Source organism: Myxine glutinosa, chromosome 6, assembly GCF_964187855.1.
Source record: "Myxine glutinosa chromosome 6, kmMyxGlut1.1, whole genome shotgun sequence".
Classification (NCBI taxonomy): domain Eukaryota; kingdom Metazoa; phylum Chordata; class Myxini; order Myxiniformes; family Myxinidae; genus Myxine; species Myxine glutinosa.
Window position 1 is genome coordinate 68,688,056 of NC_136266.1, and position 72,089 is coordinate 68,760,144.

The window sequence follows — 72,089 nt, forward strand, 5'->3', positions numbered from 1 at the left end:
TATGCGGGATCGGGTACCTGTCGGGGTGGTAGCGTCATTGAGACGGCGGTAGTCGCCACACGGGCGCCATCCACCCCCCGGCTTTGGCACGATGTGCAGTGGCGAGGCCCACGCGCTATCGGAGCGCCGCACGATGCCGAGGTGCTCCAACGCGTTGAATTCAGCCTTCGCCAGGGCGAGCTTGGCTGGGTCGAGGCGGCGGGCCCTGGCGTAGACCGGCGGGCCCGTGGTTGGTATGTGGTGCTCGATCCCATGCCGTACTGCGACGGCCGAAAACGTCGGCCGCGTGAGGGCCGGGAACTCCGTGAGCAGGCGAGCAAACTCGGACGGCGCATGCCAGCTCGGTCGGCGCGGAGCTGCTCAATGTGCATACCAGGGAGCTGAAGGTTTCGGCGTTGATTAAACGACGCCGTTGGACGTCCATCAGCAGTCCGTGTGCGCAGAGGAAGTCGGCGCCTAGCAGAGCCATGGGCACGTTTGCGGTTACAAACGTCCAAGCAAAGCGTTGGCCGCCGAAGCAGAGGGTGACGTTGTGCGGGCCGAAGGTGCGGATGGTCGATCCGTTGGCCGCAACCAAGGAGGGGCCGCAAACCGCGGATTGCCTGTCCTGGTCAGAGGCAGGTATGACGCTCAGTTGGGCGCCGGTGTCGCACAGGAAGCGCCGTCCGGATGCTTTATCCATGATGAACAGTAAGTTGCCCATGTGGCCGGCGCTCATGGCTGGTAATGAACGCCGGCCCGGCCGTTTCCCGGCCTGCCGAAGGTGCACGGGGGTCGGCATGTCCGGGCCTTCTGTCCGAACCTGGCATGATAGTAACACCACGCTTGGTCAGGTGGAGGCCCCGGTCGTCGCGCTGGAGGTGGTCGGCTCGGTGTAGCGGCCGCCAATTGCGTCGGCAGTTCGGTCGTCGACCGTGCCGGGTGCTCGGGCGCCATGGGTGTTGCGTCGGACGGCGGTGGGTCCCATGTCGCCGCTGCGATGCGCTGTCCTGCGGCGGAGATCTTGTCGGCTTCTCTGGCAAGGGCCCGGGGATCTGTGATCGTCGTGCTTGCCAGGGCGAGGCGTACCGGGTTAGGCAGCTGACGGAGGAACAGCTCCCGGAACAGGAATGCCGGAGAGTGCTCGCCGAGCAGTGAAAGCATGTAGTCCATTCGCTCGGAAGGGCGCGTGTCACCGAGCTCGGGCAGGTCGAGCAGGCGCCGTGCGCGTTCCGCCGATGGGAGGGCGAAAGCGTCGAGGAGAAGCTTCTTAATCGCGCCGTATTTGTCAGCGGCTGGCGGGCTCTCGAGGAGGCTCAGGGCGCGGGCCACGGTGGCCGAACCGAGCGCTGCTACCACATGGTGGAAGCGGGTGTCGTCGGCTGTGATGCCTCGCAGGGCGAACAGGGAATCCGCCTGTGCGAACCAAACCGCCGCGTGAGCCTCCCAGAAGGTAGGCAGTTTAAGGGCGACTGCCGTGTCCATGTCGGTAGGTCACCAATGAAGGAGCTGGGGCTCCCACGTCGATCGGAAGAATGGACGCGACAAAAAGCTGGAATTCATCCGAGTTGCTTTAATCAAACCAAACACTCAGGCACTCTAAAAAGCCCGTTTATCGGGCAGCAATATATATACATATTATCTCGGAGCGTTTGCCCAGGAAAGGCGAGAGGGGGCGTGGCCCAGCGTCCTGGCTGCGGCCTGGCAAGTTGAGGGCGAGCCTGCCCGGGCGTCCTGGACGAGCCCGGCATGGTGATCGCTCCGCGTCCTTGATAGGTGCAAGGCGATTGTGAAAACCCAGCGGTAGCCGCTACAGTTTAATGTTAAAACAAGAAAGACGTCACGCAGAGCACGATACTTGCAAAATCCACCCACACACCCACACACTCCCGCCCCGCCCCCCCCCCCCCCCGCCACTCTCCCCCAGCCCCCCCCCCCCAATCAAAAAATAAGTTGCAATGGAGACATCAGATTGTCCATTTCATGAAGATTTAAATTGACGATCATACACACACACACACACACACACACACACACACACACACACACACACACACACACACACACACACACACACACACGTATATACATGTTTAAAGTGTACGTGCACATAACTAATAAAATGAAAACGAAGAAATATCTCAGCAATTTCCTGAAACGGTGAAATTCGATGAAATTCGCTCGGTGAATTCACACGGTTTCGCAGTGAAATTTTTTCTTTGGGCGGTGTATAATCGCTCCGAAAGAAATATCTCTCAGCAATTTCCCGTCTGTTAATTTATTTATTTTACATATGTGAATTACACGTCCATGCACACGTGAAATGACCACGTGAACCTTTACTTCCGGATAATAATGTTGAATGAAATAAGAACGAAGAAATATATGTCGGCATCATTGTTGACGTTTTTGTGACAACTGTCATCAAATACAAATGGAAAAGTAATATATCTTAATGGAAAAGAAAAAGCGAATTTTTAATATATGTCGATATTTTGCCGTCTGTGTCATGTTGGGCGGTGTATGATACACCTTGCGGCGATTTTTTTATATATCTCAGAATTTTCCCATGTGTGCGTTAATTTTTTCAATTATTGCTGAAACCGAGTATAAAACCATCGATAAAAATGAAATCAGATGGTGAATTCGAGATAAAATTGTGAGGGTGACTCAATAAATGGGCTTTATTTTACAGGCCTTTGAAAATGCATTTTGTTCTATAAACGGAAACTTTCATCGGATTTTCTTCCCGTTTTTTTTCATCCGAGTCTAAAACTATGTTAGCGACTGTGAAAAATGAAATGAGATGTCAAATTTGAGTTTAAATAAAACTGTGAGAGAGAGCAAGACACCACTGGCCCAACAAAAGCTATGCAAGTAAATAAAATGGTGGATATCTGTTTTTGAAGCCTCTTCCAGATTTGGTGGAGCTACTCTCTCAACGGAGTAAGCCACCCCCCCGGACAGACGCCTGACAGGATCACCTACGGCTACTATAATATATATATAGGGTGGGTGGCTGCCCCCCCGATATATATTATAATATATATAGGTTCCGCGCGGGCCGAAAGGTTCCGCGTCGAGGTGGACCTTGGAATCTTGGGCCGAGTAAACCTCCTCCCCTGAACCGAGTGCCGGATGGATCCAAGTGCACGAAACGAACCACCCGCGTTCATTACTCGGCTTGGCGAAGCCGAGCTTTGAGCATGTAATGACGCACCGAGGCTCAGAATAATGGACATTTGGTAGGGATAGGGAATTGGTGATTGGCAAAATTGGTGAGCAAAATTTGATTGGCAGATGATTGGCAAATTTGATGGGCAGAATTGGAATTTGATGGCAAAATTGATAGTGAGATATGTCTGATGTAGAGGGATGGTAAATCCACCATCCCTCACATCACCCGGGCACATGAGCACTAGTTATGGGGTTTTTGGCAGTGCAAGCTCGCCGAGGGAGGGTTTGGATAATGTATAGGGACTTAGACATTACCATAGGTAACTGTGGGATTAAGTAGCGACATGATACCTGTAGTAGGGGACGTAGGTAGGTCAGTGGATTATAATGACGAGGGAGCGCAATAGTATAAGGGGCGACTGGGAAGCGCGAGTTTTAGAAGAGCACCAGGTAGTTAGATGATGCCGTGTGTGTCAAGAAAGTGTGTGGAGTAGTGTATGAGTGAATAATTGTGATTGCGCATTGTATGGAATGAAGAAGCCTGGGAGGAAGGAGGGTGCAGGTGGCACCAGGTGTGTGAGCACAGGTGTGCAAGTGAGTGAACAGGTGTATGGAGAATGGTTTTCGGAATAAATGGTATGGAATACATGGAGTATGGAATGGATGGTGTGGAGTGAGCATGGTGGAAACTGTGGAGTGGAGTGGTTGGTGTGAAGGCAGTGGATGGGGAGGATGGACCCCATCACAAATACGCGGGGAGGGTAGTTTAAGAGTTAGGTAGAGGGTATAGGTAAATTGTGGTTGGATATTGGCATCTGTGGTGCGTGTGGAAGAATGGTGTTTGGATGGGTGCATTAGTGACGTGGAAATGGCTGGGCATGTGGCTTGTTAGTGTGTGTAGTTAAATGGGCACTCCGCCACTGTGAGGATGTCGGCCAGGTGAGGCCGCAGGTAGGCTCTGGGAGCCAGTAGAGTTGTTGTGGATGGGGCCCGAGGATCTGGAGGACGGACCCGGGTAGCCCAGTGCCAGAGAGGGCACCAAGGGGGTAAGTGCCAGGGAGGGCCTTCCCCCAGTTAGATAGGTTCGGTAAAGGAGCAGGTAAGCTCGGAGGCAACTGCAGTGGCGGAGGTGTGCAGGTGGGCAGACCTGCTGGGAGAGCCACACGACTCAGCCCAGAAATTGTGCGAAGGCACAGGGAGTTGAATCGGGGGAGTGAGACCCCAAATTGGAGAGCACCACAGTTTGGCCAATGGGAGTTTGGTTCTTAAAACCGCATAGAGTTTTAAGATGGCCAATGGTTTGGCAGGGAAAGACCCTGGGTAGTGTAAAATGTGTCAATGTCATTTAGAAGGTAGATAGGATTGAAATCTCCTCGCCCAATCTGCATCCACTCACCTGAGGTGACGTAACTCCACACCATGCCATGTTTTGATTATTTTTCTGTGCAAATGTTTTGGGAATGTGAGACGCATCATGATGTGGGTGAGACATTGTGCTGGTTGTTCCATCTCTCCCTCCTTATGAGGATTGATGATGAATTGGTGATGGCAAATTTGGTTAGACATTGGGATTGGTACGAATTTGGATTAGGGGAGATATGGCAAGACAGGACGTAGTGACGAATTGTAAATCGTTGTGTAAATACGGGGTAAGGGGCGAGGGTAGAGTAGGTGACAGGGGGGGGTGACGTACGTTAGGGACGAGCTTTCTCCGCTCGCTCTCCAGGCGCACCTCACCTCTGCATTGCCTTGTGTTGATGTGTACCCTTGCACCCTTACCCATCGCTGACTCTGCTTTGTCTTCCTCCCCACCCATGGACCGTGCTCTCTGGGCACTGAGGGGAAAGTGTGCAGGAGCCGCATCTGTGTGCCCGAGCCGCCGCTGCCAGCTGCCTGGACCGATGCACCACTTTATGGACCACACGACTTGCGGCCAAGCACCGCACTTATGGACCATGGTTCTGTGGCCGAGCACCACTGATGGACCCCACGTTTTGGGGCCTGACCCCTCTGCTGGGACCGGCCAGGTTGACCAGGAAAAGATCTTCGCTTGCAGACCTCGGTGAGGTGGCACTGTGCCCTACAGGTGGACCACCATAGTTGGCCCCTGCTGGGCATAAAATAAAAAAAAACGGACGCGATTTGTGCCTTGTGTTTTTATACCCACCAAATAGGCCGCAAGCCAAGAACATGAAGAACACGAAGAAAGGTATAACATCAAGAATGACGGCCCAGCAGAGCAGGAGTGAGAAGACCATCAGTTTGTTTTTATTGTGTGTGTGCAATGTAGCACTGGATGGTGCTTGATGGTGCTTATTGGTGGTTTTTTTTGGTGCCTGCATGCTCGGGGATGCATTGCAATATCAATTCTGCATCCCCGGGCATGTGGCGGTGGTGTATGGGTGCAGTGCATGCTTTTTCCTCCCTCCCGCAGGGTTCTCTTTGATTCCCAAAGAAATGACAGGTCCTGGGTTGCAATGTAAATACAAATAGTGTCTTGTAAATAATGCTCCCCACCGTAAATGTGTAGTTTGAGAATAATTCCGCAATTCAGTTAATTGTGGGTGCGAATCTGTTAGGTAGGGTGCAACGTAGCAGGCGGGACATATTTAACTCTTTTAAAAATGGCGCACTCAGGGGAGAAGTTAATAGTAGAGGGTTACCACACCTGAGTGTCACATTAAGTAAAGTTTTCGGGCCGGGACGTCCCATGAGGAATGAGGGTGCTGTGTTACGGTTTTTAGAACCTTCACATGTAAATTTAGTCGTAAATTCCCTTATAAATGACCCCTGTGTACATGTCCCCTTAATTGGCTGTTAATTAAAGATTGCACCTTAGTTAGTCCATGTACAACACGTAGGACACTTTAGGACCTCTCTATAGTTATGTCATTATTATGTGTTCCAGGTAAGGCTGTGTTTCCAATAGTTGACTCTACGTTGCATCAATCAAATAAGATAGGCCCCCTTTCGTTTTCTATCCCAGCGGTGCGAGTGGTTTTCTATCCCAGCGGTGCGAGTGGTTTTCTATCCCAGCGGTGCGAGTGGTTTTCTATCCCGGCAGTGCAAGTGATTTTCTATCCCGCAAGACGCCATTGGCCATGTGCTCTGTCTCGGAGAAGAAGGGGGGAGGAGCCGCCAAATCACGGGTGTGGCACCACCTCGTCATCAAAGGTGGAGTCAGAGAGCCCTTGCCAACCAACCATCGCCAAGGTGAGCCCACCAGTAGGTGTGTCAGCGGGGCCGGCGGCTTGATACGGCCGAGGCCAATAAAAGGGACTGCGAGGGACTGCTTATGCAGATGAGTGAGGAGAGGCGATCAGATAAGAAGGAAGAGGCACTCGGCGAGTTCACTTGAGATGAGAAGGGGGTCACGCATCGCGAGCGAATGGTATTGAGAGAACGCATTGAGCGACTGAAGAGCGCATTGTTCGCTGTTAATTGAACTGTTCGCTTATTACGTACGCGGCTGAGCCACGAGGGTAACCGCCGAAGCCGGCCTACCGTTGCCCTGTGATAGCCCCGCACATGCCAAACGATACGCGGAGAGCTCCTGCCGTTTGGTTCATCTGCTTCGCAGTGCGAGTTGGGGACTTGAGAACGAGCTACCTGGACGCCATACCTGAACCATCTCCTCCAGCCATTCCTGCCTGAAATTCCCATTTGTGTACATGAGTTTGTGCTGTTTGTGTTGTCCGGGGTATAAGTAAGACTGTTTAAGGATTTGCGCTGTGTCTTCTTCTTCTTGTTGTTCTTCTGTATATTGCTTTCGTTCCTTCTCTTTCTTTGGTTTTGTATAGTTAATTAATAAATACCTGTTCCTTCTTATTCTTGGTTTCATTCTCGTCCGATCGCTTCAGTGATTTCCCGATTGAGTACCTGTGGCGCGATTTCGGCAGCACCACTTATAATCGGGTTTAGTCCTTTGTTAACGGCCCGCGTCGCAGCTCGCTTCGCTCGGCGCAATCCATCTATCACGCTGCGGCCCGGGCGGGAGTATTTCCTCGCTTACCGGAAGGCGCTGGTACTTAGGTCATCGGAAGGATTGGCCTACTACCCTATTCAGCGCTGACCGGGAGTGACGTCATACCCCCAGGACCGGTCGGACGGCCAGCTTAACAAGACAAGGGGATTAACCCCCCCTTGCTAACGGGAGTGCCGTCCCCCGGATCCGTAACAATATATATATATATATAGTTAGACAGGATTTCAAACCCTCGTTGGTTAAGGGAAGCCATTTTTAATGAGCAGGAAGGCATGGCCAAAAGCACGGCCCACATGACCAATAGCGAGCCGGGAACCCGTCGCCATGATGCGACAAGCCTCAGCCAATGGGAGGCTCTTGAACATTTTGAAGGGCGTGGGCGGGTCTGATAAAACCCCAGTCCAGCGCATTATCATTCTCTTTGCCAGGGATTTCGCAGCGCACAGGACGACATCTCTCTTTGCCGGGGATTTCGCAGCGCACAGGATGACATTTCTCTTTGCCGGGGATTTCGCAGCGCACAGGACGACATTTCTCTTTGCCGGAGATTTCGCAGCGCACAGGACGACATTTCTCTTTGCTGGGGATTTCGCAGCGCACAGGATGACATTTCTCTTTGCCGGGGATTTTGCAGCGCACAGGACGACATTTCTCTTTGCCGGGGATTTCGCAGCGCACAGGACGACATTTCTCTTTGCCGGGGATTTCGCAGCGCACAGGACGACATTTCTCTTTGCCGGGGATTTTGCAGCGCACAGGACGACATTTCTCTTTGCCGGGGATTTCACAGCGCACAGGACGACATTTCTCTTTGCCGGGGATTTCGCAGCGCACAGGACGACATTTCTCTTTGCCGGGGATTTCGCAGCGCACAGGACGACATTTCTCTTTGCTGGGGATTTCGCAGCGCACAGGACGACATTTCTCTTTGCCGGGGATTTCGCAGCGCACAGGACGACATTTCTCTTTGCCGGGGATTTCGCAGCGCACAGGACGACATTTCTCTTTGCCGGGGATTTCGCAGCGCACAGGACAACATTTCTCTTTGCTGGGGATTTCGCAGCGCACAGGACGACATTTCTCTTTTCCGGGGATTTCGCAGCGCACAGGACAACAGCTCTCTCTTGCTTTGGATTTCGCCTCGTGGACGACACGATTCTCTTGCCTTGGATTTTGCCTCATGGACGACACCCTGCTCTGGACTCTCTTGTTTTGGCTCCACCAGACGACACGTGTTTTGGCCTTTGTGTTTCGTCGACCACCAAGAGAATTGTCGCGCGATTGGGATCGAGGAAGCACCCGGGCGTTGGTGAAGGGTCGGGTGTGAAAAAAAAGTGTGCGTCAAGGGGTGAGCGTGTTACGAAGCGCGAGTGTGAAACCGAGTGCGAGCGAGAATGCACGTCGGGTTGTACGGATTGTGACACCGGGAGTGAGAGCGATACGGAGTGTACGTGCGAGGGTGAGAGTGACCCGGAGAGTGAGTTGGTGGTGGAACATGTGCGAGGAAGCACACCTGAGTTGGTGGTAGCGCGAGTGCGAGGGAGCACATCAGAGCACGGTAGTGGGTGGATGCAAGAGTGCACGCACATGGTGAGTGCTACGGAGGACGTAACGGAGGAGAGGTGTGGACCGAGGTGTGCGAACGGCGAGTGTGTGCAAGAGTGTGCGCGAGAGGTGTGGTGTGTCACAGGGAGTGCGTCGGTGGAATGGACGGAGGTGTGGGATGCACTGGAGGCGTTGGAACGCCAGGTTTTGTGAGTGTCAAAAGGGTCGCGTGGTGTGAGCCTGCAAGTAAAGCATCGTCGTTGACCGGGTTAGCATTTAGGGCGACGGATAGCCGATGCGAGCACTCGGGGCGCGGTGCGCTTTGTTGGATGCCAGGCCCGGCGCGGATCGATACTGCGTCGCTTCTCTTCGAAGCGTCGTTGCCGATTCGGGCCTGGCCCCGCCCTGCACGGTCGAGTCCGGGCCTTGTCGGCCGAGGCGACCGGTCCGGTTCAAGGGCGAGTGGGAGGAAGCGGCACGGTGCCCCCTCGTGGGGACGGGGTTCCGACCGGGCGAGCCTCAGCCATCGGGCCCGGGACCGCAAGGTACCGAGCCGCAATGATGCGTGGAACCTCGGCCCGAGCATGCCTCCTCCCCAGAGTCGTGAATGCCGGACGGATCCAACCAAGGCGACCAAACCACCCGAATTCATTGCTCGGCTTTGCGAAGCCGAGTTTTAATGATGTGATGACGCACCGAGGCTCAGATAAAGCGGACTGTGATGATGATGATACTGATAGTGGTTTGGACCCGAAATAAAAAAAAATAAAAATTTGATGATTGGTAGAATGATTGGCAGATGATTGGCAAATTTTTGATTGGTTGAATTTGGACGAGTAAAATTGATAGTGGGACGTACCCGATGTGATGGGATGGCAACTCTGCCATCTCACAGCGGGGGCAAAGGAGCACTAGTTTTATGGGGTTTATGGCAGTGAAAACTAGCCCGGGAGGGTTAGGATATAATGTGTCGGGACCTCAAAGATGACCTTAGGTAACGGTAAGATTAGGTAGTGACAACGATACCGGTAGTGGGGACGCAGGTAGAGTAGTGTGGATGATAATGACGTGGTATGTGCTTAGTTTAAAGGGGAGACGGGGAGCACTAAGTTAGCAGGGCAACAGGTAGATTAGATGATGCCGTGTGAGTGTTGGAGGTGTATTCAGAAGTGTATTGTGAAAAGTGTGTAAGGAACAGGTGTGATTGCACAGGTGTGCAACTGAACAGGTGGATGGAGCAGTGTATGAGTGAGTGATAGTGATGTGAGTTGTGCTGACCCAAATGGTCCAGGAAGGAAGGAGGGTGCAGGTGGCACCAGGTATGATTGCACAGGTGTGCAACTACAGGTGAATAGAGAACAGGTGTATGGAATAAATGGTATGGAGTATATGGAGTATTGGAATGGATGGTCGTGGAGTGAGTATGGGGGAAACTGTGGAGTGGAGTGGATGGTGCGAAGGTGTGAATGGGGGAAGGATGGACCCCCATCACGAATACCCGGGGAGGGTAGTGTAAGTGTTAGGTAGAGGGTACAGGTAAATTGTGGTTGGATATTTGCATCTGTGGTGCGAGGTGAAAGAATGGTATTTGGATGGGTGCATTAGTGTTGTGGAAATGGCTGGGCGTGCAGCCTGTTAGTGTGTGTAGTTGGTTTGGGCACTCCACCACTGTGAGGATGTCGGCCAGGTGAGGCCTCAGGTGGGCTCTGGGAGCCGGTCGAGTTGTTGTGGATGGGGCCCGAGGATCCGGAGGACGGACCCGGGTAGCCCAGTGCCAGAGGGCACCAAGGGGTGACAGAGCCAGGAGGGGCTGTCCCCAATTAGATAGGTTAGGGTGAGGAGCTAGGTAAGCTCGCTTGGCAACTGCAATGGTGGAGGTGTGCAGGTGGGTAGACCTGCTGGGAGAGCTACACGACCCAGCCCGGAAATTGTGCAAGGGCACCGGGAAATGAATCGGGGGAGTGAGACCCCAAATTTGAGAAGCACCACAGTTTGGTCAATGGGAATTGGTTTTTAGAACCCATAGTGTAAGTTGGCCAATGGATTGGCAGGGAAAGACCCCGGGTAGTGTAAAGAGTATTAAAGTCATTAAGAAGGTAGTTAGGATTGAAGTCTCCTCGCACCATCTGCATCCACTCACCTGGGATGACGTACCTCCACACCATGCCATGTTTTGATTATTTTTTACTGTGCAAATGTTTGGATTGTGAGACGCATCATGACGTGGGTGTGACATTGTGCGTAATTCCATCTCTCCCTCCTTATGAGGATTGATGATGAATTGGTGATGGCAAATTTTGAAGTAGAGGGATTGGAGACGAATTTGGTGTAGAAGGGAAAGATGGGGAAGACAAGACGTAGTGACGAATTTGTAAAGGTGTAAATTCTTGTACATATGGGGTAAGGGCAAGGGTAGTGTAGGTGACAGGGGGGTGACGTACGGTAGGGACGAGCTTTGTCACTTCGCCCTCCGTACGCATTTCGCCTTGCATTGCCTTATTGATGTGTACCCTTGTGACCTTACCCCTCGCTCAATTGTCCCTCTTTTGTCTCCCACATGACCTGTGCGCCATTGGGCGCCGAGGGGAGCGTGCGTGGGTCGGCCATTGTGCGCCCGAAATTCCCAGAACCAGCTGTCTGCATCGATGCACCACATTATGGACCACATGCCTGTGGCCGAGCACCACTTATGGACCCCATGGGTTGGGGCATGGCCCCTCTGCTGGAACCGGCCATGAGGGCCCGAAATCTTGCTGGCGGACCTTGGCCACAGGGCACCGATGCCCCACAGGTGAACCACACGTAGTCGGCCCTGTGGGCCATAAATAAAGAAAATAAAAAGGACACATTGGGCACACTTTATTGCAAATAGGCCGCCAGTAAGAAAATGAAAGAATGACAACATCTGGAAGAACAAATATAATAACCAGCAGAGGGAGCCGAAGAGCAAGAGATCACCTGCAGGGTTAGGGGTTGTTGATTTTATTTTTATTGAACATGCATTGAACATTGATGAACAATGGTGACTGCACCGATTGGTGCTTGAGGGTGCTTGTATTGGTGCGTTTTTGGGTGCTTTAATGGTGCGTCGATGCAGAGCAGACTGTCTCCCCCCCAGAAAGAACAATCACAGGTCCTGGGTTAGTTTTGTAAATAAAAATAGCGTCATTGTAAATAATGCTCCCCACCGTCAGTGTATAGTTTGAAGACCATTCCGCAATTCGGTGAACTGTGGGCGTAAGTCTGTTAGGCAGGGTGCAATGGAGCAGCGGGACACATTTATTTATGTTTTAAAACTGTCGCACAAGTAGAGGGAACTACACCTACGTGTCACACTAAATAAAAGTTGTAGGCCCGGGACGTGCCTAAGAGGAGGAGGGTGCAGTGTTGCGGATATGAGGCCTGTATTTTTTTTATTGTGTGCTTTATTATTATTATTATTGTTTATTCTGCGCCCCCCTGCCTCCGGAGCTGTGTAAAGGTGAAAGGGCATCCCATAATTAGTCCACAAGCATACACGTCAGCCAAATAATAGAATACCCCTGTTTGATAGTTATCTCTTATTCTGTGTTTTAGAGTAAGGCTGTGTCTCCCATTAATTGAAGTACTCCATTGCACCAGTGAAAGAGAATAGATCCCCTTTCATTCCCATCCCCAAAATCTCCATTTCCTTTTACATCCCCTTTCGTCATTGCCGAGCCTCGATTGCCAATTACCTCCCCTCCAAAACCACCATTGAACAAGTGGCCGCCCGTCGTCATCAAGGGGGGGAGCCAGAGGGTCGCATGACCAACCAGGGCCGAGGTGAGCACACCGATGGGCGTGTCCTGAAGGCCGGCGGCTTGATCGCTAGAGGCGCTATAAAGGCGCGCGCGCAAGTGGCGTGAGGGAGTCGTAAGTCGGAGTCAGTCAGTGGAGTCGGTGGTCAGTTGGTTGCGGTGAGGAGTCGGTGGTGGTGGTCAGTGGTTGCGTTGGTTGCGGTGAGGAGTCGGTGGTGAGGAGTGAGTGGACCAAGAAAGAGTTGAGGGTTTGGACACCAACGAGTCAGACAAGTCCTGGGAAAGCACGCGACGTCCACAGCAGCCACAACAGCAGCGTGGGGCCTGGACGGCGGTTTTGGGCAAGGCCGTGAAGGAACGGCGGCTGCTAAACGCGCCGATCGTGCTGCAGGACTCCCTTGGACCTTCCTCTCCCTCCAGCCATCCACCTCCTGCCTTTCCACCCTTCTTGTGTACGTGAGTTTGTTTTGTTTGTTCTGTCCCTGGGTTAATTAAGTCTGTATAAGCTAGTATTTGCACTGTGTCACCTGCGTCTTATGTGTTGTAAATAAACTTGATTGCTCCTTTTTGCTTGTGTGTGTACAATAAATCCAATTACTCTTCTGTCCGTCTTCTCGTTTTATTCGTCTTCCTCTTTGCATTCGTCGTTTTAGTCTTTTCCCTCATTGAGCAGCCGCGGTGCGATACGGCCAACGTTCTGGGTGAATCGGGTGAGTCGGGGATCCTGTAACGGTCGCGGTTGGACCATCCGCTCGGCCCATCATAACATCTAAACCGCGATCAGTAACAATATATATATATATATATATATATATATATATATATATATATATATATATATATATATACATACATATATATATATACACACACCCACACCTTTTTTTTTTTTTACATCAGGACTGGTATGTAGCTACCGCAGCTGATATTAATTCAACCTGGGAATTCTTCCACAGAAACCTGCTCTCTCTTATGCAAAGATTTTTCCCATCTCGTCTTCGATTATCTTATCCATCCTCCTGCTTGTTGTACTCTGAATCCTGTGGTGACGCAGTTGCTTTAAAACAACTTGCATTCTCCTCATGGAAGGAAAATCCAACTGAAGACAACCTCAGGTCATTCCACAAAGCTCGCAACAGGGGTGTCTACTCTCTGGAGAGCCATAAAACAAGATCTGTTCAATCTCAAGAATAAGCTTTAAAACTTGTCTCACTCCTCTAAAATTTGGTGGCGCCTTATCAAGACTTGCACCCTCTGCCTTCTCCGTGCTTGTCCCCCTCAGGTATCTGCAGGAAGTACGTGGTCGAGGAGCAACCCCCTCCTAATGGGACTGCTTAAATCCAGAACCACTGCCCACCTCCACTCATTTATTCATCTTTTTCCCTACCTATGGAACCACCTTCCATGCTCTCTTCAATGTTATTCTTCCCTCCAGCTCTTCGAGACAGCTGTTCACCACCATCTCAAGTCATCCCCATTCCAAAATCATGATCTTTTCTACACCTGATAAACCACCCTCACTTCTCCCAAAAAGTTTGCTTACATATCCATCTTGTCCACCCTTTGCATCCTCCCTTACTCCTCATTGTTACCTGCATCCCTTTTTCCCCCTCTTCATCTACATTCTCCCTTTGCCCTGTTGTTGGCGTTTTCCATCTTCTCCTGCTCTCCTGCTGTTCCCTTTGTGAGGTTGTGTCATTATTATTATTATTATTTTATTTTTTGTATACAGGATCGAGACTCGTGAAAGAGCTAACATTTATCACACAAAAAAAATCAAAGACACACAAAGTATATAAGGGGAGCGGTAGACAAGATGGGGAGAGAAGGGGAAGCACACAATCACAACATTTGAGAGCAGGGACATCGTGAGATCTGTGGGAGGGAGGTGGCGTGGGAAGGGGGGGGAAGGGGTGGGAGAAGTATAAAACACAAGGACACTGCAAGGACTTCGAGAAAGGAAGTTGGTATTTCAAAAAAGTGAATCTGTGGTGAAATTAGTGGGGGTAGAAAAGATCAAGGTTTTGGATAGGGGAAAGTAAGAGATGGTGGTGAACAGCTGTTTTAAAGACCTGGAGGGAGGAGTGGGATTGAAGAGAGTGAGGGAGTTTGTTCCAGAGGTGGGAGAAAAGAGGAATGAAATAGTGAAGTTGAGCAGAGAGTCTTGATTTTGGCAGTTTAACCATAAGAGGGTTGCAGGCAGATCTTGTGCGACCTGTAAGAATATTTGGGGGACAGAGCCCAAAGAGAGCTGGGGGAGCAAGGCCGAAGAGGAGTCGGTAGAAGACAGAAAGACCACCAACCTGCATGCGCTAAGGAAGTGAAAGGCCCTCGGAGTTAGCTTCATCGCGGGAGTTTCCAATGATTCTGAAAGCTTTGGTTTCAACAGCGTGAAGCCAAGCTAGGTGTGAGGCAGGAGCACCGGCCCGGAGGGGAGAACAGTATTGCATTGAGCTGCGGATGAAAGCCTTGTATGTGGCGAGAAGCTCAGTTGTGCCAAGGATGGACTTCGCATGACGGAGGATGCCCAGTCGGCGACTGGCTTTGGAGGCTAGATTTGAAATGTGGTTTTCCCAGGAAAGATCATGGCAGATAGTGAGACCCAAAAGCTTGAGTGACAGAACTTCTTGGAGAGGATAATTCAGAAAGTGGATGGGAGGGTTGTCCAGTCAGTCTTTTCGGAGAGACATAGTAAGAGTGTGAGATTTGTTAGGATTGAAAGACATGTTCCACTTGTTTGATCAGTCTGTGATTTTGTCCAGGTCTGCAGAGAGTGAGGTGGCTGCAGACTGCCGATCTGAGGGATGAGGAATGGAGCGGCAGAGAGTGGAGTCATCAGCAAAGGGATAGAGGATTTTCAAGAGAGTCCGAGAGATCATTGATGAAGACCAGAAAAAGCACAGGGCCCAGAACACTGCCTTCGGGAACTCCAGCCTGAACAGGAAGGGGAGATGAGAGAAACCTATTCAGGGCCACACGTTGACTATGACTAGAGAGGAAGTCCGCAAGCCAAGCGTGGAGATTTCCATGGATACCATAGGAGGAGAGTTTGGTGAGCAGAGTGGGGTGCCAGACCGTATCGAAGGCACGTGATATGTCAAGGGAGACAGCTCTAATTTCCTGTTTGGCATTGAGGACCTCCATCCATTATTGAGACAGCAGAAGCAGCATGTCCAGAGGAGAGTGACCTGGTCTGAAACCAAATTGATGATCAGAGATCAAGCCATTTGAGAAGAGGAAAGATTTGATATCTGAAGCAATGATGGATTCCATGACTTTGCTGATAATTGGGAGAAGGCTGATTGGTCTGTAGTTGCAATGATCTGTTTTTGCACCTTTTTTGTGTAAAGCGGTGATGTTGGCTGATTTCCAAGCTGATGGCAGATGACCTTGAGCAAAAGAGAGGGTGAAGAGAACAGAGAGAGGGAGTGAAAGAGTGGCAGAGCAGGATTTTAGGACCCGTGGGCTGATGCTGTCAGGTCCAGTTGCAGAATCAGAGTCGAGGGTTGACAGAAACTTTTCCACCTCGTCAGGAGGAAAGGACACAGAGTCCAGGAGCAGCTGGGTACGACTGGGTACGGTGGGTTCAGAGAGGAATGGGTTTGGGACACAAGATTTGGAGGCAAACACAGAGTTGAGGTATTCAGCTTTTTCACATGCGGAGTCAGCTGTGTAGCCGTTTGAGGTAAGGGAGGGGATGGAGGGGGAATAAACACCAGAAACGGATTAGACTAGGCGCCACCAGGATTTGGAAGAGGGATACAGGTTTGAGAGTTCGGTCTTGAGAGTGGAGATATATTGTTTCCTGGCTCTCCTGAGGGTGGACAAACACTTGTTTCGGGCTTTGTGAAAGGAAATGAGATTTCCTTCCGTTGGATTTGCTTTCCAGGAGACGAAGGCAAGTTGTTTCTGGGCAACAGCCTCACCACAAGATTCCGTGTACCATGGATGGGAGGGGAGGAAGGGTATGACAACTGAAGACAAGATCGGATAAATCTGTGCATGAGAGAGAGCAATTTACTTTGGAAGAATTCCCAGGATGAGTTGATGTCAGAGGCGGTAGAGATGGGAGACCAGTCCAGATGAGTGATGGCTGCTTGAAGACCGTGCCATTTGGCCTGAGTGAAATGCCAGACTCGCCGACGCTGAGGAGGCTCTCTGAGAATGGTGAGAGAGATATCCACTTTAACAAGCACATGATCAGATGAGCCGATTGGAGCAGAAGAAGAGCAGCAGACATTTGCAGGGAAGTTAGTCATAACCAAGTCTAGAAGAGAAGATGCTCCGTTGACTGAGATCCGGGTCGGGAAATTGACAGATTGTGTCAGTCCCAGTGAGTCGCAGACGTCCTTTGCTGAGGGGCCATGGCTGGTGAGAGAGGTACCCACACCCAGCCAACTGGCATGGTGACAATTGAAATCACCACATATGAGGAAGAGAGAGTTGGGATGAGTAGGTAGAAGTTGGTCCATATTATCAGACAGTGAGATGTAGATGGAGTCATCACTGTTTGGTGGACGGTACAACACACATATGAACAAAAGGTGGGAGCGAAGGAGAAGCAGTAGCCAAAGGTACTCCTGGGGGTGAGGTGGAGAGAGGGCAGTGCAGGGCGAGTGAGGAAGAGAGTTTTTGATAAAGATAGCAACCCCACCTCCAGGACAAGGCTCAGGTCTATCATACCGGAGGAGGGAGTAACCCGGGAGAGATATTAAGGAATCAGAGACATCCTGAAGGAGGATAGTTTCTGTTGAGCAGATAAGTCAGGTTTGCAGAAGCAACCTGTATGGAGAGATCAGTCAACTTTGAGCGAAGGCCCCGGATGTTTGAGGTCCATACCGTTAATGAAGAGGAAGGGGGAGCATCCGATACAGAACAGGGGGGGGGGGGGAGGGGTAGGGTTAGGGTTAGATGTGGAAAAGGAGGAAGAAGTAGGGAGAGCTGTTGAAAGTGTGTCAGAGATTTCAGAATAGCTAGGAGAAAGGGAAGGATGGGGCGGACAAAAGGTTTGATGGTGATTGGGTGAGGGACAGTGAGGTGTTATTTGAGGGGGGGGGGGGGAGGGAAGAGCGAGGCAGAAAGTTGGGGGAGATGGAGGTGAGAGTTGGAAGGGGGAAGAAGCGGGGAGGACGCTTTGAGGAGGAGGGGTGAGAGGGGGGAAATGGAGAAAAAATGAGGGTGGGAGATTTGAAGGGGAGGGGCGAGGGGGAAGTTTATGATGGGAGGGGTTAGGGGGGAGTTTAGGAGGGAAAGGGCAAGGGGGGGGATTTGAAAGGGATGGGAGATGGGGGAGATTTGGAGGGGAGGGGTGGGTTTGGATTTTAGAAAGTGTACGATTAATGGGAAACGAACATTTATTGCAAAATGCGTTTCTTGTGACCTTCGAGTCAGAGATATGTTTAAGGACACTGGAGGGAGGGTGGAGTGCAGGTGAGTTTAGGGAATGTAGGAAAGAGGAACTGTAAGAGATGGAATTGTTTTTTGGAATGAATAGATTTGGTGAGCAAGTCGAAAGCACCCTTTTAAAGAAGAAGAAGAAAAATGTGTTATAATATACGACAGAATACAGCACTTCAGGGGAAAGTTTAAACATTTTAAAATTGAACAGTGAAAAACTATCTGGGGAAATGGGGGTGAAACACGTGGTTGAAGAACGAACGAACGAATAAGACCAACGAATAAACAAATAAGAACAACGAATAAGAACAAAGAAGGAAATATTATTATTATTTTTTAGATTTTAAACAAGGAAGTATGGGGTGAAAAGACTGGGGAAAACTGAGAACGAAAGTAAATGGACCACAATCGACCGCTGAGAGAAAACAAAGCCTCAAGGTAAGAAACAAGGTACTCATCCGCCAAAAACGAGGCATGAAATAACCAACGATTTTTTTACAGGTATGAAAGATGAACACCAAAAATCTTCCTTGGGACACACTATAGGTACACACACCGAAAGATAAATACAGTTTCGACAAAAATACAATTGTGAACAATTACTTAACTTCGAAAGCATGGAGAGCGTGTGCAGCAGTGCCGGATTAACCATTAGGCAGACAAGGCATGTGCCTTAGGGCCAGCCAAAAATTCGGGCCACAAAAATGGACAAGCAGTTTTCGTCAATTTTTATTATTTTAAACAAATTATGCCAGTAATATGTCGGGCAAGTACAATGGTATGCAGCAAATTTTGAAGAACAAGAACAGTTTGGTTGATTACATTCCCTGTGCAGCTCACTCTTTGAACCTAGTTGGTCAGTCCGCGGTGGATTGTTGCATTGACGCGGTTTCATTTTTTGGGTTTTTGCAGGGCCTGTATGCGTTCTTTGTGGCATCCACGCACCGTTGGGGTGTCCTGCAGACCCATGTGGAACAGCAACCTGGGTGCCTTGTTCCGAAACACCCATCGGATACCCGGTGGTCTGCCCGAGCTGATGCCACTGAAGCTCTGTTCCACGGTTACCGCCAGTTCCAGAGTGCTCTCGAAGAGATCTCTGCAGATGAAAATCAGAACAGGGAGACACGAAATGAGGCGGATTCTTTGGCAGAAAAGATGGGCACCATAGAAGTTGCCCTGATGTGTGAACTTTGGAATGATATTTTGCATCGGTTCAACTGCTGCAGCAAGTTGTTGCAAAGTGCCACCATAGAATTAACACCGGCTATTGGTCTGCTGAAGAGTTTGAATGAGTTTTTTCATGCGCGCAGAGAAAACTTTGATTTCTATGAGCAACAAGCATGTGATCGCTGCGGCAACAGCACTTACAAATCCGAAAGTCGGCGAATTCCCAAGCGTAAGAAGCGTGTCAATGATGGAAATGCTACTGATGCCACAGAAGGGATGACGGGCCAACAAAAATTAAAAGTTAACACATTTTATGTCATCATTGACCAACTGCGAAGCGAAGTGCATTGCAGAAATGCATAGAGGCGTATTCTGTAGTGCTGCAGCGGTTTGGCGTTCTGACAGAGTTTGACTCTATGACCGACGAGGATATCAACACTGCTATTACAGGGCTTGTCAGTGTGTATCACAAGGATCTGAATACTGATTTTGCGTCAGAATTCCGTCAGTTCATTTGCTGGTATAAAGACCAACTGCCCTCAAGTTCCCCCTCAACAGGGTGTGCACAGGCACAGCATTAGTTTGTGCTGCTGCACACCACTGGAGTTCATGCAGCCTTTCCAAACACTGCAGTGGCTCTCCGAATATACTTAGCACTGATGGCCACCAATTGCTCAGGAGAACGCTCATTTTCGCAGCTAAAGAGAATCAAAGATGTGAAGCGTTCTACCATGCATCAACAGCGTCTTGGTGCGTTGGCCCTTTTGTGCATTGAAAGTGATTTGCTCCGAGAACTGGACTTCAGTTCCGTAATTGAAGAGTTTGCAGTTGTAAACGCGCGCAAGGTTACAATCTAAGGTCTCGTAAACTGTAAAGCAAAGTGCCAAATCTGTGCGTGTTTTGTCATGCATATATTCATACACTGCAAATTGTATAGACTAAACTACAGACTTGGCATTTAATATGGAATATTTTTTTGGGGGGGTGAACTTACTTTTCAAGATGACTTAGAACCAAATGTTCATTGGAATTATGTTGAAATTATTCTAGATTTTGTTAATGTGACCTTTAAAAGAAACAAAAACCACATTTGACATTTCAAAACAAATAAATTGATCCTTGAAAGTGATGTAAACTGATATCGAACTCAATTCACGGACAGTACTGTGTTAAACTTCTGTGCGTTTTCCAGAAGTATCTCTTTATTTTGCACATTAGCCAAATTTTTTTTAAACAAAAACAAAAGTTAAATTACGACTGGGATTACGGACAGTAAAATTACAGTTCAGTACTTCGTGTAACCCCCACGAGCATTCAGGAGAGCACGTACACGTTGAGGCATGCTGTTCATGAGATTTGCCAAGGTTTGGACAGGAATCGCTTGCCATGCAGTGACAATAGCCTGCTGCAATTCACGCACAGAGGTCGGCTGCTGGTCCAAGTGGTCGATTTGACGCGTTAATTCTGCCCACAAGTTCTCTATCGGATTCATATCCGGGGACATGGCAGGCTACTCCATATGCTCTACACCACGGTCAGCAAGAAAGTGTTGGATCATGCGAGCACGATGAGGCCGTGCATTGTCATCTTGGAAGACAAAGTTTCCTCAAAAGGCTGCACGAGCAAATGGAAGCAATGTTTCTTCCAGAATGGCCCTGTACTTGAACTGGTTCAGGTTTCCATTCAAAACAACCAGGTCAGTTTTGCCCCCTGCATGAAAAGCAGCCCAAACGGTCACCCCAAAACCTCCAGCTTGGACTCTTGGCACTATACAATCTTTGTTGTAGGCTTCATGTACTTGTCTGCGCACTCGGACGCGGCCACCTTGACGATAGACCAGAAATCTAGACTCGTCACTGAAGATCACGTGATTCCAGTGTCCTGGCTGCCATTGACGATGCTCTCTGGCCCACTGCAATCGGCGCTGGCGGTGTTGTCTGGTCAGGCGTGGCTTTCTCAGGGGACGCCTGGCACGATATCCTGCTTGAACCAGTCGTTGGTTGACTAGCCTTCTGGATACAGGCACATTTGTCAGTTGCTGCCACTCAGCCCTAAGCCGATTAGCTGACTTGGTACGGCCATTGCGGACCAACCGGTGCAGCTGGCGATCATCCCTCCTTGTGTTTCTGCGGGGACGTCCTGGCCTCGGTATTGGAGTAGGGACACCCCTCTGAGCATTTCGTTTCAGGATCTTTGACACCTGACCTTGAGTGATGCCATACTGCCGAGCAATAGCACGCTGTTTCATGCCGTAATTTCGTAAAGCCACCACTCCATGACAAACAGCATAGTCGAGTTGACGGACCATCTCCAGAGGAAGCGGCAATAACTTTTGGAGACGTGCAGCAGTTGTTTTCCACGAATACAGAACGCAACAACCCTTGTATACCCGACTGTGAAGCCAATCATCAAATGCACCTGTCCGTACATTTTGCCACGCCACCTGTGATATAATCCTGTTGTTGACTTCTTGCTGCGACAGACAATCAGTGACATGGTTCTTTTAACAAATAAATCACCGAAGTGTAAAAGAAACTCACCAGATTGATATACTGAGTTAAGAAAGTAAACCCAAGTCAAGAAAAAAAAAAAATTCCATATTAAATGCCAAGTCTATAGTTTGAAAGTAGTTTCTTTTCACATTAAATATTTGTCTTTTTTTGTATTAAATATTTTGTTCATGAATCAGGTCATCTTTTGTCTGGGGTCCATTTCCATGAGCCCGAGATCTAATTTAAATTGTTCAGGCCATTCTCTAAAATTTCAAAATGTGCCTTAGGGCCAGCCGAGGCTTAATTCGGCACTGGTGTGCAGCTTCGAAAAACCGTGCCCTCGCCGACAAAGATCTCGCGAGATCTCCGTGTCATGATTTGCTCTGTGTCATCGGTCTTCCATGAGCCAAGGTCATGCATTAAATTTTAAAAACCAAATAAAAATCCCCCATTCAAACAATGTCCCCACATTCGGTGATTCGCTGCATTTCCCAAGAACATATCCCCCGCGAATATCAGGGTCCGACAGCTCTATTGATATTCTCATAGATTTATACACAGTTCTGCACATGGACAAGATGTGGCGCTGTTTTTTTGTTTTTTTTTTGTTTTTTTTAATTATTACTATAACTAAATAATGTGAAACTTTTTGCACTGACGAGTTTTGAATTCTTAAGCAATATTAAAACATCTTCTCCAGGAGCAAAACTCCAGGTAAATACCATAGGTGGGTCACAAAGGTAAACTAGAAGTAGAAGGTATCCCATCGGTTTTGTATCCCATCGATAGGCTGGATCTGGATTCGGACTTGAACCAAAATCTAATCAGCTTGGTCTCATCTACCCAACTCATCCACCAAGTTTTGGCAAAACTCGTCCACAACTTTTCCAGATATCTCTGCGACTCGTGCGATCCAAACGGGTTGTCCATCTCCGTACCTGCCTTTGACTGCGGGCTCCAGCTCTATTGCATTTTATCTGCACATTCGACGAGTCGACGGACAGTTCTTCGAAAGCCCTTGTATTGTTTCCGGCGTTATCACTGCCCTCGCTGCTTGGAATCCCGGAAGTGACGATCACGGGAAATATGACGTCATCCAATACGGTTATTAACGTTTAATTTTCAATCAACATGATAGATATTTCGTTTTACCCGATCGACAAACGCTATTGTGAATCAAAATCGATATTAAACGATATAAGGAACGAAAACGCTGTTTTATGTAGTTTCGGAGTTGTTGTTCCGCCCCAGTTTAGCTATCCGAGTGCACCGCCTGGGCCTTGTGGCGCTTTGTGTGGCCTTTCTCGACGTACGTTCGGCTGTGTGGATCGGGGGAACGAGCACCGCGCGGCCTACGGAGGCCGTTAACCACGGGAATGTCCGACCAGGTACGTACGGACGCACGAAAGGTCCGGCGGGGCCCGGGACGTGCTGCGGACATGTGTTTACTGAGTCTTCCCCGATACTGAAGTGTTTGCGGTGAAGGTGGTGGAGTGGAAGAATTTGATAAATACTGTACCCTTGGTACTCGTGGCGGCGTCGGTTCATTAACCCGGGTAACCGGGCTAACCGCATTTTCCGAGTTACCGGGCGGTTGTGGTGGACTTTATTGGTTTACCTGTACAAATCAAATGCGTGGTTGCATTTCTTCACGGGATCTTGGACTTAATAAAAATAAAAATTCTCGTATATTTGCTTCAAACTCCATTAATCATGTCCCCACGTGTTCCGGCAACATTTTGTCTTTTTGCCTGAAAGTCAGACAGCTGGTTATGTTTTTGTCACCTGGTCGTCGGCCGTTTATTTGATTTGAATTTCATATTTGTTCGACTTTTCGCGGTATATTCGGTGTTTGGTGACCGTGAATGGACATCTCTCGACGTGTTTGGATCGCATTTGTGTGTTATTTTATTTTCAACGTGGAAGTTGTTTTTTAAGTGAATAAAGGTCCAACCGTCCTTTCAACAGGAGAGCAAGCCTGGCCCGGATGCAGAGAAAAAGGAAGGAGGTGGAGAATACATAAAGCTGAAGGTGATCGGACAGGTAGGTTTGGACTCTGATCGGAGTTAAAAAGTGCGCATGGGGGGTTGTGGGGGGAAGGGGAGGGTGGTCTGTCTGTGGGAGGTGTGGTCGTCATGGTGATGGGATCACTTGTTGAACATGATAAACTTTGAGCATCTTTTCCAGTCCAAACTTTGTGATTGTAAACTTGCGGAATTTGAATTGCTTGATTGCAGCACCTAAGAGCATTTCAAGGACGTGGAATCGAACGAACCAAAAGGGAATGCAGCACAGCACCAGGAGAACTTGCCCTTCCCTCTCCCCCGTCCCCAATCCCTCGGCAGAACCATCCCTCAGGGGAGTAGGATACAGCTATAGGAGCAGGTGTGGGAGCAGTTGCAGCTGATATCCAAGAAAGGTCCAAGCCATTACTGACAGAATCTAGAAAGCAGAGATCCCTTCCACATGCGTTCACTGAATTGGAGCGCACCATCGTCGATCGAAAGCCGCGTGATGTTGCAATTACCGACGTCGTGCCCAATGCATCAGTTTTTCCGTTTCTTTAGCTGTGTAAAATATATTTTCTCTAATCTGGAATACAACGGTGTACAAGGCATCATGGTTCGTACAAAAGTTGAAATCCAGGCTACACAACTGGATTGGATATCGGATTAAAATTCAATTACGAGACGAGTGCAGTCAATGTCTTGAGAATGGGTGGGGGTTGCGAAAGCTTTGTGTTGGTTGTGGCGGTGGTGAACGGTTTGGGAGTGGAGTTAAGGTTGGAATTGGTGATGTCGTAAATCCAAAAAATGTGGAAATTGACTCGGCCATCAATGACGGAAACTCAGAGCGGCTTATTGAACTCCTAAACTCTGTTGAAGAAAGCAATGAAAAATGCAGAGTGGTTTTAGGAGATTAGCAAAGAGTCTGTCAGGTTAATTCCTCCATTACTACTTATTACTATGACAATATTATTACTATGACTGTTTATGATTTGTTTTATCGACTTGTAATTCCAGATTCAATCAATCAGGCAGCACGATACGATGAACATTTATGGAGAGAGAATTTAGTCTTCATCCTTCATCCCGCCCCCCCCCCCCCCCCCCCAAACCCATAGGGGCTATGGTTTTCTGGGAGTATGATTTGTTTTTGTTTTTTTCCTTTTGGCAAGGCATCATGAGACTCAGTATGTCTGTTGAAATTAAATGCTAGTAATGTTTATATTTAAACGAGTATAAAAGCCCATCAAAAATGAGGTCTGAGGCCTTCACCTAGCGTCAAGTGTGCTTATATCTTTATTAGAGATCCGACAGACCTAAATCGACACTTGTTTTACTCTGCGCGCATTGCACATCACGTTCAGCAATTTCACCTTCCTGTGCCATGCATTTGTTTTTTTGTTTTTTTTAAACTCTGCTGTACACCGACCTTGAGGCTCAGTTTTTTTTTTTTTTTTTTTTTTTTTTTTTTTTTGGGTTCCCACTGATGATGTACCATATCCTGGTACATCATCAGTGGTGCTGTGCTGCATTCCCTTCAGATGTACCATATGATTGTACCATATCCTGATGCTGTGTGGATTCTGCTTCCCCGCTGATGGACTTCTGGTAGCTTGTAACTGTTGCTGCATTTTGGCCTGAGGAAGAAATGCTGAAATCTATCTATCTGGGGTCTTCCCAACATCTTTCTCGGGCCAGGAGTTAGGCCTAGGAGTTAGGGATCTTTGTTACTTTCACATTTTTTTCTACTTTTTCACATTACACTCTATTCATTTTAATTTTTTCTTTTTCTTTATTTCTCTATTTCTGTGTGTGTCTGTCTTCGGAGAAGTGAATTCCTGCAGAATTTTTTTTCTTTTCTGGAAGGTTCACTTGGCTGCGCCTGGATGGGTTTGAGGGTAGTGGATTAGCGGCTGAAACCCGAATCCTATCCAGGTTCCTCTTGATGACTCGATCTTTGCTCTTTACTTTTATTTATTTTTTATTTTTTAGTTCCTTCTGATGACTCCAATGCAGTGTTTGGTTTTCCATTTCATTTGCAAGCCACCATCTGCAATTCCAGTTTGAAGAGGCGTAATGACTTTTATGGAAAATGTTTTTCGAATTTTTATCCTCAAAAATAGACAGTAGTGAATACACAGTCATATGCACTACCAGTCAAAAGTTTAGGTACTTTAATGATGTGCTTAAACTTTTGTGTGTGTGTGTGTGTGTGTGTGTGTGTGTGTGTGTGTGTGTGTGTGTGTGTGTGTGTGTGTGTGTGTGTGTGTGTGTGTGTGTGTGTGTGTGTGTGTGTGTGTGTGTGTGTGTGTGTGTGTGTGTGTGTGTGTTTACTGATGTAATTCCTAAAAAGCTATTTTATGGTACGGTTGCAGGTGAAATAATTAGGACTGTGAGAGCAACCACACATAGCTCTGAACTTGTCAATAGATTAAAACAACTAGTCAGACGTATGTTAGCACAGGGAGCAACAGTTCGTAGATTAAAACAAGTTTTCTTGAATATCACAAAACGACACCAAATCGAATTGGTAAAATACAATACGAATAGTAAAAATATTATTCATGAGATCTTTATGTAAATACAGTACAATATAATAATTAAATATACTACAAATCAATGTTGCTAGGAATCAGTGGTTGCTAGGATACGGCAGCATGCCAAAAACCATTATAGGTGACGGTTTGGACATTCGAAATACAGTTTGATCGAGTGGCAGGTGGTTTTGTCGTGCTGGTTGGTAGATGTGGTTTATTTAAGGTATGATGTGCATGATTTAATGACATTATCATATTATGGAATGAAAGGAAAGTTATAAATATATGATAATACATTAAATCCTATAGCGAGTAAAGTTGGAATAAATGATGTTGCAGTAATGGGTTGATTGACTGCCTGGACGCAACTGAGGTTGTGGATCGACTGATGTACCATCTATTGATGTGGATCCATGATGAGGTTGTGGATCCGCTGTTTGGAGAGGTCCTGGACTGAAATGATCGAAACCTCGAGGAAGACCGGTGCCCAGCTGATGATCCGTGCAGTCGGGAAACTGGTCAATTGCTTACAGGTTAAGGTTCTTGCTTTAGGTCGATGAACTATGTTTTGAGGTTTACAATTTAAATAAAGTTGAATATGGGATGTTGTGAAATTAACATCATTTACAGCAATCCTTAAAATTATTTATATTTAAGTTTAGGAACAACCGATACTGTACAATTAATTAAATGCATTTTTAAATAAGAATTGAAAAAGAGAAATAAGAATTGAAAATCATCAGAGATATAATTGTGAGAAAAAAAAAAGGTGTGTGTGTGTGTGTGTGTGTGTGTGTGTGTGTGTGTGTGTGTGTGTGTGTGTGTGTGTGTGTGTGTGTGTGTGTGTGTGTGTGTGTGTGTGTGTGTGTGTGTGTGTGTGTGTGTGTGTGTGTGTGTGTGTGTGTGTGTGTGTGTGTGTGTGTGTGTGTGTGTGTGTGTGTGTGTGTACTAGCTGGGCTCGGCAGCGTCGTTACTGAGGAACGGGCTTATTTTAGCTGAGGATAATGACTGTACCTAAGTTGCTGTGTTGTCATGAGTTCCCACCAATCATAATACAAACAATTATTTTGCACAAATATATTTGTTGTGTTTGTGATATTACATTTTTATAGGCAATTTAGGTTGAATGTTTTTTTGTTTTTTTTTCAAGAAAGAACCCCCTCAACACACATAGGGGAGGGGTGGGTGCAGACTGGAAGTTTGGGACGATTACACCTCACCACCAAGTAATTTAAAACACCTCACAGCCATAAAACACGTAATAAAAACACCTCACCATCACGAAATTGAAAACACCTTACACCCATAAAACACGTAATAAAAACACCTCACCACCGCGAAATTGAAAACACCTCACAGGCATAAAACACGTAATAAAAACACCTCACAGCCACAAAATTAAAAACAACTCACCACCACGTCATTTAAAAACACCTCACCACCACGTAATTCAAAACACCTCACCACCACGTAATTCAAAACACCTCATCACCACGTAATTATAAATCCCTCACCACCACGTAATTATAAATCCCTCACCACCACGTAATTCAAAACACCTCACCACCATGTGATTTAAAAACACCTCACCACCACGTGATTCAAAACCACCACAACGTTATTAAAAACACTTCACAACCACGGAAACAAAAGTTTGAGGGAGTCGTTAAGTGACAACACAGACACTGCCCAGATGTGTAGATATATAGATAAATAAAATTTTCCTGGGAAAACCACATTTCAAATCTGGCCTCCAAAGCCAGTCGCCGACTGGGCATCCTCCGTCGTGCGAAGTCCTTCCTTGGCACACCTGACCTCCTCACCACATACAAGGCTTTCATCCGCAGCTCAATGGAATACTGCTCTCCCCTCTGTGCTGGTGCTCCTGCCTCACACCTAGCTCGTCTTCACGCTGTTGAAACCAAAGCATTCAGAATCATTGGAATCTCCCGCGATGAAGCTAACTCCAAGGGCCTCTCACTCACTCACCGCAGGCAGGTTGGTGGTCTTTTCGTCTTCTACCGACTCCTCTCTGGCCTTGCCCCCCCAGCTCTCTCTGGGCTCTGTCCCACAAATATTCCTACAGGTCGCACAAGATCTGCCTGCAACCCTCTTATGGTTAAACTGCCAAAATCAAGACTCTCTGCTCACCTTCACTCTTTCATGCCTCTTTTCTCCCACCTCTGGAACAAACTCCCTCGCTCTCTTCAATCCCACTCCACCCTCCAGGTCTTTAAAACAGCTGTTCACCACCATCTCTTATCTTCCCCCATCCAAAACCTTGATCTTTTCTACCCCCGCTAATTTCCCAATTCCACTTTTTTGAAATACCAACTTCTGTCCTGGAAGTCCTTGGTGTCCTTGTGTTTTATACTTCTCCACCCCCCCCCCCTTCCCACGCCTCCTCCCCCCTTCCCACGCCTCCTCCCCCCAAGCCCTCTCCCTCCCACACATCTCCCTGCTCTCAAATGTTGTGTGCTCTCAAGTGTTTGTGTGCTTCCCCTTCTCTCCCCATCTTGTCTTCCGCTCCCTCTTTTTATATATTTTGTTTGTCTGGTTGATTTGTTTGTGAAGTAAATGACAGCTCTTTCACGAGCCTCGATTCAGTATCCAAAAAAAAAAAAAAAAACTGTACCCGAGTTGCCGTTTTGTCATGGTTTAAACCAATCATAATTCAAACAATTATTTTGCACAAATGTATTTGTAATATTCGTGATATCACATTTTATAAACAATTGAAGTTGAAAAAGTTGGAAAAAAAACTTCCGCAAAAAAATTCAAAAAAAAAATTTGGAATTTTTTTCGAAAAGAATACCCTTAGGACATACCGACGGGAGAGATATGTGCATACCAGAAGTTTGATGCGATTTCACAAAAGTTTTAGAAAGTAGTTCAGTGACGAGGCAACACAACACAGACACTGCACATATCTATATATATATATATATATATATATATATATATATATATATATATATATATATATATATATATATATATATATATATATATATATATATATATATATATATATATATATATAGATAGATACTTGTCTCACCCCTTCATTGTTCCTTTTTGGTTAAAAATTATCCATGTAAAGTTTTGTGACGATTGAACTTTAGTAAAAGGTGCCCCAACAACACCAAATTTTCACCCCCTTCAAAACGGGAATTCCCGTTTTTCCCAGTAGCGCTGTTTTTACTCTGTGCAATGCAGTAAATTTCGAAGTACTGTAATGAATTCGGGGTAGACAAATATCTAGATCCAGGTAGATCTGCATCGGTAGGTACTCTACTGTCGTGATAGGGAATCTACCTGTAATAAGTTCTATGTTTGGTCATATGTCGGAATCAGTTGTATCTTTGTCCCCGCCACGAGGGGGCGGGGCATGCTAATTAGTACAGGGATTATTGGTAAAAATCCCTCCTGTGTCGTTCCCTCTGTGAGCTACCCAGTGTCCCTTATGGCAACGCACTCATATACATTAGATAGATCCAGTCGTGCACACATTAATTCATTCCCCTCCGCCACAATAAGACTTACAGGAAGAACAGGCATGAAGCCAGATCGGGGCACCGCTGATGGGGCCGCAGCCAGCCACATCACCAGCTTGCATAGCAACAAACATCGTGCAAGGCAGGCTGTAGCCATGCCCAGGAGAATGTGTGATTGGTTGGGTAAGAAGCTGGCCACTGATTGGTGAAAGGAAGGTGGAAGGAAGCGGCACACTGGCCACCGACCGTTGACACCTCGGACAATCAGTGCGGAAGGCGCAAACACTCGGCCAATCAGTGCAGAAGGCGCAAAACCACTACTTAAAAGCAGGTCGCTGATTAGAGGGCAAGGGTCGGTGACGTCAGAAGGCGGGAAAGACCACTAAGAAGTGAGGGACTGGTTGGTAGAGGAAGAGAGCTGACGTCACACCGCGGGTGACAAAACGACTCACTCGCGGGCATTCTGGGTCATCTTCCCTGGGTTCTTCGCGGCTCTTGGTGCTTGGGCTTGGTCTTGTCTTGGTGCTTGGTCTTGTATTGGTGCTTGGGCTTGGTCTTGGTCTTGTCTTGGTGCTTGGAGCGAGGCTTGGTGCTACGAGCATGTGGGACCTCGCGTGTGACTGATGAGCGGGCGAGCAAGGCGTGCCGCTGAGCAGACGAGAGCGGGTGGCTCGGGGCCTGGCAGCGGGCGAGCGGGGGCACATCGAGGCCTATTTTCGCGCCAACCGGAGCCGTGCCCAGACTGCACGCTTGGGTCCCGAACACCGGAGCCTGGACGATTCCTGACAACGCTACACTGCCAGACAGATAAGCTCGCACCCACAAACGCGCACACAACGGTTTTTTTAAATTTAATTCATTCCCCTGTGCTGTTGTTGCAGTGAGGTGTGCAGGATCCCAATTTAGAATTGGCTTTTATCGTCGCGTTTCCTTGTATCGGGTTCCGCATAATAAATTGGTTATTTTTGTACATTTTAACCCGGATTCCCGTGTGAGTTCATTTCTTGCAGGATCGGAGTTGCCGGTGAGATCGCGCCAGGTAAGAGCTCGCCGCTTCTTCCTCTTCCTTCTTCCTCCTGTGCTTGTATAGTCAAAATCCGTAATTAATCGTCCCCTCCATTAAAGTTCGTTTGACGGTATTAACCAAGGGCATTCGCGCGACAGTACCTTTCTTCAACTTCAATTCCTTTCCGATACATCATTTTCGCTCGAGAGAAAATGAGAATTCCCGTTTTATTGGGGTGAAAAAGTTTTAGGTTGTTGGGGCACCCCTAAACGAACCCTAAAAAATTTTTTTTTAAACTTGTCGTGGAATGTTTTTTCTTTGAGTGGAGCATAATGACGGGATGAGACAATAAAATTTACAACTTTCATTTTTGTGGACCACCCTAATTTCTCATGAACTGCGAGCATGACAGTTATAAAACCCATCTTTCACCAGCCACGCACAAAGTAGCTGGACATGCGCAAAAAAACATCTTCTACGAGCAACGAGTTAAGACTTACAGGCTTACAGGTTAAGGCTTTGGTTTTTCACAGCTTTCGTGGCCAAGCGAGCTTCGTGGGATATCCTGTCATTCACACTGTAAACATTGCTTCTCAGGATATTCCATCATTCACACTGAATAGCTTCACGTGATATCCCACCGGTCATATGGTAAGCATTGCTTTGCGGCATGCTTCACGTGATATCCTGCCGTTCACACGGTAAGCATGGTTCGTGTGAAAACCAATCATTCACACTGTAAACATTGGGTAAACATCTATTTGCGGGATATCCCGTCATTCACACTGAATAGCTTCACGTGATATCCCGTGATATCCACATGGTGGTCACACGGTAAACATTGCTTTGTGGCATGCTTCGCGTGATAACCCATCATTCACGCGGTAAACATTGGGTCAACATTGCTTCGCGGGATATCCCGTCATTCACACTGTGAACAGCTTTGCGGGATATTCCACCAGCTACACGTCACATCATCCTGCGAGTTACTGTACAGAATGAAAACACTCCACCGTATCTATTAGTGCAACTAGCTGTCTCCCTTTCTCCCTTTCTCCCTTTTCCCCATTGAAACAATGGCACAGCATGCGTCACAGATTTTTCCTTGACATTCGCAGATTTTGCCTCGCTATTCATGGATTTTCGTGATTCGGGAACCAATCTCCCCTTTTTCCATTGAAGCAATGCCCCACAATTTGCGGTTTAGCAATTCGCGGAACTTTCCAGGAACGTATCCCCCGCGAATAGTGGTGTACGACAGTGTGTGTATATTTATATTGTTACGGGTTCGGGGGCTACTACAAGGGGGTTAGCTGCCGTTACCTCCTGAACTTACCGGACCTGATGCTGCTGCGCACAAATAACTTTGTACTTCGGCATGTTGCGAACCAGCAACTACGAACGCCAATTGGTCCGTCGTCTAACTCCGCTTACCTGTACCACGTGACGGTTTCAATCAGGGAATGTACCGCACCCACCGGTGGTGTACCACTTTCTTTTGTTCCTGGATGGAAATCTAGACGGCCGAGCAACCGTTGGTACCCGTCGGGCTAATGCCAATTTCGTTACGGCCTATCGCTACTCTGGGTGTGAGCCATGGCGGATCAATGGAAGAAAAGACATTCACGGACAGAGAGAAAAGGAAACGTTTAACGATTTGATTTGTTTACAAATATTTACAGTGCAACTTATCGATAGGAAAGAAAAAGGGACGAGAAGCAGAAACTTGGCTTGTTCTACGCCTTATTACAATCACTACGAATAAACACAACAAGGCGCCAGCACACATTCACTGGGAAGGGGGAGGGGAAAACGAACATTGGGAACCTGTTGCAAAATGGTTACAAGGTTACCCAATGCTTCTCCTCGCAACGCCTTTTGTCCCGACCCCACCCACGAACACCAGGCCGGCAAATGGCAGTCCCCAACATGAGCAGCCCGAGCAGGCAATAGCGATCCCAGCACAAACGCGAACAGGTGAGAAGCGTCGGGAACCGTGCAGAGTGAGTGCGCCGGGAACCGTGCAGAGTGAGTGCGCCGGGAACCGTGCAGAGTGAGTGCGCCGGGAACCGTGCAGAGTGAGTGCGACGGGAACCGTGCAGAGTGAGTGCGACGGGAACCGTGCAGAGTGAGTGCGACGGGAACCGTGCAGAGTGAGTGCGCCGGGAACCGTGCAGAGTGAGTGCGCCGGGAACCGTGCAGAGTGAGTGCGCCGGGAACCGTGCAGAGTGAGTGCGCCGGGAACCGTGCAGAGTGAGTGCGCCGGGAACCGTGCAGAGTGAGTGCGCCGGGAACCGTGCAGAGTGAGTGCGCCGGGAACCGTGCAGAGTGCGTGCGCCGGGAACCGTGCAGAGTGCGTGCGCCGGGAACCGTGCAGAGTGCGTGCTCCGGGAACCGTGCAGAGTGCGTGCGCCGGGAACCGTGCAGAGTGCGTGCGCCGGGAACCGTGCAGAGTGCGTGCGCCGGGAACCGTGCAGAGTGCGTGCGCCGGGAACCGTGCAGAGTGCGTGCGCCGGGAGCCGTGCAGAGTGCGTGCGCCGGGAGCCGTGCAGAGTGCGTGCGCCGGGAACCGTGCAGAGTGCGTGCGCCGGGAACCGTGCAGAGTGCGTGCGCCGGGAACCGTGCAGAGTGCGTGCGCCGGGAACCGTGCAGAGTGAGTGCGCCGGGAACCGTGCAGGGAAGAATGCCAGGGACATGTGGAGTAAGCTCGTCGTGATCTTGTGCCGGGTAAAGAGTATGTCGTGGCCTCGTGCAGAAAGTAAGTGTCGTGCACACGTGCACCGAGAGGGAGTCCGGCAGCCATCAGAGAGCAATGAACACGTGCAAAACGAGCAAAGTCCAAGGCCTTTTTGTCGTGTCCATGTGCAGCGAGAGGGAGCGGGGAGAGTCCGGCCAAGAGAGAGAAAAACACGTGTCGAGGCCTGTGAGAGGATCCGGCCTAGAGAGGAGCACACGTGTACTGCTGACAAAGTCCAAAACAGTCAATCCAAACTCGTGTGCATCCAACAAGGTCCAATCCGAAACAGAGAGTCTCCAAACACGTGTGGAATGGCCTTTTGTCCACCCTCACCGAGGGTGGTGGGGGGTTGGGGGGGGGGGGTGATGTGTCCAAGGGTATCCTGCCTCCCGATTGGTGGAGCCCGTAACCCCGCTTCCATTAGCTCTCTCGAAGGAACACGGGCCCTGATTGGTGCATATCCCTTATGAGATTCATTCATTCATTCCTTATGAGAGAGGACCTGTCTTTCCCTTCCCCAACGCATAACATGCTAACCCGAAATAAGGGAAAGGGACTAAGATAATGGGGGGGGGGGGGGGGGGGTTAATCCCCCTTTTATTTTCACTGGCCGTCTCCGATCCTGAAGCTACCCCGCTCCACAAGGCAGGGGTGCAACCCCGTTCGAGACCACGGACAAGATGTTATTTTGCCGAGCGGATTAGCTGCCCGCGGCTCGAACCTTTAGTAGTACTAAACCCGATCCTAAACGTTGGCCAAATCGTGCCACAGGTGTTCAATGGGGAAATCACAAAGACGACCGGACGAGCATGAAGAAGAAGACGAAGGTAGGAAATAACAGGATTTTATTACTAATTATATACAAGTCAAAGAAACCAAGGAGGAGGAAAGAAACGAAACGAAAATAATGACAGAAGGAGAAGACACAGTGCAATACGAGCTTATCTATTCAGGCTTACTTATACCCCAGGGACAAGACACACAAAACAAACTCACGTACACAAAAGGATGGAATGGCAGGAATGGGTGGAGGGATGAGAAGGTTCAGGTCCGTGCAAACGCCAGGGTTGGAGGTGACAGCTCCGACTCCTCGCACTCTGGTTCACAGAACGGGCGACAGGGAGATCCGAAGACCGCGGCACGTCGAGGTTCGCGTGCCCGCACTGGTTGTTCTTCCGAGTGCTGGTTGGTATCGCGAGCAGGGCGTGCCGATTCTCATTCGCTTTCCTCTCCAGAACTCGCTCTCTCCTCCTCAACTGAACTCTCTCAACTGGGCTCCGGTGGACTGCGGTGGGCTCCTCACTCATCTGGACTCCGGTGGACTCAGCTGCGGTGGATTCAACTGCGGTGGATTCAGCTGCGGTGGACTCCTCACTCATCTCGACTCCAACTGGACTCGCAGCTCCTCCTCAACTGGACTGAGGTGGGGGCTCCGCGTGACGGGTTATATAACCACGCCCTAGAATCTTCTTGAACCTCCCCGAAGTTTCTTTCCTCCGCCCTCTCAGGCCAAACCCCTCATGCTTGGTTGGTTGATCGGGGGCTGGCTCACTCCTCCTTCTCATGACGAGGTGGAGACACGCCTTTCTTCTCCGAGCTGACCGCGTGCGTAATGGAGTTTGGGGTGAAGAAAACCGCCCAATGCACTGGCACTTCGAAGAGATGATTGGGGGAAACTTGAAAAGGGAACTATCTTATGTCATTTGGTACAATGCAGAGTCAAGTAGTGGGAAACAGAGCCTTAAACTAACATAGAATAAGAAATAACTATAGAGAGGTCTATGATGGCCTACGTGCTTGTACATGGACAAGCTAAGGGGACGACCTTTGACCTTTACACACAAAACGGAGGTATTTACAAGAATTACTACTGGAGGGTCATATTGACAAACAAAGGATTCTCAAATCCGCAACAATCTCTATATATAAAGGAGGTGTGTGTGTGTGTGTGTGTGTGTGTGTGTGTGTGTGTGTGTGTGTGTGTGTGTGTGTGTGTGTGTGTGTGTGTGTGTGTGTGTGTGTGTGTGTGTGTGTGTGTGTGTGTGTGTGTGTGTGTGTGTGTGTGTGTGTGTGTGTGTGTGTGTGTGTGTGTGTGTGTGTGTGTGTGTGTGTCCGCTTATAACTCAAGAACGACACATCGGAGAAAAGTTTTAGACACAGATTCGGAATCAGCATAAAATCCTGGTGGTTATAGGCTGCTCTGTATTTTAATATCAATGGTTTAAAAAACCGCGCCAGCTGCAATTCCATGGTGTAGTTTGTGGCGGCGCTATTGCCCCTTTCCGATCCCGCGGTTGCGCGTACGTACAGTATACTGTACGTACATATTTATATATTTTTAATGTGCTTTTTATTGTATTTTAAATTGTTTTTTAGCTTCTTTTATTGTTAATTTATGTACTATTGTATTTATTTTAAAATATATTTTTAAGGAAAACAAATGTTTTCACGTCCGTAGGAGTGACGTAAAGTCGCACATATGACAAAATGCGCGCCATTTTTTCGTGCCAAGAACGAATAAACGCTTTTTTTTTTTAGTTGAGATTTTATTCGAATTCGAATTCCATTAAATTTCAACTGTTGGAAACAATAATTATTTCAACTGTTGGAAATTGAAATAATTATTGTTTCCAACAGTTGAAATTTAATGGAATTCGAATTCGAATGACGTCATCAGCGTATTTCGGAACGTTCATTTTTCAACTTCATATTCGGAATCAGTACGTCCCAGAGAAACTACAGCACACCTTAAATGTTTAACAAACCTTCGGCTTTTAATATTATGACGTCATCAGCGTATTTCGTAACGTTAGTTTTTCAACTTTGACGACGATGACTTCCGACTTCCGGGTTCGGAATGCGGGACCAATGCCATTTGACAGGGAATAAAAAATAAATGCGACATTCAATTGACGACAATGACTTCCGACTTGACTCCCCCCTCCACCTCCCCCTCCCCCTTTCTCCCTCCCCCTCCCCCTCCGCTCCCCCTCCCTTCCTCCCATGCTCCTCCCTTTCCCCCCTACCTCCTCCCCTCCCCCCTCCCCTCCCCCTCCCCTCCTCCCCTTCTCCCCTTCTCCCCTTCTCCCCTCCCCCTCCCCCCTCCCCTTCCTCCCTCCCTCCTCCCCTCCCCCCTTGCTCCTCCCCCTCCCCCTCCCATCCCTCTCCCTCCCCCTCCCCACCCCACTCTTCTCTCCTCTCCTCCTCCCCTCCCCCTCCCCCCTCTTCTCCCCTCCCCACCCCACTCTTCTCTCCTCTCCTCCTCCCCTCCCCCTCCCCCCTCTTCTCCCCTCCCCCCCTCTTCTCCCCTCCCCCCCTCTTCTCCCCTCCCCCCCTCTTCTCCCCTCCCCCCCTCTTCTCCCCTCCCCCCCCTCTTCTCCCCTCCCCCCCTCTTCTCCCCTCTCCCCCTCTTCTCCCCTCCCCCCCCTCTTCTCCCCTCCCCACCCTCTCCTCCCCTCCCCCCCCCCGTTCCCCTCTCCTCCCCTCCCCCCCCGTTCCCCTCTCCTCCCCTCCCCCCCCGTTCCCCTCTCCTCCCCTCCCCCCCCGTTCCCCTCTCCTCCCCTCCCCCCCCGTTCCCCTCTCCTCCCCTCCCCCCCCTGTTCCCCTCTCCTCCCCTCCCCCCCCGTTCCCCTCTCCTCCCCTCCCCCCCCCGTTCCCCTCTCCTCCCCTCCCCCCCAGTTCCCCTCTCCTCCCCTCCCCCCCCCCCCCGTTCCCCTCTCCTCCCCTCCCCCCCCCGTTCCCCTCTCCTCCCCTCCCCCCCCCCGTTCCCCTCCCCTCTCCTCCCCTCCCCCCCCGTTCCCCTCCCCTCTCCTCCCCTCCCCCCCCCCGTTCCCCTCCCCTCTCCTCCCCTCCCCCCCCGTTCCCCTCTCCTCCCCTCCCCTCCCCTTCCCCCTCCCCTCCCTTCCCCCGCCCGGCAATGCCGGGTACTTCCCATGGCCAGCTGTACGTGGGCTGCTCAAGGGTTGGAAAACCAAGCACTCTTTATGTCTTGGCACCAAGTAAGAAAACCAGAAATGTTGTATACCAAGAGGTTTTGAGAATTTGACAATTGACAAAACGTCATGTAGGAAATGTACTGTGATATTGCTCTAAAATATACATGTTCTTTTCATCATATATTTGTCTTATTCTTATTCAACCCGGGCGAAGCCGGATACCTCAGCTAGTATATATATATGAATGATCGTTTTAAGGCCATTTTCCCTGCTAGAGTGGGGGTTAGCCTTGCGGGCCCCCATGACAATCATGGTTCCCTGTTTGAGGCAACGTTTTATGGCCGGATGCCCTTCCTGACGCCAACCCTTAGTCACCTCTTATGATGCGCAGGGATACGGTGTACCTATTCTAAGTCGGGGTGCACACCGGGATCATTCATCCCAGCAAGCTGGTACTCAATTTGCCGACCTCAGAAGGATGACAGGCTGAGTCAACCCCCCTGGCGTTAATTCAGTGATCGACCGGAATTCGAACTCAGGATCCTAGGATCCCAAGCCTGTGCTTTTTTATATCTGGTCCTTATGGAGGTACAAAGTGAGAATATCAATCGGTCTTTCTTGCATACAGCCAGGTTCCAGAAATGACCGGTAGTCTTAGTTTCCACTCTATTCGTAGTTTCCTACCACCTAGCAGAGGGTGAGGAACTATCCTGCACAGAGTTGAGTCTGCAAGGTGGTACATAGGCTTTTCCAGTGATAGAGATGCTTGTGTATGAAGAGCAGGATTTGCCTCTTAAGGCTACCTTGAAGGACATCAGTTCCTCAAGGAAGATTGTGGTGGAGCACAAATACAATTTCTCGTTTTTTTTTTTTTTTTGTTTTTTTTTGGTACATTATAAGCAAGGTCCTATTTCAAATCTGTATTATAAAAGGAGCTGTGTCTGTTTGTCTGTTTGTTGTGTTATAACTTGAGAATGGAATAACGGATTTCAATAAATCAAACTACGGTAGATTTGGGTAACTCGCAGGAATGTTTGTGATCCAAATGTTTTTTTTGTTTTTTTCTTCTTTGTAATTTTTTTTATGGGTACATGGGCACGTGTGTCAAAACTGCAAATGCCAACACGTGACGACGTTGGTTATCCCTGCACCGAGAGCAGGATCTCCCAGGAATCCTTCTTTCTTAATTTGAGATCGGATTTCAATGAAACCACTCTCAGGAAGTAAACATAACCACTTATCCCTCTCCCAACAAAGATGTTTTATCCACCACGTTGATTCCAAATCTCCACGAATACAAATCATACTCATTTACATTATTTTTCCCCATTAACAAATACAAATGAATTTCACCAATACAAATTTATTTTTCCACATTTACAAAATCTTCTTTTTTTTTTTTTGCAATTACACAAAGATTGGTATTCCCGTCAGCAATGCGATGGGTCTTATATTCTAGTGTAAATAATTTGAGATGTAAGTTGAAGACTCTGAGATTAAAATTTTTTTATGTCTTCGCTGATGAAGTTGCCAGAGGCATTTTTTCAGGCTGTCTGTCCATCCGTGATAGTTTTTCGTTACCTCGGTAATTTGAGAATGGCTAAAAGGAACCAAGTTAAACTTGGTAGAAGTATGTGTAATGATGTAAAGATGACATTATAAAATTATGGTGTCAAGAGGTCCGGTTCGGTAAAAATTCTTACTGTGCTAACTTGTGAACCTGTGATGGTATTTTGACCAAACTTGGTGAAAGTATATATTATGATGAAAAGATGAACTGATTAGATTTCGGCATCAGAAGTCATGTCAGGTAAAAATGTGATACCTGAGAACAGCTGAAGAGATTTAATTAAAACTTGGAACTATTTATAACTGTGTAATAATGTGGGCGGAGGTACATCGGTCGATGGCGTGACGGAAAAGAGTGCCGTTCTAGTTAAAATTTGGAGATAAAATTGTCTTTGGAAGTCTAACTTTGGATTGAACCACCTGAACTCACCGTCCGGTTATCTATTGCAAGTGTCTCTGTTTTGTGAGTGTAGATTGATGGTAGCATTGATCTATTTATTTGTCAGAGATGTACGCATGACATGTTTCCTGCCCCACGCTGGAGTGAGGACGTTTGTTGGTTTCCTTGTTTTCAGGACAATAGTGAGATTCACTTCAAAGTGAAAATGACAACGCAGCTAAAGAAGCTGAAAGAATCTTACTGCCAGCGCCAGGTTTGTTGCAATTACTGATTATGACATAGTAAAGCACTTCATTGTTCACCTTTGTCACCAACCACTGAAGTAAAAATCCAGCTTGCAAGCTTCTACAATTTCACCTATATTATTGACCAGCAGGGGTACCCGGCGTTGCTCGGTGCTGTTCTAATTCTTGTCGGCAATTTGAAGAAATCGATTTTTTTTCTTTGTTTGAGGGGGGGGGGGGGGGGGGGTGGGGGGGCTTAAAACATTTCCCCGCTCCTACTAAAGAATGGGGTCAGGGATCATTTAATATTACTGTTCACATAGCGACAAAGGCATAGGCACTCTAAAGCAATAAAAAAAAAATCCAATGTAATTGTTTTTCCTCCAAAACACTCCCTGATGAACCTCTGAACGCTGGACAAGACCCATTTGGCCATCTCTGACAAAAATGGCGACACTGAGAAAAGCAGACAAACCACTCACTTGTAGTATAGATGTGATTGCATCACCCACCCTCACCCCCAAACTCCCCCCCCCCCCCCCCATCTCCCCACAGTGACACATGCACACACACACACACACACAATTCCATTTAAAATGAGTAAACTCACACATGCATTTCTCACAACTCTTCACCAAAAACCATCAAAAAAGCCTCACCTTCCCCACTCTCTCCAACCCCCCTCCCACCTCCTCAAACCCCCAAGTCCTCACCCTTCCCCTCCCATGTTTAACGTTGTCTGATCTTCTTGGAGGTTCCTTGGCACTGGGTTACACCGCTTGCTATCTTTGAGTGTGGATGCTTTGCAGGATGAACTGATTAGATTTCGGCATCATTGAGTGTGGTATCCTACGTGATAAACACAGTTACACTCCCAGGTGTTCCTATAATAACACCTCATTGGAAACCATAACGATTGGAGCTCGCTTTTATTTTGTAGGAAATGTCTCTCCATTTGATTTTCCATGCAAAAAATTTAAGAGACCAAGAAAAGTGCATTGGCCATAGAAAGGAGAAAGATGATCAGAAAAGACAAATTGACAAGGCTGTGAAAATAAGTTGTAGGAAAGATGGAAGGTAGTGGATATAATCCAAAGGCAAGGAAGCACAAGAAGTGGCAAGCCCAAATGATCCGAAGATGCTTTGTAAGATTGTACGTGACGACTGGTACAAGAACAAACATTGCCATATCAATCAAAGACAAAGATGGCAAAACACTGCTATTAGATGAAGAACAGGAAGTAAGATAGATTGAATATTTCCAAGAGATTCTCAACCAACTCAATCCCACCTCCACTTTCGGGTTTGATGACAACATTGTGTTGACTCAGCTTGACGTCAACTTGGAAGGAATCACCAATGCAGAGATTCAGAGAGCCATCATGAAATTGAGCAATAACAAGGCACCCGGGTTGGACAACATTTCAGCAGAGGTTCTGAAACATTGACAGCATGTCGTCATCACAGAGCTCACAGACCTGTTCAATAAGACCTGGAAAGTGGAAGTTGTTCCACATGAGTTGAGGCAAGGGATAATCGTTGGGTTAAAAAATAAAAAATAAAAACCTTAGTGACTGCAACAATTGGAGAGGTATAACACTCCTATCTGTATCTGGTAAAGTTTTTTTTCAATGTGCTTCTTAGACAAAAGGAAGATGTAGAGAAAATCCTGTGTGAAGAACAGTCTGGTTTTCGAAGTAGTAGATCATACATGGAGCAGATTTTCACACTGAAGAACATCATTGAACAGAGCCTGGAATATCAGAAGCCACTTGCTATCAACTTCCTAGACTTCAAGAAGGCCTTTGATAGCATCCACCGACAGTCATTATCGGACATTATAAGACAGTATGGAATCCCACAGAGATATATCAATATCTTTAAAGCTCTGTACCAAAACTCCAGTTGCTGCATCAAGCCCGGCTCTGGGACAACAGACTCTTTTGATATTGTTAAAGGAGTACGTCGAGGTTGTATACTCTCCCCTTTCCTATTCCTTTTGGTTGTTGACTTTTAATGAGGAAAGCATTCACAGGTACCAACTTCGGCATACCATAGTGGCAACATCACTTGACAAAGTCTTGACTTTGCAGGTGACGTTGCACTGTTGGCTGAAGATTCTACTGGACTGCAAGAATGACCTCTAGCTTGGAGAAATGCCGTGCCAAAGTAGGCCTGCGTATCAGCTGTGCAAAGATCAAGACCATGATCACGCAACAACAATGAAGAGGTCCCGCTTACACAAGAATTGGCAACTCAGCCTCAGTGTTTCAGCGCCTCTGCAAAGTATGGATATTAACTGCTATTAATATTGCCACCAATCTAAAACTCTCCATATCCATTGTAGTGCCCATTGCAATTTATACCAGTGAACCGTGGATGAGAACAGCGAAGGTGTTACATAAACTGGACGTATTCCACCAACGTTGCCTCCGCAATATTCTTTGAATCACATGGAGAGACCATATTACAAACAAGGAAGTGTTAAAGAGAACTTGGTTAAGCTGCCTCTCAGGCATCGTAACAGAAAGAAGGTTGAGGTTAGCCGGACATATTTTTCTTCTCCCTGATGCCCGCTATGCCAAAGTAGCTCTCAAATGGATAACACTAGGTGGTAAAAGGAAACGAGGTCGCCCAAAAAAGACCTGGCCAAACGCTTTTAAAGAAGACCTGAAAACAAGAAACACCACATGGATGAGGGCGAGTGAAATTGCTATGCATCGGACAAGATTGTGACACTTGCTACTCATTGCCTCACTAGGGACAGGAGAAACCAAGTCTAAGAAAGAAAAAGCTCTTGTTGTTTCCAGCACTGTACGTGTATTTGTAAGATTTGAACACATGGTGCAGAAATGAGTTTTTTTTCTTTTTTTTTCTTTCACCTTCGCTATCCATATTCACTCATTGGGTTTAGGATCACGACATTATGTTTAAGAACTGTTGCTATAATAATTCTTGCTAAAGCTGTGTTAAACCCTTCAGCACCTGCAACATGTGTTATTGTCAGGATTTTGAGAACTTACAAAACTTCTTGTTGGGACTGGATGTTGATGCAATTTGAGAAATGTTTGGACCTGCCCTTTGAATATCTGTTATTGTTCATTAATCGATGAATTCTGTTCAGATGGTATTGTGAAAAATAAAAGGAAATTTCTCCAAAAGACACTTAACGACTAATTTGGCTGAGGCTGCAGAATACATCACACTGATGATGTAGAGCGGACTAGTTGACACCAGGCACAACTATGGGCGACGCATGGCAGGCTAGATCTCATTGTTGAAACTTTGTGGTAGTCATAGAATACTTACCCAGTGTAGTCTTGAGGACTTGGTGCGAGCCAACTCTTGTTTGTTTTTGTTTTTTGGTTTGTTTGTTTGTTTGTTTTCCCCTCAGAGTTTTTTTTTCTTTGATCCAATATGGCTGCCAGACCACATGACCATTGACTTCACTTTTATCAAAATATATTTCCCATGGGTTGTTGATCAATTGGTTAAAATTTTGCATTGATTGGATGACGTGCCTGCCCAAAGTGGCACTTTTTTGAGGGAGCAAATGTGTAATTACATCTATCTACACTTCTCAGGTAAGTTTGTACAAATTGTACTTAAAAAGTCTGCTATAAGAGGACATTCATAGTCCTTTACAAAGTTGCTTTTATTCTCGTTTGAGTATTTTCATAACTACCAAGGCTGATAAAGACGTCAAAATAGAATGCAAAATTATAAATCGGGAGATCGTTAAAACGCCAAATTGTACTTCTTCTTCTTTGCTCTTTTTCACCCAGCTGAGCACAATAAAGGCTGAAGCGATTCTAATGATTCTAATGATTCTAATTTATAACATGAGGAAGTGACATTGTCTCTGATCATTTGGCTTTGCTTTCTCATTTGATAACTGACAGCGATGAAAGTCCTTACACGAGGGAGGTGCAGAATCTGGCAGTGTGGTGCCAAAACAACAATTTGGCCCTAAATGTTAGCAAGACTATTTGGTAAATACTTATGACTTATTGTTGACTTTAAGAGGAATAGCACAGGCCACCTCCCTATCACAGTCGATAGGGCAGCTGTGGAGGCTGTGAACAGCTTTAGATTTCTGGGCATTCAAATCTCTATGGCATTGTCTCACAACATCGGATCCATTATAACAAAAGCACGACAGCATTTTCTGAGGAAAGGACGATTTTCTCAGACCACCAGATCTTTAACATCCACCAACTCATGCCAGCGGACTGGACGCCCAGTTTAACGTCAGTCTGAGGGATGGCAGACACTTTGAATCACCCTGCATGTGAAACACTGGGATAACAGTTGCATGCTGGCTTAGGATTCAAACTCAGGCTAGACGGCTTGGAGGCGATTGTACTTACCTCTAGGCTAGGCCATCCTGCCAGCCCATAGAACACGTCCTTATGGAGGGGGTGATTTCCCCCAGAATTACGAATGGGTTAATTTTCCCCCAAAATTGGTGTATTTTATTCCAACTTGGAAAAAAAAAAACCTCACACCAGGAGCGTTGGTTGCTATGGGATGCATATTTACATTGTGAAATTGGAGTCCTTCTTTACCCTGAACCCCTGGGACTATTGATTTTATTTTACCGCACAAAACCTTCCCGAGCACACCTGAGCACAACCACTACTTTGCAACTCGATCCGTGCAGTGGTTCAGGAGTATATAAATGTCAAATAAACAAGCTTACTCGAATTACAATATGATTATTTTCAGAATTTGATTCCGGTGCTTTTCGGCAACATCCTTTGGCTTGGACTGGCTTTTGGCAGTTTCATGCACCTTGTGTGGTTTAATTTTGAATTTGCTCAGGCATAACCTCTGCCTCTTAGGATCGTTGGTAACGGATAAATAATCAGCTGATGGAGTTGTTGAAAGCAGTTTGTTTTTGGCATTGTTTCAGTGAGACACGTCACCTCATGATTGGCGAGTACGGTTCGGTGGAAGGAAATAGAAAATCGAACCCATGCTCAATCCCAGAATTCCCCATGTAACTGCCACCTTAAGTAAGAGGGAGATAGGGCTGATATTTTGAGCCTTAAATGGTGTCTGTCTATGTGTGCATTGTTGTGCGTTAGTTTATCTGGTTCCAAAGTGCATCATTTGCTTCTTGATCTAATAAGTGTTTTCCCTACTATTGCATTACATTCTATTTTGGTATAACTGTTGTTTGCAACTGCTGTGATCAGTACTTTAATTTCTTAAAACTCTATGTCTACTACCAATTAATCCAGCTGCTTTCAATCCAACTACATTTTTGCCTTGTACAGTTTCATGTATTTACGCTTTACTAGGGCATGCCCGTACTATATATAAGCTAGGACGTGCCCGTACGTGGGTGCCCGTTCCTTGCCAAAAAAAAAAAAAAAAAAAAAATTTGTGTAGGGGTGTGTGTGTGTAAACATCCTAGGGCGTGCCCGTACGTGGGTGCAAAAAAACATGCGTGCAAACAACAACAACAAAAAAAAACTTTGAAACCACGTGGCAGTAACGACCACAGAACCCCCCCCCTCTATTTACATGAATGGTTTGGTCCATTCGCAACGACCACAGAACCCCCCCCCCTCTATTTACATGCAATGGTTTGGTCCATTCGCAACGCCAAAGCGAACGGCGAACGGCTAAATCGCCATAGCTCGGTAAGTACTTGTCCGATTAATTTAAAACCTTGAAAAGGCACATCCTCGGGTCCCCAGCAATATACCTGGCAAGTTTAAAGTATATCGGACCCGTGGTTGTCGAGAAACAGCGGTCACAGACAAACGTACAAACGTACAAACGTACAAACAAACACACAGAGATTACTGGAATTATAGATAGATATGCTGCAGGTGGCAATAGGCCTGCAGTACTATTTGGCAATCTGCTTGTGACATCGTTTGGATTGGGTGCATTCTTCGAATTGCAAAAGTTTATTCAAAGGTTGTTTGTATCATTTTTGTCAAGTTGTGCTTGTTCGTTGTCCACCATGTTTCAGGCTCTGTCATGGACCAATGGTAACGTTTGTGTTTAGTTGAGGATGTGCTGCAGCTCAAACTCGGAGGGGGTGGAGGAGTTTGGCCAGGGTGTTGATGACAATCCTCTTTGTGAAAAATACCATAGGATCTTGAACATCAAATGACAATTGATGATGGTAGACAGGTTCCCAGCTTCCAGCTTTAATGTCCATCTCAGAGACGTTGTACACGTTGATGCAATCAATGCCTTGCCTGTGAATCACCAGAATCACAGTTTATTGTTCGGTCAGGATTCAAACCCAGACTAGACAGCTCATCGGTAAGTACGTTTCCTCTGTGCCCATGCCATCGGTACTATTTTTGTCACTGATATTCTCTGCATGGTATTTTTCTTATTAAAATGATTTACTTGTGGTTCAGTTGAATGAGAAAATTATTGGATCATGCATGCAAATTATAGTAAATGGGAAAAAAACCAAAACTTGTGGTTACATGATTGCAATGGATGAGTTTGAGTAAAAAAAAAAAAAGAAAAAAAAAAAGATACATCAATGGATGAGTTTGAGTGCTGTCATAAAATGCTCTTGAATTGTTTATCATCTTTTGAATGAGCGCATTTGGCTCGAAAGGTTTGACTCGGTAATGTGTAATAAAGCTACGATTGTAATTTGTCAGGATTTTATTATTACCGTTTGTGTGTTCTGTTTGGATCACTTGAACAGTTATCTGTCGCTGGACTTTTTACTTTTCTGCGTTCTCATACATGTCAGTTTTTCTTTGAAGATTTGATTGATCACATGACTTTACCACTATTATCCTTCTTTTTCTGCTTTTAGGGAGTTCCTCCAAACTCACTCCGGTTCCTGTTTGAAGGGCAGAGAATTAGTGACCACCAAACACCAAAAGAGGTACCTGGGGTCTTGTTGTTTCATCGACTGGAAAGAATGTGGCTGTTTATCTGCTGGATTATTATTATTTATTTTTTCTGAAAATTGCCTCCCCAGAACTAAAAGCCCAGTAAGTTTGGGGTAAACCTATTTATTAATTGCAGAAGACAGGAGGTAGGAGCAGGAGGTCATGGTGCGAGGAGGAGGACGTGGTTGTTGTGGTGGTAGTGGTGGTAGGTGGAGGAGAAGGAAGAGGTGGAGGAGGTGGAGGAGGAGGATGACACAGAAGATAGGAGGAGGAGGTAAAGGGTTTGGGGAGTTGTGCCAAGCATATGTGTAGTTCAAGTGCACAACTTTCAGTTTTGTGATTTGAATGATGTTAATCTTTTATGTTGTTTTATCCAGAAATCCAAGTTCATGGAAGAGCTAAATGACAGGATAGCAAGTTCACAGATATGAGAGAGATGGACATTGCACATGAGTGGATGCTTTACAAAATGTAAGGGATGGGAGGAGAAATAGCTTGGTTTCTGGTAGAATGTGTGTAACCTTGGAGTAGGAGTTGGGTAAAGAAGTGGGAGCAGATTAGAGCAGGTAAAATATTGCAAGGCCACACAAAAACGTGTACCGTAGTGAATGAGAATTTGCCTCCTGTTGTTATGAGCTGAGGATGACAGAGGAAGGAGGAAGTTCCTGCCCAGGATGGACTTGTTCATGCCAATGAGGCAGGTAAAGCTGGTAGCATTCAACTTTTAGGCCTCTTTGGATATATTATCTGCCCATTTATTAGGAGTGGGATTCAAACACAGCCTCAAAGGAAGATGTATGAGCCGGGACAGCTCTGGAAGATGAAGTTTTAAGATATTAATTCTTTTTTCCCCATTTATTACTTGCAAAATCGAAGATTTTTCAAGTATATTGGTCGGTTGCGTTTGTGGTTCTGTCTGTCTGTCTGTTTGTCTGTCTGTCTGTCACCGGCCTACAGGTCATAATTCTAAACCGATCGTCACGAAACTTCACCAAGTTTTATGGGTCGGCCCAATTGAGAAGCCTATTGTTTTTGGGGTCAAAAGGCCGAAGCCATAGGCCAAAAGGTCAACATAGGCCAAATTTCTAAAATCCTCAATTTTCATCCAATTGACTTGAAATTTGAAGATGACTTGTATATCTGGTCACACATTATATTTTAGGTCAACATAGGCCAAAAGGTCAACATAGGCCGAATTTCTAAAATCACCAATTTTCATTTGACTTGAAATTCTAAGAGGATTTACATATATGGTCACTGAATTCAACCACCAACTATTTTTGAGGTCAACATAGGCCAAAAGGTCGACATAGGCCAAGTTTTGAAAATCCTCAATTTTCATCAGATTGACTTGAAAATTGAACAGCATTTGCACATTGAGTCACTAAATAGGGAAACTAACTTTTTGAAGTCAAAAGGTCAAAGGGCAACTCAAGGTCAACCTTACTAAATCATCATTTTACATCTGAAAAATCGTCACTTTTCTTCCTGTTGACCCGAGCTTTGATCAAGATTGTCAATTTTAATCTTGATGAAATGGACAATTTGCTGTATCAATGGAATTTTTTTTCTTGGGGGGTGGGGGCGGATTTTGCAAGTATCGTGCTCTGCATGATGTCTTCTTGTTTCTCCTCCTAGTTGGGAATGGAAGACGAAGATGTGATCGAGGTGTACCAAGAACAGACTGGTGGACTGTATATAAAATAAAATTGCTCTCAAACACCTGCCTTTTCAGATGATTAATAACCCCCTTCAGCAATCTGTAGTTTATATTTGTTTTGTGAGTAGTCTTACTGTAGGACTTCCATGGTTGTCCTTAGCTTTTTTGGGCTCAAGGTCAACCATGAACAAACGAATCATTCATGCATTTGTTTTCTTTTGGGTATGGTTTGCTGAAGAAAGTAGCTGGAGTGAGTTTGCAATCTCTGGCCTCCTCAAGACCTCATATTCAGTTCATTTATCTTTCTTTTAAATAAATAAAAATTCTCTGTCTTGAGGTTCACTTTTGATGTCCTCTTTGCTTCGCTCCCTGCTCATGTCCCCATATTTTCATATCTGAAGCAGAAAATAATTTTGATCGAGTGCAGGTCCCTTATCTGCCCGCTTGGTGGCGTTTTCACTCCACCAGTCTCACCGGACGGGCGATTCTGTTTCCTCCACTGGACGTTATGACCCGCAATGGATTTTGCTGGGTGCTTGAAGAAAACCTTCAGCCTATTCCTTCAGCCTGACGTCGTTAAACCGACCCTTTTGTGCTTCATTTCACCCCAAAACCTGTTGTAACAGAAAAACGAGGATATTGCCACTGATGGGCAGACCTGTAATCAAGTCACAAAACTGTTCCCTGGGCAATGGTTGGCCCTTGTCGAGGCTCCTTTTTAAAATTCCTCTCCCTCTACCTGCCCCCTTCCCTATCTCTCCCGCCGAGCTCCCCACAAATGTTTTTAGCACACAACACAATCATGGAAATGGACGCCATTTTGTTATCGCTATATTAGGAGAGCCATAAAAAGTTTTTATTTTTTATTATTATTTTTTGCAACTTGTAAGCAGATCGAGGCGAACAGAGTTTTTAAATTTCTCGCATCAAGACTTTTTAAATATCCTGCAGAAGTCTTATTAACAGACCAAATTTTATCAGCCATTGTTCAAACCCCAATTAAAACTTCCATCTTTTAGATCAATCCGGTGTATATTGTAAATGGTTTGCATTAGGGTGGTCCAAAAATTTGAAGATTGGATTTTCATTTCTCCACAAGCCTGCCCCTATTCCTATTGACGAAAGTAGTTTGTGGTGAAAATTTGAGCTTGATTGGACAATATTTAGAGGTTGCTCAAAATGTTCACAAATTTTAATGAATAATAAGATACAGAATTTTTAGCATCCTACATCAATTCATAGATAATTATCTATTTTCAATTACTCAAATTATTATTGTTGTTGTTGTTGTTTGTTTGTAAACTAATAAATAATTATGTACCATTGTACAATGTACATGTATGTTCAATTGTTCATTGTTCAATGTTCATTCATATCGTCAAATTCAGATTAAAAACAAAACAGTAGATTAAACATTCATGTATTAATTTGACAATAAATCATTTATCTGAAAAAATTAATCATCCATCAGAAAATATTAAATATCTATCAGAGACGATAAAACAAATCTATCAGAATACACATAATTTGAATGATTTTACTTAACATTGTTTTCAGAAACTCATGTTTCAAAACATTGCCTACTTCTTTGACAAGATGGCTTTGGTTGACACTGGAAAGTTTTCACGATGAAGTTTCACAACTCTCAACACAAATTGCTTCTGCTCTTCATTCTTGGTCAGCGTGTCATGGAAAGTTTGGATGAGAGCAACACCTCGCTCAGCACAGTCATTGATAAACTTCATGCTGTGTATCTTCTTCTCAAGCTCTTGGTATGCCTTGTCTGTGTTCCAGAGGTGTGGCTCCTTTTCCAGAAAACTCAGTGATACTTCTTTGTCAGACTCTGAGATGACGACACCAAATAATTCAAGAGATCGACTTGTGATGTAGGTGTCCACTGAGTCAGAAAGCCTGAAGGCTTTAGCATCTATCCTATGAAGATTGTTTGGCTTTGGAGCCCGCTTGAAGTTCTTCACAATCTTTGCCTTTGTCTCATCATCCACCCAGCTATTAAAAAGAGCTGATGCAGCAAGGTGTTCTGACAAATAACAGAGGTGTCTAGTGAATGCTTTGACAGCAGTTTCACGGACAACCATATCTGGGTAAGAATCAAGGGTTGAAAGAAGAAGCAAATCATTGAGAGGTGCCTTTGTGGGTAGCGGCGCCTCATGCCAGAATCTCGCATACACAAGTGCAACAAAAAGAACAATCTGTGTGATTCCCTTCAATTCACGTGATGTTAGCTTTATTTGGTCTTTGAAGAGAACCATCTTGAGAGCATATATGGCTTTCATCATCCAGCGGGCATTGTGCATAGCTCCTGAGGCATGGAATTTCACCTATCTGGCCTCACATCCACCCAGAAATGTATGGCATAGTCTAAGAAGTTCTTCATAGTCATCACATGGGTGTTGTTCTTCGAGTGCAGCTGCATAAAAATGTATCACATTCTGACGTTCAACAAGGTTATCGGAAAATATTTTATCTTCTCCTACTTGGAACCTCTTCTTGTCAATTAAAGGCCATTGTTTCTGAAACCTCTTGAACAGTCTGATCTCAGGTCTGCGAGTGGGTCCTATGACTTTAGTTGTAACATCAGAGAGCATTACTTCAAACACATGATGACGACATGCAATCCAGACAAGCTTAGCATACAAAGCTGCTTCAATGAGGGTACATGCTCCGTTTCTCAGCCCTGTGTTGGATGCAGTACTGCAGTAGTGTCAAACACTATGCCTTTCACCAACTGTTTGACATTCCACTCCTCAACAAGTTGTATGCATGCATTTGCTTGTGCTACACCAGTGCCTTGGGGAATTTTGGGGACTCCAAGCAACTTCTCGGTATTCATACCAGTTACAAGTATCGCTACCCGATCAACAGATTCTTTGTGATTGCCAGTATAATCAGGGAGCAGTTTCCCATCCCAGTGTAGTAGGAGTGGGCTATTACATGAGAAATTTGCCTTTTCTTCAGTGGCCATTATTTCCCTTCCACGAATTCGAGCACGACGAATTCCACTGTGTGACAGAGAAATGTCTTCATTGGTATGACCAAGAGATTGTGCAAAAGCACTGGCCACAAACATAGCACGCCGATCTGAGAGATTTACTCTGTCCAGAGTTTCCACTATTGCTGGAGTGATCACCTTGATGGGAGCCTTTTTCAACTGTTTGGCAGAAGATGGACTTTGGAGTTCGAATTCATTGTCCCCTGAATCTGAGCTTTCAATCTCAGACTCATCATCATCAACCACAGCCGATGTTGATGGAACAGATTGCATTGCTGTTGGAGTCTCAGCAGCATGTTTCTTCTTTCTTTTATCTTCATTCTCAAGCCTGGTACGCTTTCTGTTCTCCTTCACTGCCAGAGTGTAGTCCACAGATCCCATACGTGAACTTGAGGGATCCTCACGCTGCATGATAAGGAATGCTTTGTCTTCTTCATTCGTCATTTTCTCAAGCGCATCATTTGGTGAGATATCGAAGAGGGATTGAAGATCATCTTTGAACATCTGCTCCTTCACTCTATAGTTTTTGAATGTCTTGGTTCTATTTTTCTTTACCAGTTTGTAGGCATCATACAACTTCAAAAGTTGGTGCTCACAGGAATTTACTCTCTGCACTGGAATTCGTGCTTTCTCCCAGTATGCACACACAGCTTGTACACTAAGTTTGGCACTTTCACCAACTGTATGGTGTTCTTGTATGTGATGGTACACCATTTTCTGCAATGTGTGTCCTTTGGTTGCTAGTCCCCCACATATTATTTCCTTTTCAGATTTGCCCAGCAACCAAACTGTGGAAGAGCTGCGAGTTTCTGCCATCTGAAAAAAACAGGATAAATTCAAAATGTTATTTTTTGAGCAACCTCTAAATAAGTTCTAATTGACCTCATATTTGGTTCCTATGATCTTTATAAACATAGGAACAAGGGTGGCCTTGTGGAGCATGGATCTTTAATAGTATTAAATATTACATATATCTGTGGACTACCCGAGTCTGTCTGCATTTTGGGTGGTTAGTTTTTTGGGGTTGTCTATTTTATGCAACAATTGGGCAGAAAAGACTTTTCATTTAAAAAGTTTATTTTCATGATTTTTTTTTTTTTTTACATTGTCAATCTGCAATAAAACAGTCTGTGCTTAAAACACAAATCCTTGCTTGTACTAGTTGGTCTTGATATTTTCAGGTTTAATGGCATGTTCCTGAATTTATGAAAATAAACGTTTTTGTTACATTCCTGTCTGTTGTTGCTTAACTTTCAATCTTTGAACCAGAACGTCGTCGTCCTTCCCACCTGTCTGCTTAACCAGTTGTTGCTCAGCTGCCATTTCCTACCTGTATATTCACTTTCTTCCTGGTTGTCAATCAATTTCCCTACTTTGCTGCTTCCCTAGATTTACAAGATATAAAAATGATTTTTTTGGACAGGCATGCCTTATCCAATATTCAGAACTTTGTCAGCTTTTTCTCTCTGCTCACGTGTCCTTTGTTTGGTTTTCGCCATCTGTGTCCTTTGTCCCGTCGTTCCTTCCTTTCTTGCTTGCTAATCAGCCTGTCCTTTTGATACTTGCCCTGTTCGCCAATTTCATCAACTTCACCTGGATCCTTCCCCTCACTCCCTCCATCTTTTTAATTGCTGTCCTCGTGCTTGTTTTAATTTTCTGTGACAACAAGCTGTAACCCACATTTTACTGTCGATCAACTTCCTGTACAACTGCCATATTTTGTCTTGCTAGCAGAAGTGACGTAATCTAATTCTCATCTTGTAATATTAACACAGCCAGTTGCAAACGATAATATGCAATGCGTGATCGGGATTGGGGCATTTCAGCTAGTTTATATCGGGGTATACAATGCACACGTGGTTGTGGAAAGGCATCAAATGTAGTTCTTGTTTGAAATGAGTGATATCTAATGAACCCCATGACCCTCCAGTCCGATGCTCTCATGCCCTGTGTACAACATGAATAATTATATGTTAGACATATGGCGTCATTTCCACAGTCACCACTCATAGGCTCCCACCTGGGCCCTGGCCACTCTTGTAAAGATAATGGTGTCACTTCCACCCGACCCCTCATACCCAGGGGGAGAACATGTGAGACCTTCACCCAAATCACTCTTGCTCGTTGGGCAGGGGCAAATTGGTCCAATTCGCCCGTGTCCCAGATACGATGAGGGTGTCTGGAGCGCCTCAGATGGAGTCTGCATGCCGTCGCGGCTCATCTCGTGCTTCACCACTGTTAACGCCGACCTCACTGATCGTGGTCTGCTGCACCCCACAAACATCGACGAGGGAGTCTTACGAAAGAGCAGAGCAGTGTATTTAAGTGGGTGAGCTGAGGTTCGAACTGACTGGTGGCAGGAGATGGGGCTTTGTAATCACTTCTGTCTGTCTGTCCGTGCCATAACCTTTTTACCATTTGAGATTTGTCATCAAATTTTCATCAAAGCTCTATTATGATAATACGGAGAAGGCAAATTAATAATTTTCTCAATAGGTCAAAGGTCAGCGTCACATAAAATCGTCAAATTTCATCCGATTGAGCTGCAAATTTCAATTTACCATTTGAGATTTATCAAATTTTCCCCAAAGCTTTATTATATTACAGAGAAGGCAAATTTATATTTTGGTCAAAGGACTAAGGTAAAGCGTCATATAAAATCATCAATTTTCATCGGTTTAACCTGAAATTTTAAGAATTTGCATATTGGGTCACATAATTGGTTTACCAATCAAAAGTTGGGAAGCAGATTGGTTTTTTAATAAAGCTCAAAGGTCAAGGCTGCATAAAACCATCAATTTTAATTTGGTATTTTTTTAACTTAGATTTTAGCATATGGAAGAAGAAGTAGATGTCTGAATACAAACAGATGCGGGCGGACTTTGCATTTTCAGATGCTTTCCAGTTTTTTTGTTTTTTTATATTTTTTTTTATAGTTTAATCTGTTAGCTTTTAAAAGTTTATTTTGAGAAGCATTTGCTTTTGGTGAGAACTGAGAGGAACAGGACAAAGGAAGGGGAGGGAAACGGTGAGGAGCAGAAATCACGTATGGTGGACGGTGGAAGTCACTAAGGCAGTTGTTGAGCAGAATGAGGTTAGGAAGAGGATGGAGAAGATCAAGGATGGAGGAGACAACCGTGTGCAAGATTGCTGCACCAGTATCTGCAAAAAAAGAAAGCAGCAAGGACAGCTGTCGATAAGGCGAGGAATGATATGGAAGAGAAGGTGTATAACAAATTGGAAGAGGATGGTGGGAATATTATTGATAAATTGGCACATGATAGGGATGAGAATAGTAAGGGTATGGGGGTGAGGGGTGCAGTGATTATAGGATGATGGTGTTGACGATGTGCGTACAGAAATGATCTTTGCAGGGGAAGAAGTGGGAATCAGTTGGACGAAGAGGCTGTTGAATATACACTTGGTCCTCGGTTAAGGTCGTTGTTACTTTCTTGAAAGCACGACGTTAAGTGAAACAAAAACGATTTTAAATGGATCAATTTATCACATTAGAATTTATGTAAATAGGGGGGCTGGAGTTACGTTCCTTCGTCCCCATTAAATGCATCACATTTAAGTAAATCCATACACTTTTCAGTGTATATATATATATATTGGTACTGATCGCGGTTAGGATGTTATAGACCGAGCGGTGGTTTAAAACCGCGACCTAACAAAACTCACCCGATTCCACCCGAACGTTGGTTGTATCGCACCCTAGCTGCTCAATGAGGGAAAAGACAAAAGCGACGCAATGCAAGAGGAAAACGGAGACAAAAAAAGGTTTGAAATACTACTACATTTATTCCTACTATTTACACACAAGCAAAAAGACAGATGTCACGTTTATTTCCAAGCACAAGACGCAGGTGACACAGTGCAAATTTAGCTTACCTACAGACTTAACTTATATCCCAGGACAGAACAAACAGAACGCTGACTCACGCGGGGAATGCCAGGGATGGCAGAAGGTGGATGGCTGGAGGGAGAGGAAAGGTCCAAGGGGGGGTCTTGCAGCTCAATCGTGCGTTTGGCAGCCGCCGTTCCTTTTTGTTGGCCCTGCTCCAAACCGCCGTTCAGGCCCCCTTTGGCGGTTGCCGGGTGTCGCTGCTGCGGCGGCCTCCGTCCGCTGCGTTCCCAGGACTTGTCTCACTGGTCTGGTCCCTCAACCCTCAACTCTTTCTTGCTTCTCTCACTCCTCACCACCGACTCCTCACCGCAACCAACTGACCACCGACTCCTTTCTCTGGCAACCGACTGTGACCAACTCCTTGCAACCAACTCCTCTCTTAACAACCCTTCTTTTTCCAACCCAGAGTGCATCTCTCTTTCTTCTTCTTCTGCTCCACTTCCGGTTGCGCCCTTTTATAGCGCCCCCAGCGATCACGCCCCCGGCGCTTTGGACACGCCCATCGGGGCACTCACCTCGGCCCTGGCTGGTCGCACGACCCTCGGGCTCCGCCCCGGACGACGACGGGCGGGCGCGCCCCTCCCCTCCTCTGACGAGGTGGAGACACGCCTTTCTTCCCTGACTCGAGCCTCGTGGTCAAGGGCGGTTATTGGAGGGGAGGTGATTGGGAATCGAGGGCTCAGCAATGACGAGAGGGGATGTAATATGGCAATCGAGGGTCGGCAATCACGAAAGGGGGATGTGAAGGAAATGGGGATTTTTGGGGATGGGAATGAAAGGGGATCTATTCTCTTTCACTGGTGCAATGGAGTACTTCAATTAATGGGAGACACAGCCTTATCCTAAAACACAGAATAAGATATAACTGTCAAAAGAAAAGATATATCGTGTCCTGCATGTATGTTTTTATGGGTTTTTATGGACTAACTACGGGAACGCCCTTTGACCTTTATACAACCACAACGGAGGGAGGAGGGGTGATATTTTACAACATTTTACCACCACAACAAAATTAAAAAAAACATTCTCATATTCACAACACTGCACCCTCCTCCCCTTAGGCACGTCCCGGGCCTATTACTTTTACCTTAGTGTGGCATGTAGGTGTAGTTCCCTCTACTTTTAACCTGACCCTGAGTGCGACTGGTTTTAAAACATAAATAAATGTGTCCCGCTGCTCCATTGCACCCTGCCTAACAGACTTACGCCCACAGTTAACCGAATTGCGGAATGGTCTTCAAACTATACACTGACGGTGGGGAGCATTATTTACACTGACGCTAATTTTATTTACAAAACTAACCCAGGACCTGTAATTGTTCTTTCTGGGGGGAGGACAGTCTGCTCTGCATCAATGCACCATTAAAGCACCCAAAAACGCACCAATACACACCCAAGCACCAATCGGTGCAGTCACCATTGTTCAATGAATAAAATAAAACCAACAAACCCAACCCTGCAGGTGTCTCTTGCTCTTCGGCTCCCTCTGCTGGTTATTATTATTTCTTCCAGTTGTTGTCATTTTCATTTGCTTTGCTTACTGGCGGCCTATTTGCAATAAAGCTTGCCCAAACGTGTCCATTTTATTTATCTTTATTTATGGCCCACAGGGCCGACTACGTGTGGTTCACCTGTGGGGCATCGGTGCCCTGTGGCCAAGGTCCGCCAGCAAGATTTCGGGCCCTCATGGCCGGTTCCAGCAGAGGGGCCATGCCCCAACCCATGGGGTCCATAAGTGGTGCTCGGCCACTGACATGTGGTCCATAATGTGGTGCATCGATGCAGACAGCTGGTTCTGGGAATTTCGGGCGCACAATGGCCGACCCACGCACGCTCCCCTCGGCGCCCAACTGCGCTCAGGTCCTCATGTGGGAGACAAAAGGGGGGACAAGACAGATGAGCGAGGGGTAAGGTCTCAAGGGTACACATCAAAAAGGCAATGCAAGGCGAAATGCGTACGGAGGGCGAAGTGAGAAAGCTCGTCCCTACCGTACGTCACCCCCCTGTTACCTAGCCCACCCTTGCCCTTACCCCATATGTACAAAACCTACACATTACCAATTCGTCACTACTGTCACGTCTTCCCCATATTTCCCCGATACCAAATTCGTCTCCACAATCCCTCTACTTCAAAATTTGCCATCATCAATCCTCATAAGGAGGCAGAGATGGAACATCAAAGCACAATGTCACACCCACGTCATGATGCGTCTCACAATCCAAACATTTGCATCATAAAAATAATTAAACTATGGCATGGTGTGGAGTACCTGTCACCTCAGGTGAGTGGATGCAGATGGTGCGAGGAGACTTCATCCTGACTACTTTCTAAATGACTTTAACACACTTTACACTACCCGGGGTCTTTCCCCTGCCAATCCATTGGCCACTTACACTATGGGTTCTAACAACCAATCCCCATTGACCAAACTGTGGTGCTTCTCAATTTGGGGTCTCACTCCCCCGATTCATCTCCCGGTGCCCTCGCACAATTTCTGGGCCGCGACGTGTAGCTCTCCCAACAGGTCTACCCACCTGCACACCTCCACCACTGTAGTTGCCACCCGAGCTTACCGAGCTCCTCACCCTAACCTATCTAACTGGGGGCAGCCCCTCTCCTGGCTCTGTCACCCCATGGTGCCCTCTGGCACTGGGCTACCCGGGTCCGTCCTCCGGATCCTCGGGCCCCATCCACAACAACTACTACCGGCTCCCAGAGCCCACCTGCGGCCTCACCTGGCCGACATCCTTACAGTGGTGGAGTGCCCAAACCAACTACACACACTAACAGGCTACACGCCCAGCCATTTCCACAACACTAATGCACCCATCCAAATACCATTCTTTCACCTCGCACCACAGATGCCAATATCCAACCACAATTTACCTGTACCCTCTACCTAACACTTACACTACCCGCCCCGGGTATCCGTGATGGGGGTCCACTCTTCCCCCATTCACACCTTCGCACCATCCACTCCACTCCACAATTTCCACCATTCTCACTCCACGACCATCCATTCCAATCCTCCAGACCATTTATTCCATACACCTGTCTTTCATTCACCTGTCGTTGCACACCTGTGCAATCCTACCTGGTGCCACCTGCACCCTCCTCCTCTTCCTGGACCATTTGGTCAACACAACACGCAATCACCACTACTCCCTCATACACTGCTCCATTCACCTGTTCAGTTGCACACCTGTGCAATCACACCTGTGCAATTCTCACCTGTTCAATCCTCACACACACGGCATCATCTCGGCTAACTACTCCCCTCTGAAACTTGCGCTTCCCAGTCGTCCCTTTAAACTATTGCGCTCCCACGTCATTATCAACCACACTAATCTACCTGCGTCCCCACTACAGGTATCAGTCACTAACTAACCTTAACGTCACCTAATGTCAATCTCTTCTAGATCCCTACAATATAACCTAACCCATCCGGGCTAGTTTTCACTGCCATACACCCCATAATCTAGTGCTCCTTTGCCCCCCACCTTGTGAGGGATGACAGAGTTGCCATCCCACCACAGCGGGGCATCTCTCACTACCATTCCCCCAGTCCTCTGACGCTACGAGCCCCCGTCGCAAGAGGTACTGGGTCCTGCCTCGGCATCTAGAGCCGAGGCGATCCATGAGGGCGCCTGCTCGCCGGCATAAGGTCTTATCCGGTCGGCATGGACGATCCGAGGGGGGGTCCGTGGCCCCATTTTGATCTTAATGACCACGTCACAGATTTGCGACAGGACGACTCCCGGGCCTTGCCAGGGGGAGGTGAGTTTTGGGCACCTTCCCTTCCGCCTCCGGGGATTAAAGAACCAAATCTTCATCCCCGGAGCGTATTGACTCCCCTGGCTCCGGTCGTCGTACCTGCGCTTCATCTTGGCCCCCGCCAGATGGAGCTGGCGGCGGGCGAAGGCATGGACCCGCTCCATGCCTTCCTCCAGGTGACGTGCGTACCCCTCCCTCGGCGGTGTGTCCGTGGTGTCTGGCACGGGACCGCATAGCAAGTCGGCGGGAGCCCGTAACTCCCGCCCATACATAAGCAACGCTGGACTGCATGCGGTGGCCCCGTGTTGGCTAGTTCGGTAGGCCATCAACAGGTACGGGAGATGTTCGTCCCGACGTCTTTAGCTTGAGGCTCATTTTCCGCGGCGCAACACCTGCGGGGGCCCAGGATCGAGGGTTCGAACCCTTGCAGTTTGCAGCTCTCGATCTCATCGTTGATACGTCATCGTGGCCCGCCTTAGCCCGGTGCACCACGACGCCTCCACCTGGATGCCTACAAGCATACGCTACCCCTTTCGTGCTCATACATGCAGCCGTTTCCATGCTCTTGGTCGTACCTTCTCTAACACACCTCGGTACACTCATTCCGCTCACCGACTTGGTCACACACCTGACCACCGAACACTTTGGCACACATTCGTCGCTCGCACACCTCACTAACACACCTCTTCGCGCCCCCTCCTCGGTCACTTCCTCTGTGACAATCACAGGTGTGCTCTCATTCGCACACCCATCCACGTGCCTCACTACCAACTCAAATGTGCCTTCCCACACACGCTCTACCATCCCAGGTGTGCTTCCTTCCATTCCAGGTGTACATCCTCGCTCACCTGTCACAACCAACCCACGCTCCGTTTCACTCTCACTACTCTCACCTCCACTCTCGGTCGCGCACTCACCCTTACTCTCGACAGCACACTCTTTCCTCATGCACCCGTCCGTTACACACCTTTCTCGCGCATCCTCCCGCGCACACTTTTTCGTTACCTCCTCCGTAACACTCACCACACCGCGCTTCCCTGTGCTCCCTCGCACACGCGCTACGACCGACTCACTCCTGACGGCACACTCACTCCTCGGCGTGCACTTTTTCCTCACACACCCCATGGTCGGACATTCTCGCACACCTCTTTTTTCGCACACCAGACCTGTCGCACACTTCACCAACGGCCTCTCACGAACACCCGGATCCAAACCAATCCCAAAGCCGACTGAAGCTTTCCTCACATCATATACATTGCCACTCACCTCCGTACCTCGTCGCACCTCCTCTGCCACCTGCAAACTTTTTATTTGGTTAGTGAGCATCTCATCATGATTTGAACACAGACCTTGTACATATTCCATGACTTCCTCCTTTATCTCCCTCTTAGCTTCCCTCCGTCTCTTCTTAATTTCACTCACCCCTTCTTCCACCTCCTCTAATTTTTCCTTTACCTCCTTCAGCTCCCGGTGCGCCCCCTCGATTTCTTCCTCCATCGCTACTTTAACCGTTTCTATGTGCGTCCTTACCTCCCGGTCCTTCGTCTCCATTACTTCTGTCACCTCTTCCAACCTCTTCGTCAATCCCTCATGTACCATTTGACATTCCTTTTGTGTCGCTATTAATTCATTTTTTATGTCCTTTTGTGTTGCTTTTAAACCCCCGATGATTGCAGTGTTCTTTTCCACTTGGTCCGCTAGTTCTTTTTGTCCCACTGTCAGCTGTTCTACTCCTTTCGTCAGATCTTCTATTCCCCCCTGTAACTTTGCCGTATTATTTCTCACCTCTTTCTCTATACGCTTTTCGCCTCGCTTTACCTCCTCGCGTAGCCCCGAAACCTCCTCACTCACCCCTCGTCGTATTTCCTCCATCTGGTTCCCCATCTGTTCGATTTCCCGGGCGGATTGTTCCCCTATTTCCCGCAATTTGTCCTCCATCCTATTTTCTAACCCCATTAACCCATTTTTCACCCCCTCTAACTGATTCTCCTGGGCAGCCATTCTGTTTTCCACCTCCGTTAACCCATGTTTCACCCCTTCTATCCCATTGTCTAACCCCTCAAATTTCTTGTCTAATCCCTCAAATTTCTTGTCTAATCCCTCAAATTTCTTGTCTAATCCCTCAAATTTCTTTTCTAATCCCTCACCGGTACCCCTCGCTTCGTCCCTCATTACCCCCATTTGGCCCCCCATACTATCCATTTTTGCATTCAGTTGGGTCAAGAATAATCTGAGGTCAAACTCGGTTTGCCCAGCGTCCCCAGCCGCCACCGCGGGCTCGCCCTCCGCGGCGCCGCTATTTTGGGACCCTTCAACCACGTGCGCGAGCGCGCCATTTTGCGCGCCTGATATTCCCGCAACCACATTGCCATTTTCCTCCTCCCTTTCTTCCCCGAAGTCCTGGGTTATTTCTAACCCCTCTATCTCTCCCACCGGCATCCCGTCGCCTTGGACAGCCATGGCGCGATTTCAAAATTCGGGCTTTTCCTTTAAAACAAAACAAATTTCGGTATTTTATAATTTTGAGCGCGTGAAGCGCGCTCCGGGTCGATCTCACTCCCCGACACCAATTGTTACTGATCGCGGTTAGGATGTTATAGACCGAGCGGTGGTTTAAAACCGCGACCTAACAAAACTCACCCGATTCCACCCGAACGTTGGTTGTATCGCACCCTAGCTGCTCAATGAGGGAAAAGACAAAAGCGACGCAATGCAAGAGGAAAACGGAGACAAAAAAAGGTTTGAAATACTACTACATTTATTCCTACTATTTACACACAAGCAAAAAGACAGATGTCACGTTTATTTACAAGCACAAGACGCAGGTGACACTGCAAATTTAGCTTACCTACAGACTTAACTTATATCCCAGGACAGAACAAACAGAACGCTGACTCACGCGGGGAATGCCAGGGATGGCAGAAGGTGGATGGCTGGAGGGAGAGGAAAGGTCCAAGGGGGGGTCTTGCAGCTCAATCGTGCGTTTGGCAGCCGCCGTTCCTTTTTGTTGGCCCTGCTCCAAACCGCCGTTCAGGCCCCCTTTGGCGGTTGCCGGGTGTCGCTGCTGCGGCGGCCTCCGTCCGCTGCGTTCCCAGGACTTGTCTCACTGGTCTGGTCCCTCAACCCTCAACTCTTTCTTGCTTCTCTCACTCCTCACCACCGACTCCTCACCGCAACCAACTGACCACCGACTCCTTTCTCTGGCAACCGACTGTGACCAACTCCTTGCAACCAACTCCTCCTCTCTTAACAACCCTTCTTTTTCCAACCCAGAGTGCATCTCTCTTTCTTCTTCTTCTGCTCCACTTCCGGTTGCGCCCTTTTATAGCGCCCCCAGCGATCACGCCCCCGGCGCTTTGGACACGCCCATCGGGGCACTCACCTCGGCCCTGGCTGGTCGCACGACCCTCGGGCTCCGCCCCGGACGACGACGGGCGGGCGCGCCCCTCCCCTCCTCTGACGAGGTGGAGACACGCCTTTCTTCCCTGACTCGAGCCTCGTGGTCAAGGGCGGTTATTGGAGGGGAGGTGATTGGGAATCGAGGGCTCAGCAATGACGAGAGGGGATGTAATATGGCAATCGAGGGTCGGCAATCACGAAAGGGGGATGTGAAGGAAATGGGGATTTTTGGGGATGGGAATGAAAGGGGATCTATTCTCTTTCACTGGTGCAATGGAGTACTTCAATTAATGGGAGACACAGCCTTATCCTAAAACACAGAATAAGATATAACTGTCAAAAGAAAAGATATATCGTGTCCTGCATGTATGTTTTTATGGGTTTTTATGGACTAACTACGGGAACGCCCTTTGACCTTTATACAACCACAACGGAGGGAGGAGGGGTGATATTTTACAACATTTTACCACCACAACAAAATTAAAAAAAACATTCTCATATTCACAACAATATATATATATATATATATATATATATATATATATATATATATATATATATATATATATATATATATATATACATTCTGTATTGTACATTGTAATGCAGTACTGTAAATAAATGGAAAAGAAGCTGCAAAATAATCACCCTTTAGAACAATAAAAAACATTTAGGCCTACTGGTGGAGGGTGGCAGTCATCATGAGATCCGGAGGGGTCTCCCCCTTGCTGTGACGTGAAGGGTTCTGCTGATAGACTGAGTGCTGCTCAGAGTTTAAGCATAAACTCACGCCCATAAACCTTAAAACCACGAGGCTGATTATTATTTTAGGACATCTACATTGGATACTGCATACAAAATACATGCATCAGAAATGAAAATCACCGGCATTTGCATATAAGAAGGACCCTTATACAGGTCCACGATCGGTTTTAATCAAATCTGCGCTCCTAATTTTATTGTTGCAAACTGCTCTATTCCAATGGAGTGAAATAAAAATATATAATGGGTCTTTTTGGGTCCTCGGAGTCTTAATTGGGTGCTCGGGGACTTTTGGGCCTTCAGAGTCTTTTGGGTCCTCAGGTCTTTTGGTTCCTTGCGGACCTTTGGGTCATCAGGGACGTTTTGGTATTTTGGGTCATCGGGGACTTTTTGGTCTTTTGGGTCTTCAGTGTGTTTTGGGTCCTTGGGGACTTTTGGGTGCTCGGGAACTTTTGGTTAATCGGGACCTTTTGGTCATCTGGGTCTTTTGGGTCCTTGGGGACTTTTGGATCTTTGGCGACTTTTGTGTCATCTGGGTCCTTTTGCTCCCCAGGGACTTTTGGGTCATCTGGGTATTTTGGGACTTTTGAATCCTCTGGGGCTTTTGGGTCCTCAGGACGCTTGGGTCTTTTGGGTCCTCGGAGTCTTAATTGGGTGATGGTGGACTTTTGGGCCTTAAGTCTTTTGGGTCCTCAGGACTTTTGGGTATTTTGGGTCCTCGGGGACCTTTTAATCATCGGGGACTTTTTGGTCTTTGGGTCATCGGGGACTTTTTGGGTCCACAGGGACTTTTTGGTCATCTGGGTTCTTGAGGATTTTTGGGTTTTCTGTGTCTTTTGGTTCCTATGGGATTTTTGGGTCATTGGGGACTTTTGGATCTTCGGGGACTTTTGGGTGTTCGGGGACTTTTGGGTCATCTGGGTCTTTTTGTTCCTCGGGGACTTTTGGGTCCTCAGGGACTTTTGGGTCATCAAGGCCTTTTTGGTCATCTGGGTGTTTTGGGTCCTCAGGGATCTTCTGGTCTTTTGGGTCTTTGGAGTCTTTTGGGTCTCAAGTGTTAAAGTGTCTTCCAAGGTCGAAGGGCTCTCAGCAGTCTAAACACTAAAGGGTTAAAAGGTACATTTGAATAATACTTAATTAATTAATAGACGTCAAAAAGTATGGGACACACACACACACACACACACACACACACACACACACACACACACACACACGCACACGCACACGCACACACACACACACACACACTTTTATGTATCTCATTTTATTTTATTCACATTCTCATCACATTTTATTTTATGTCCTTGCTCCTACCCTCTGGAACTCACTACCTCACACCATCAGAGACTCCTCCTCACTCACCACATTCAAAACATCACTCAAGACCCACCTGTTCAGCACTGCATTCAACATTCAACCCACAGCATTTAACCCCTGACTATCACTTCTCCTTCTCCCTCCTTTTGCTTTAAATATTTCCCTATTGATTCTTGTATTTTTGCAATTGTTGTTTTCATGTTTTGTTATGCATTATGTTTTGCACTCTGTCAAAGCGCCTTTGGGCTTCATGAAAAGCGCTATACAAAATAAATGAATTATTATTATTATTATCTCCGTAAAGACCGTCTGGACAACCCTCCCATATACTTTCTCAACAAACCTCTCCAAGAAGTTCTGTCACTCAAGCTCCTGGGTCTCACAATCTGCCATGATCTTTCCTGCGAAAACCACATTTCCAAGCTGGCCCCCAATGCCAGTCGCCGACTGGGCATCCTCCGTCGTGCAAAGTCCTTCCTTGGCACACCTGAGCTCCTCACCACATACAAGGCTTTCATCCGCAGCTCAATGGAATACTGCTCTCCCCTCTCGGCTGGTGCTCCTGCCTCACACCGAGCTCTGCTTCAGGCTGTAAAACCAAAGCTTTCAGAATCATTGGAATCTCGTGCAATGAAGCTAACTCTGAGGGCCTTTCACTCACTCACCACAGGCAGCTAGGTGGTCTTTCTGTCTTCCACTGATTCCTCTCTGGTCTCGTGGCCTAGCCACCCCAGCCCTGTATGTGCTCTGTCCCCCAATTTTTTATTATTATTTTTTTGTATACAAGATCGAGGCTCGTGAAAGAGTGAACATTAATGACACAGAAAGACAAACCGACACATAAAACAAATAACATCAGGAGCGGTACACAAGATGGGGAGATAGGGGGAAGGACACAAACACAACATTTGAGAGCAGGGACCGAGAGACATGGAGACATCGAGAGATCTGAGGGAGGGAGAGGGCTTTGGGGGGGGAGGCATGGGAAGGGGGGGTGGGAGAGGTATACAACATATGGACACTGCCAGGACTTCCAGGAAAGAAGTTGGAATTTCAAACAAGGTGGATCTGGGGTGAATTAGCGGGGGTAGAAAAGATCAAGGTTTTGGAAGAGGGAAGATAAGAGATGGTGGTGAACAGCTGTTTTAAAGACCTGGAGGGAGGAGTGGGATTGAAGGAAGTGTGGGAGTTTGTTCCAGAGGCGGGAGAAAAGAGGAATGAAAGAGTGAAGGTGAGCAGAGAGCCGAGATTTCGGCAGTTTAACCATCAGAGGGTTGCTGGCAGATCTTGTGCGACCTGTAGGAATATTTGGGGGACAGAGCATAGAGAGAGCTGGGGGAGCAAGGCCGGAGAGGAGTCGGTAGAAGACAGAAAGACCACCTACCTGTCTGCGGTGAGTGAGTGAAAGGCCCTCAGAGTTAGCTTCATAGCAGGAGATTCCAATGATTCTGAATGCTTTGGTTTCAACAGCGTGAGGCCGAGCTAGGTGTGAGGCAGGAGCACCGGCCCATAGGGGAGAACAGTATTCCATTGAGCTGCGGATGAAAGCCTTGTATGTGGTGAGGAGCTCAGGTGTGCCTAGGAAGGACTTCGCACGACGGAGGATTCCCAGTCGGCGACTGGCTTTGGAGGCCAGCTTGGAAATGTGGTTTTCCCAAGAAAGATCATGGCAGATAGTGAGACCCAAAAGCTTGAGCGACAGAACTTCTTGGAGAGGATTGTTGAGAAAGTAGATGGGAGGGTTGTCCAGTCGATCTTTTCGGAGAGACATAGTAAGAGTGTGAGATTTGTCAGGATTGAAATAAGTATTGAAAGAAGTTTAGAAGTATTGAAATACTTCTAAAGGTCGCACAAGATCTGCCAGCAACCCTCTTCTGGTGAAACTGCCAAAATCACGACTCTCTGCTCACCTTCACTCCTTCATTCCTCTTTTCTCACGCCTCTGGAACAAACTCCTTCACTCTCTTCAATCCGACTCCTCCCTCCAGGTCTTTAAAACAGCTGTTCACCACCATCTCTTATCTTCCACCATCCAAAACCTTGATCTTTTCTACCCCTGTTAATTCACTCCAGATCCACTTTTCTGAAATACCGACTTCTTTCCTGGAAGTCCTATCTGTGACCATGTTTTTTTTTTTGTTTTTTTTACCTCTCCCCCCCCCCGCTCCCCCCTTCTTCTCACTTCTCACTCCCCCCTTCCCACGCCTCCTCCCCCAAAGCCCTCTCCCTCCCACAGATCTCCCGATGTCCCTGCTCTCAAATGTTGTACTTGTGTGCTTCCCCCTCTCTCCCCATCTTGTCTCCCGCTCCCTTTATTTTGTTGTGTGTGTCCATTTGTTTTTTTTGTCATTAATGTTAGCTCTTACACGAGCCTCGATCTTGTATCCAAAAAAAAAAAGAAAAAAAGTCATTCATTGTCTATATATATAAAACACTGTGTGTGTGTGTGTGTGTGTGTGTGTGTGTGTGTGTGTGTGTGTGTGTGTGTGTGTGTGTGTGTGTGTGTGTGTGTGTGTGTGTGTGTGTGTGTGTGTGTGTGTGTGTGTGTGTGTGTGTGTGTGTGTATAATGTTACCGATAGACTCCTAAACGGAGAGGCTTACGTGCTTGATATTTGACATAGACATGGCCATTAAGCCTGGGACGAACATGGCCGAACTCAAAACTTTTGACGTACCTTTTTTTTATTATTCATATTTACCTCAGCGCATTTCAGCGAAGTACCCGCTAATCTCAGCCGGTTCCAGAGCAGCTCACTGATTCGCTCAGAGCGATCACGTGATGTTCCATCCCGTCACACGTCACACGTTTTTTCACCTTTTATGCGATCGTGTTTTGTATCGATTTTGTGCGATATGAATTAAATGTCTTTGAAACAGCTGTGAAACGTCTTTCCACAATCCTTCCGTAACCAATTGGAGCAGTTTATTGCCACACAAAACGAGATCCGTGAAGCGAGTTGGTCGAGTCGTGCTGACCAAGATGGCGACACGGCGGCTTCACTTTTCACGGAGTATGAGCGTTTTATATATTTTCAATTCAGTGCGCCCGTGATTTGTGGCATAGACATGACCATTGGGCCTTCACGGTGTAATTTGTGCGAGGCTTTTGTCCGAGTGAGCTTGTCGAGAGGGCAAATGTACGGGTTGGGAATGTACGGGTCTCCCTTCCCCGCCCGGCAACGCCGGTACTGGAGGACGTCACAGGATCGGTGAGTCTCCAAAATCCGCTTCGTGCTGTTACGAATATGCAGGACTATGTCCGATTGTTGTGCTGCTCTCCGACCATGAGAACTGCAACGTCATTGTTGACTGGCCAATCCCCTTCCCTCCCCCTTCCCCCCCCCCTCCGTCCCCCCTTCCCTTCCCCCTCCACCCTACCCCTCCCCTTCTCCCCTCCCCCTCCCCCTCCCCTTATCCCCTCCCACTCCATTTCCCCCCTCCCCCTCCCTTTTCCCCCTCCCTTTTCCCCCTCCCCCCTCCCCCTCCCTTTTCCCCCTCCCCCCTCCCCCTCCCTTTTCCCCCTCCCCCTCCCTTTCCCCCTCCCTTTCCCCCTCCCCTCCCCCTCCCTTTCCCCCTCCCCCTCCCCCTCCCCCTCCCCCCTCCCCCTCCCCCCTCCCCCTTCCCCCTCCTCCCTTCCCCCTCCACCCTACCCCCTCCTCCCCCTCCCCTTCCCCACCCTTCTCCCCTCCCCTCCCCCACCCTTCTCCCCTCCCCTCCCCCACCCTTCTCCCCTCCCCCCCTCTTCTCCCCCCCCCCCATTCCCCTTCCCCACCCTTCTCCCCTCCCCTCCCCCACCCTTCTCCCCTCCCCTCCCCCACCCTTCTCCCCTCCCCCCCTCTTCTCCCCCCCCCGTTCCCCTCCCCTCCCCTCCCCCGCCCAGCAATGCCGGGTACTTCTGCTAGTAGTAGATAATTTGTACACATTATTTACTCAGAAGCGTAAAGAGATGCAATTACAAATTTGCCACCTCAAAAAAACAAACAAAGAGTTGGCTTGCACCAAGTCCTTCTCAAGACTGCAGAGGGTAGGTAGTCAATGGATACTGTTATGTTTGTAGGGGGTAGTGATAACTTAGAACCAGGTGGATTTGCATAAATTAGCATGCTCCGTATGTCGTGATGAATAAGAAGAACCACCATGTAAAAGGTACTTGTTTAGCCAGGCTGTCGTGTAAGGTGTATCTTCGTTCCCATCACGAGGGTGCCTCTGTAATTGTCCCCCGTCGCACCGCGGAGCGAAAGGGGGACTATGGTTTTCCCGTCCGTCCGTGCGTGCGTGTGTGTGTGTGCGTGCGTGCATAAGCGAAGGACCGAATTCTAATTTGATGTGTGGGTGCAACCCACGTCAAAATCCAAGATGGCCACCGCCATGTATGTCTGAAACCTGAGTGGAATATTTGAAAAATAAGTGAAGTACCAACTTCTAATCTGGGGTGTGGGTGTATCTAGGCATAAGGAAGAACGCTATTGAAAATTGGGTCGCCACGTCAAAATCCAAGATGGCCACCACCAGATATATGTCTGAAACTTGTGAGCGAAATATCTTGAAAAATAAACGAACTACTAACTTCTAATCTGGTGTGTGGGTGTATCTATGCATAAGGAAGAACGCTATTGAAAATTAGGTCGCCACGTCAAAATCCAAGATGGCCGCCACCATATATATGTCTGAACATTGTGAGCGAAATATCTTGAAAAATAAACGAACTGAATGAATGAATGAATGAATGATCGTTTTAAGGCCATTTTCCCCGCTAGAGCGGGGGTTAGCCTTGCGGGCCCCATGACAATCATGGTTCCCTGTTTGAGGCAATGTTTTTATGGCCGGATGCCCTTCCTGACGCCAACCCTTGGTCGCCTCTTACGATGCGCAGGGATACGGTGTACCTATTCTAAACCGGGGTACACACCGGGATCATTCATCCCAGCAAGCTGGTACTCAATTTGCCGACCTCGGAAGGATGACAGGCTGAGTCAACCCCCCTGGCGTTAATTCAGCGATCGACCGGGATATCGAACCTAGGATCCTATGATCCCAAGCCGGCACCCTAACCGCTAAACCAACACCACGCTAGAATGAATGATCGTTTTAAGGCTATTTTCCCCGCTAGAGCGGGGGTTAGCCTTGTGGGCCCCATGACCATCATGGTTCCCTGTTTGAGGCAATGTTTTTTTTATGGCCGGATGCCCTTCCTGACGCCAACCCTTGGTCACGCTCTTACGATGCGCAGGGATATGGTGTACCTATTCTAAATCGGGGTACACACCGTGATCATTCATCCCAGCAAGCTGGTACTCAATTTGCCGACCTCGGAAGGATGACAGGCTGAGTCAACCCCCCTGGCGTTAATTCAGCGATCGACCAGGATTCGAACCCTGGATCCTATGATCCCAAGCCGGCACCCTAACCGCTAAGCCAACACCAGGATAACGAACTACTAACTTCTAATCTGGTGTGTGGGTGTATCTACGCATAAGGAAGAAGGCTATTGAAAATTGAGTCGCCATGTCAAAATCCAAGATGGCCGCCTTGCGTTTTCCACTTTGTCAACTCGTATCACTTCACCGACGGGGGACCTAGGCGTAACGCTTGTTTCTCCTTTGTTTCTTATGACATTGCACTAGACCCTAGCCAAAATCGCCCATTATACACCACTAATTAATAAAACCACCGGAAACCATGCATGAAGCACTAGTGCTCATTACCCCGACTGGAAAGAGGAGAATGGGCAAGGCCGAGAGCCGCGCCCGAAGGGCCGTGATTGGGCGGCGAATTTGATTGACACAAGGACGAGTAAGAAGTGACTTTCTGGTAGGAGCAGAGATGGACTACAAAGAGGTGGCACACGCTGATTGGTAAAGCACGACCGATGACGTCAGACCCTGGACGTTAAAAGAACGCTCTGACCGAAATTTCTCTCTCTTGCGCCTTGTCGTTCTGGAGACCATAGTGAACAGTCGTTATTCCCTCTTGCGCTTTCTCATACTGGACCTCGCACGAACAGTGGCACTTTGCTCTCTGGCTCAAGGAAGCTCATCGTGAACGGCCATGTTCCGAGATCTTGCTAGTGGTTGTGAAGAGGCAGAGCTGCAGAACGAAGAACTGAGGTGCCCGTGCAGAGTTCGTGAGAACGGACCCGGCCTGCTTGTGTTGTGCACGGACCGCGGACGAAGGCCTGCGCAGCGCCGTAGAGCACGCTGAGGCCTGGTTCTGAGGCCAACGAGCGTGTGGTTCCCGCCAAGGCCCCGAACGATTTCCACGATTACTGACGAGATCCCACCGGCCAAGTTGAGCTAAGTGCCACGATAAACCACTTGTTTCTATTTTCTAGTTATCTTTCCCTTTCGTCTGTCTTTGGGTCTGTTTGTGGGGATGTTTAGGAATTTAGTTTATCGTGCATTTTCTTTGTCCTGGCATTTTATAAAATAAACCTGTTATTTTTTGTACATTTTAAACCCGTTTTTGTTTGAGTTTATTTATTTATTGCAGGTTTGAAGACTGTCGGTGGGATTATGAAAGTAAGCTCTGGTATCCCCCTCCCTCTTGCTCCCCCACGCGTATTCTCTGCTGTAGTTTTTGATTAAACGCCTCGGAGTAACAGCTTGTTCGGCTATTCGTTCCCTGGAAAGGTTTTAATCACCAGGAATGTGACATGGTGTCAGGAGTGGGATTCGAACCTCGTGGACACTCAATGTTTGAAGGTTGCGAGTTTGATACCGGCTGGGTGTAAATTGCGCTCAGCTTTCTGAATCGAAATTTTTGAATGATTGTCTTTCCCTCATCGAGTGAGAGGTAATCGTAGTACAGGGTTGTCAAATGTTTTAGTTTATTGGTGTACGAAGCGCAACATTGCGTTTTTCGGAAAATTTTAAATCTTTTCTTTTCTGAGGTAAAAATATGTGGGTGGGAGAACTGCTTTCTCACCGCGGATGGCTGAAGTGAGTGAGATGGCCGAGCAGGTTGGGGCGCACGGATACTATGGAAGTGAGCCAGAGATGGGGGATTGGAGGTTAGGAGTGAAACCTCCCCTGTCCTGAGCATCAGCCCACCCCACCCCCCTCCCCTCGCAGGGAGCCAAGAACAACGGGAACAGACCCGATGGGTTACCAGGCCTTGGTTCAATTAATGACGGAAATAAGAGGGGATATTAATAAAAATGGGGAATGGATAGGAGAAATGAGGGGAGAAATTAATGCCCAAACTAACAAGCATTCTGAGTATTGCGCTGCAATACATGTCCCCTACCAAAGTTCAAAGTGCCATAACTTTGTCAAAAATGATCGAATATGCAAATTTATGCACGGTTGATGCTGGTTTTCAAACTTGATCTGAGATATGCTGAGACACGTGTGTCACGCCTCGCCTCGTTGATAAGCCCCCAAGGTCACTCCGTGGAGCGGCCTGCACGTATTGCACTGTGTGAATTATATAAATTATTACCAACTCACGGTCTGAGGTACTAGCGATTCAAGAGATATCCATTTTTAAAATATTTTCGTTTAATTAACGATATCTGCCAAACCACGTGCCCCATTGCAAATTCCAAAAGGACATTTTAGTAGACTGACATGCTGAACTGATTTGTGAAGTTTCCCCTCGATTGGATCAAAAATGAGGGAGGGGCTCGGTTTTAAAGGTTCATGCTTAAAAACGTCATAACTCTGAAACCATCAGTAATTTATTATATTTTTCGGTTCACGATCAATGACCGATGTGTATATATATATGTTGCTCGGCTTGGCTCCGCCCCTCCGGAAAGCGCGCGCTGTGTCGCGCTGTTGACGTTCGCGAGACGAGGCTGAGGTGAACTCGCACTCAGTGCGGCTTGAGGAGAACTCGAGAATAAACAAGAGATATCCATTAAAAAAAAATATTTTCGTTTAATGAACGATATCTGCCAAACCACGTGCCCTATCGCAAATTCCAAAAGGACATT

At 47.2% G+C, this 72,089-nt stretch overlaps 1 protein-coding gene and 1 long non-coding RNA gene across 3 annotated transcripts; one reads left to right on the plus strand and one right to left on the minus strand.

Moving 5' to 3' along the window:
- Nucleotides 1–18,575: 18,575 nt before the first annotated feature.
- LOC137429205 (uncharacterized) lies at nt 18,576–22,580 on the minus strand. Of its 2 annotated transcripts, none has more exons than XR_010984832.1 (2): nt 22,464–22,580; nt 18,576–18,958 (listed from the first exon to the last, which is right to left on the minus strand). It is a non-coding gene; the product is annotated as an uncharacterized LOC137429205 (long non-coding RNA). The 2 variants fall into 2 exon arrangements; XR_010984831.1 differs by having other exon boundaries at nt 22,460–22,580.
- Nucleotides 22,581–22,745: 165 nt separating this feature from the next.
- Nucleotides 22,746–52,215, plus strand: SUMO1 (small ubiquitin like modifier 1). The gene is made up of 5 exons (XM_068120279.2): nt 22,746–22,909; nt 23,490–23,564; nt 39,384–39,461; nt 46,238–46,309; nt 47,955–52,215. Exons 1-5 carry the CDS (start codon nt 22,898–22,900, stop codon nt 48,021–48,023), a joined length of 306 nt encoding a protein of 101 aa, XP_067976380.1. The 5' UTR covers nt 22,746–22,897; the 3' UTR covers nt 48,024–52,215.
- Nucleotides 52,216–72,089: the final 19,874 nt, after the last annotated feature.

What these genes read in the sequence shown, in the direction of transcription:
- SUMO1 (XM_068120279.2), top strand. An exon ending in AATCTTACTGCCAGCGCCAG is followed by an intron (nt 39,462 to 46,237) that starts GTTTGTTGCAAT and finishes TTCTGCTTTTAG; the next exon opens with GGAGTTCCTCCAAACTCACT. An exon ending in ACCACCAAACACCAAAAGAG is followed by an intron (nt 46,310 to 47,954) that starts GTACCTGGGGTC and finishes TTCTCCTCCTAG; the next exon opens with TTGGGAATGGAAGACGAAGA.